Raw genomic sequence first — 72089 nt, forward strand, 5'->3', positions numbered from 1 at the left:
CTGATACTTGTACATGTCTGCATCATACTTTGATTTCTGTCACTACATTATTTATTTACTGAACTCTAGTGACAAACATGATGCACAAAAGCACAGTAGCATTTGAACGGATAACCTGTTGAACATGCTGATAAAGCCAGCATCAGGCAGACACTGCCTCTAAGGCCTGTATGAGCCAGAAATATTTTACTACACTAGTGGAGAGTGTAGGGACAAGAGGGTTGTAGAACTGCGTCACTAGGTAATAATTATAGTGACCGGATGTGCCTAAAACGTACTTTGAAAACAAAAATTCTGCACTCTAAAATAAAAATTCAGCATTTATCTAAATTAGTAAAGTGCAAGAAGTTGGAAAAATATTACTAGACACTTTCCAAAATATCGGGAATAAACTGTGTCACAAAAAAAAAAAATAATATCGACGACACTTTAAATAATTATTTGGCGCTTTATCGGAGTCATATCCAACCGTGCAACCGGACTTTACCCGGAACACAAAAATATTGACATAACATTGTTACACTTTTTTTTGAGCTAGTTAGGGTCCCTGAGCACTATAACACCTTACATAATACCCGGTACCCGCTAAACACTAGACATAACATTAAAGCCCCCACTAATTAACTTAATTACCCTCAAATGATACACTTAACCCCCTCCCATGTAATTTTCGGTTCAACATGGTCCCACCCCACAAGATCTACTTCATCTTCAAAAATAAAAAAAAAAAAAAAAATCCCCATAATCCATTCTTGGAAATTACAAGATTTTGATTGGACTTTGTTTGTACTCATGAAGACATGAGGTCCGTTGGATAAAATGAGTAGTGTATTTAAATACACTAAGTTCACCATCATCACCACTACAAAAAAAAAAAAAACTCCTTCTCCCTCTCCATTAAGGCTTCGGCCGAACTCCCAAGTCCACACATCACCCACTTTCTTGTTTCAAGTTCCATTATTTCAAGCATACTACAAGTTGCACAAGGGTGTTTTAGGAGGTGTGGAGCACACGGAAGTTGAAGGGCCACTCTCATTTTCTTTTATCCAATCATTTTCGACTAGTTTCTTCCCTAGCCTCGAGCTAGTAGTAAGTGACTCTAAACGCCTTCTTGATCTATTCTAAAGTGGTTAATAAGAATTTTGTCGGATAAAAATTATGAACATACAAGATCAAAGTTTAAAAGTCTAGTAAAAACACTAAAGTGGTGGTTAATGACATATAACTTGTGTGAAAGTCGTAGGACTTGAAATATGGGTTTATTGAGACCCGATCTATGATGTGGTAGCTCGGAACATCGTTTAACCCGAATTTGTAAGATCATGTATCTTCACATAAGCTTGTTTTTGACTAAATACAAGGGTTAAAGGTGAAACTCTACCACACTTAAAAGCATAAACTTGTGTAAAAATATTTTACTTGTGTAAAAGTGATTTGACATGTACAAGATGTTTAAAACTAGCGGATCTACGTATCTGCAAGTGGTATCTTTGAAGGACCACACTTTAAAAGAATCGTATTTTCTAAAGGATAGATCTTGTACTAATAAACATGATTTTACAAACCACAAGTGTGTAAGCACTTGTGAAATGAAAAGATCCGACAAGAAGCTAGTTTTGTCAAATGTGACTAGAAGTTGTAAAGACAAGTTTCTCTAGAAACGGGGTTTTTTTTTTTACTAAAACGAATTATTTACACACAAGATTCACCAAAAAGTAAAGGGATTTACTACTTGTTTTTAGACAAACCACATGTTTGTGTATTTTTACGATTATGTCCATATTTGACTAGTTAACATGTAGAAAGGTTGTTTGAAATTGTTGGGAACAATTGTTGATTTGATTATTAAAAGAAAATGATACGCTTAAAAGCGTGGCCACCTCCAGTTACAGAGGAAACTCTGGCGAAATTTCCTTAAAAACCTAACACTTAAACTGGTTTGCATTACAAGTGTTAGAATCATTTTTGACATATTTTCGAAACATAAATTTCGCCAAGACTTTATTACTAAATATTCGGAGGTGGGATTTTCACAAAATATTAACGTGATAAATATATATCTTCACACACTGTTTATGATTATTTTGTGAAATACATAAATATTATTTTTAGGGTAAAAATAACGTTTACGAATGATAATGACTCCAAAATAATACAAACGCTTTCACCATAAATATCTAAGTTACACCGGTAATTTTATTACCTCTCGTATGTAAAAACGTAACTTACACAATTACGGAAATATTTATGAACGCGTACTTTAACAACGTATTTTGGATAAATACCTTCATTTTGGGGTTGGATATATATAAAGATTAAGTGAGACTTAATAGTGAAGAATTATACGCACATGTATTAAAAATCCCCCATCCTTGGGAAGGAAAATAACTACCAAGTTTATACAAAATGTAACACGAAATAGTTGTCTAACTATTTCCCGCGAACATAAACTGTAAAGCTAAAGCACGGCCGTCCGTCTAATAGAATTAGCACTTGTAGGTCGTTGCACAGCTTACTGTATTGGAGACGCTTGGTAGAGATACGCATTCACTGTGAGTTCATGTCCCCCTTTTCTCTAACTGTTTTCAGTTTACTTAACTGCGGGGGTGAAATACATGTTACTATGATTTACAAGTACTTTTCAACGGTATGCTTAACGTAAGGAGGTGTTATACGATCATGTGAGTGGATAGGAACAACATGGGGCCATTAGTCCTCATGGAGGGACCGAGGGACAGGAGCGGTAGATCTATCTGGGTGTAGCGAGCCCAGCCCCCGGCCAAACTAGAAACGGACCGTGGGGTGACTTTGTCCACATACTTTGCCGTGGCGAAATCTGCTAGGTTTGAGTCTCCCTATTTGCACTTCACATATGTCAGTGGCCTTGCAAACCATTGATGATCACAAGTCCTCTTACACTGCTACATACCACAACTATTTTTATACTCACAAAGGTTTTACATACTCACTTACGCATGAACTCGCTCAACATTATTGTTGATTTTTCAACTCACATGTATTTCAGGAAATTAAACGGATCTGGCACGGTATGGAACGTTTTCCGCTGCACTGGTCATGAAGTCATCAGGGTTTAGGGTTGTGTCTCTTACCTGGACAAGACACAATCCCTAAATCACGTTTATGTTTTGTTATAAGTTGTAATGTTACTGAACAAGGTTATGGTTGCATGTTAAAGACAATGGTATTGTATGATGTTTTCAAAAACTTAATGGATGACTTGCATGGTTTTTAAATTCATATAGCTTTGTTATGATTAAGCTATGGTATTAAGAAGTCACACAAATTAACCACGCTTCCGCAAAGCCAGGGTGTGACAGCTTGGTATCAGAGCTCTGATCATAGCGAACTAGGATTCTTTCTTGAGTCTAGACTATGATCACTAGGGCTCTCACGAAAACATTTTTCTGCATACCACTTAAGTCCAGATCCACAAACTTTTTACAAACAAATGTTGAGCACATTTTATTCATTATTCTAGGCTCAGTCTGGGAGGCTGAGGTTCAGGCTAGTGGGACTAGGAGTGTTGGCTAGTGGGACTAGGAGTGTTGGCTAGTGGGACTAGGAGTGTTGGCTAGTGGGACTAGGAGTGTTGGCTAGTGAGACTAGGAAGGACAGTCTGGGAGGCTGGGAGGCTAGTGGGACTAGGTGGATTATGTGATTATTATCTGGTAACTTATGTGACTATGTGATTGACTGTTTGTGCATACCTGTGTTTATGTTACAGATACATGGATTCGACTGATTCAGGTGGTTCAGACATCACCGACCCCGGGCGTATTGTATCAGATGACCTGGAGTCGTCAGAGCATGAGGTTTATACGTCAGACTTCACCAGCACAGATGAGGATGACTTTCAGCCATTCGCCTTACCCGATGGCGTTGATGAGCTCCCAGTTGGTCCTATAGCCGGGGATCTACCTCTGGCATTGATCCCTGCTCCTATGCCCTTAGCGGCTTTTCCTGCGTACGGTTTGCCTATCGACGACGAGGAGGACGACGTCGATATGTTTGAGGAGGAGCCTTTCGAGGAGGATGCTCAGGGCGAGGCCCTTCCTGCCGCCGATCCCTTGTTGATCGCAGACGCTCCCGCAGCGGAGTCGCCTGCTCACTCTCCAGTCGCGGACTCCTTTGAGTCTGTGGCTTCTGTACCCGCACCTGCTCATAGTGCGCAGCACTTCTCCCATGGGTCCGATTCTGACCAGGCTTTATCTGTTGCCCCAATACCCAGTTCCACTTTCGACCACGAGGACGTGGAGGATTCCGACCCTATGTTTCCCCCAGGGTTCGACCCCGATCGTGACTTAGAGTTTGTTCCTATGGATCACTTTATGGAGGACCCAGTAGACCCCATTGACCCAGTGGACCCTATTGACCCAGATTTTGAGTTTGAGATGGCTTTCGATGACATCGAGCCTGCCATTGCTCCAGAGCAGGCAGCTGCTTTTGACCCTTTACCCGAGCATGACCCTGTTCATGCTGATATTCCTCTTGAGCCTGTTGATGTTGATCCCCCTGTAGATGTTCCTGTGATCGAGGGCGATCATGTTGCTGTTGACCCTATTGTTCCTTTACCCGTTGGTGACATACCTGCTGATCCTGTTATTGACCCTGTCGATCCTGATATTGCACCTGTTGACCCCGTTATTGCTCCTATCGATCCTTTACCCATCGAGCCCGAGCACGCTCTTTTTGCTGAGCACATGGATCCTCCAGATGAGGAGGCACAGCACGGGTGGATACCGGCGGACGAGGATGTTCCACCGTTTCCCCCACATCACACTGGCACACACCACACTGATTTCTCATTTCAGATTCCACCATTTGTTCCTCCAGCGGGGCCTGGAGAGGGCTCTTCAGCCCATCCGTTCGGTCATGTACCGATGCCTTTACCGTTCACGCCTCAGATTCCATCTGACCCATTCACTACTGCACCTTTTCGTGTGGCTCCCTTTGACCCCACACGAGAGCCACTGCTTTGGGCACCAGGTTCCCCTATGCCGCCCACTGATCCATACCACAGGTTCCATGTGGGCCACACCATTGAGGATGTATTGATGTCGTTTGTATATCAGCATGAGTCGCACGAGCAGCGACTACAGGAGTTGGAGAGAGCCCATCTGCAGCCATGTCAGTGCCATGGCCGGGCACCCTCTCCGTTGCAGCCATCACGACCTTTACCCCTTGACTACGCTGCCCGTCTTACTACTTTGGAGCAGCGGTTTGCTTCCATTATTCGGACACAGCAGGCGATGGAGGCGGACTGGTTAGAGTTGCGCCGTTTATTGTATACCCATTTTCCCCCTCCTCCTCCACCACCAGCTTAGAGCTCATCGGTGCCACTTGGGTAGGCGAAGTGAGAAGGCGGCGATTGCTTTTTGTCTGCACAGCATTTTGGGGAGACTACATTATGACTTGACTTGACTTTTGTTATGTACTTGATGTTGTATTGATACTGATGTAGCTTTTGACAGGGGTGATGTAGCCCCTAGTGATTGATGATTGTATGTATACACTTACGATGTGGTCTCATTTATATATGGCAATCGCAGTTTTCTCACTATATCTGGATTCACTTGATTGCTTATTTATGTTTTGTGACATGGGATGTTGTATGTATGATATTTGCAACATGGGATGTTGGGACATGGGATGTTGTGTGTGATATATTGATAACACGAGATGTTATATGCTATTACTATTACTATATACGTATGTTTACTTTGGCCTAATCGACGTACGCATCTGTAGAAGATGGCACCAAGACGTCAACCGCAGCCGATGCCCACTACTCCTGAAGAACTACAGCAAGTTATTGCTGCCGCCATTGCTCAGTATGCTGCCTCGCAAGAAGGACCAAGCGGAAGCAACACGAACGTCAACGGCAACCAAAATCCTCCTCATGGTAAACCTAAGTCATTAAGACATACCATGGCATAAATGAATTCCTTTAGCAAATGCTAATGCCGTTCCTATGATATGATGTATGTGCAGGGTGCACCTACAAACAATTCTTGGACTGTAAGCCCATCAACTTCGACGGCACAGGTGGTGCTGTTGCTTTCGTTCGTTGGGCAGAGAAGACTGATTCCACCATCCGCATGAGCAAATGTGCGCTCGACCAGCAGGTCACTTACATCTCAGGGCTGTTTCTAGACGGAGCCCTATCTTGGTGGAACTTACAAGTGCAAACACTAGGCGAAGCTGCTGCCTACGCCCTGACTTGGGCCGAATTGAAAGAGCTTATGCGCAAGAAGTATTGTTCCCGTGCAGAAATTCAAAGGTTGGAGACTGAATTTTGGCACCTAAAGATGGATGGACCGAAGGTTGCAGAATACGTCCAGAGATTTCATGACCTATCTCAAGTGGTTCCTTACATGGTCACGCCTGAATACAAGCGAATTGAGCGCTTCATTTGGGGGTTAGCTCCCCAAATCATTAGCATGGTGACCTCCGCCAGACCGGCAACTATTACGGAAGCCATTGATTTGAGCGTGGCTCTCACTGAGGAGGCAATTCGTTTGAACAAGTTTGATGAAGTCAAGGCAAAGAAGACAGAGACTCACGTTGAGTCCTCAGGAGATAACAAAAGGAAGTTTTCAAACTTCAAACAAGGCGTCAGTATGGCAGTCAAGAAAGGAAAATCAGCTGGTAGTACCAAGAAAGGGAAAGGGTACCAGGGCACCCAGCCCAAATGCAACAACTGCCAACGCCACCATACTGGCAATTGTAACGTGAAAGTTTGTGAATCTTGTGGAAAACCGGGCCACTCAAAGGAATCATGTTGGGTTAGTGGAGGCCGAGGAGGCCAGGGAGGATATATGAATAGAAACGATAATCGTGGTGGTTTGGGAAATCGCCCACAAGGGAATAATCGAGGCTACAATGCAAATCAAGCCGGAACTGCCAATCAAAACAACCCGCCAGTTGGGGGCGGTGCAGGAAGTGGAAAAAGATTGGGATGTTTTCATTGCGGTGACGTTGGGCACTTCAAGAAGGATTGCCCAGGATTGAACCAAGCCCGTGGAAGGGTGTTCCAGATCGGGGCACAGGAAGCGCGCCAGGATCTTAACGTTGTCACTGGTACGTTCCCTGTAAATCAACGTTATGCATCTGTTCTGTTTGATACTGGTGCCGACTATAGCTTCATATCACTAGAATTTAAGAATATACTTGGGCTAGCCGCTAATAAGTTAGACATTCCCTACGTAATCGAATTGGCTAATGGAAAGTTGGTAGAAGCCAATGATGTGATCAGAGGCTGTGTGATTGAATTAGGAGAACGCGAGTTTACTCTAGATCTACTACCAGTCCAGTTGGGAAGCTTCGACGTGGTAGTAGGGATGGATTGGTTAACGAGTAACAAGGCAGAGATAGTTTGTCACGAGAAGGTTATTCGTATCCCGACCGATGATGGTGAGACCATTGTAGTTCACGGGGAGAAGCGTGAGACGCCGTTACGGATTATTAGTTGCCTGAAAGCAAGAAAGTGTCTGAAGAAAGGATGTGTTGCTTTTCTAGCACACATTGTGGATAAGAAGGCTGCTGAGCCGAAGATCGAAGACATCCCTGTCGTGAGGGAATACCCAGAAGTCTTTCCAGAAGACTTGCCTGGCTTGCCACCTCAAAGACAAGTGGAGTTTCGCATCGACTTAGTTCCAGGCGCCGCGCCTGTGGCTAAGGCACCATACAGACTTGCTCCGTCTGAGATGCAGGAATTGTCGACACAACTGCAAGAGTTGTTAGACAAGGGTTTTATCCGACCAAGCTTCTCGCCTTGGGGAGCTCCGGTCTTATTTGTCAAGAAGAAGGATGGTAGTTTCCGTATGTGCATCGACTACAGAGAGTTGAACAAGCTAACGATCAAGAATAGGTATCCCCTGCCAAGAATCGATGATCTGTTTGACCAGCTTCAAGGTTCAAGTTTCTATTCAAAGATCGATCTTCGATCTGGATACCATCAACTTCGGATACAGGAGGAGAGTATCCCGACGACAGCTTTCAGAACTCGTTATGGACACTACGAGTTTCTCGTTATGCCGTTTGGTTTAACAAACGCACCTGCAGTGTTCATGGACTTGATGAACCGAGTTTGTAAGCCGTACTTGGATAAGTTCGTGATTGTATTCATCGATGACATCCTGATTTACTCAAGGACGAAGGCTGAGCACGAGCAACATCTTAGAGCTATTCTGGAGCTACTAAAGAAGGAGCAGTTATATGCCAAGTTCTCTAAGTGTGAGTTTTGGCTGCGAGAAGTGCAGTTTCTTGGACACGTGGTTAATGGGGATGGAATTCATGTTGATCCCACCAAGATCGAGGCAATCAAGAATTGGGAAACGCCTACAACGCCAACCGAGATTCGACAATTCTTGGGTTTGGCTGGCTACTATCGAAGGTTCATCGAGGACTTCTCGAAAATCGCTCAACCTTTGACGCTCCTCACGCAGAAGGACAAGACGTTTGATTGGGGAATCAAACAGGATGAAGCATTTCAGATATTAAAGGATAAGCTTTGTAACGCGCCAATCTTAGCTCTACCGGAAGGTACCGACGATTTTGTGGTATATTGCGACGCATCGCGTCAAGGATTGGGTTGTGTGTTGATGCAACGCCAAAAGGTCATCGCTTACGCATCACGCCAACTGAAGGTGCACGAAAAGAACTATACCACTCACGATTTAGAGCTTGGCGCGGTGGTTTTTGCACTAAAGATCTGGAGACACTACCTGTATGGTACGAAGTGCACAATCTTCACAGATCACAAAAGCCTACAGCATATATTCAACCAGAAGGAGTTGAATATGAGGCAAAGACGATGGGTTGAGTTATTGAACGATTACGACTGCGAGATAAAGTATCACCCAGGGAAGGCGAATGTAGTCGCCGATGCCTTAAGTCGTAAGGAAAGGATCAAGCCCCTAAGGGTTAGGGCTATGGAAATGATAATCCAAACCGATCTCTCCTCGCGCGTTCGTGCAGCGCAGAAAGAAGCTCTCAAGGAGGAGAACCTTGAGAAAGAGTATCTCCGTGGGATGGAGAAGATATTGGTGCCAAACGAGGAAGGAACGTTATGTTTTGGGAAAAGGATTTGGGTTCCTCTATTTGGTGGATTAAGGGAGGTTATTTTCGATGAAGCGCACAAGTCATGGTACTCTATCCACCCGGGATCGGATAAGATGTACCAAGATCTCAAAAATTACTATTGGTGGCCTAGGATGAAAGGCGACGTTGCTATTTACGTGAGCAAATGTTTAACGTGCGCTAAGGTCAAGGCGGAATACCAGAAGCCCTCGGGACTTCTGCAACAACCTGAGATTCCCAAGTGGAAATGGGAACAAATCTCAATGGATTTTGTTACAAAACTGCCAAGAACGCCAAGAGGTCATGATATGATTTGGGTGATTGTTGACCGCCTAACAAAGTCCGCACACTTTCTGCCAATCAAGGAGAAAGACAGTACTAGTAAACTTGCGGAAATTTACTTGAGAGAAATCGTAGCACGACATGGAGTACCCCTCTCGATCATCTCTGATAGAGACGGAAGGTTTGTGTCAAGGATATGGCAATCCTTCCAAGAAGCTTTTGGCTCACAATTGAATCTGAGCACTGCGTTCCATCCGCAAACTGACGGCCAGAGCGAGCGAACGATACAGACTTTGGAAGACATGCTGAGAGCATGTGCTATGGATTTGGGCGGTAGCTGGGATAAACACTTACCTTTGGTCGAATTCTCATACAACAACAGCTACCACACCAGTATTGGTGTCGCGCCTTTTGAAGCCCTATACGGACGCAAGTGTCGATCACCACTATGTTGGGCTGACGCAGGTGATAGGCAGCTTGCCGGTCCCGAAATCGTCCAAGAGACGACAGACAAGATTGCGCAGATTCTTAAACGCATCGAAGCCGCTCGCCACAGACAAAAAGCCTACGCGGATCCAAACCGAAAACATGTGGATTTTCAAGTTGGAGAGATGGTGTTATTGAAGGTATCACCCTGGAAAGGGGTGGCACGCTTTGGGAAGCGTGGGAAGTTAAATCCACGCTACATTGGTCCTTTCAGAATTCTAGAAAGAATTGGAACCGTAGCATATAAGTTGGACCTACCTGCTGAACTAAATGGTGTTCACGATACATTTCATGTATCCAATCTGAAGAGAAGTCCAACTCAAGTTAACGTTGCCATTCCTACCGACGAAATTCATATTGATGACACGCTCCACTTCGTTGAAGAACCTGTCGAGGTCACGGATTGGAGAGTAAACAAGACCCGCCGGAGCAGTGTCAAGCTCGTCAAAGTTCGTTGGACTGCTAGACATGGTCCTGAATTCACCTGGGAGCGTGAAGACCGAATGAAAGAGAAATACCCCCACTTATTTCCTAAGAACCCTGCTTCTTCAAGCAGAGCTTAAATTTCGGGACGAAATTTCTTCAACGGGGGGAGAATGTGACAACCCTCACTAAACCAGGTATCCGTACGATTTAATTAACTATTAATTTCTGCTTAATTACTGTGCTTAACTAAGATTGTTGATGAATTGCTACTTGATTTCTGATACTTGTACATGTCTGCATCATACTTTGATTTCTGTCACTACATTATTTATTTACTGAACTCTAGTGACAAACATGATGCACAAAAGCACAGTAGCATTTGAACGGATAACCTGTTGAACATGCTGATAAAGCCAGCATCAGGCAGACACTGCCTCTAAGGCCTGTATGAGCCAGAAATATTTTACTACACTAGTGGAGAGTGTAGGGACAAGAGGGTTGTAGAACTGCGTCACTAGGTAATAATTATAGTGACCGGATGTGCCTAAAACGTACTTTGAAAACAAAAATTCTGCACTCTAAAATAAAAATTCAGCATTTATCTAAATTAGTAAAGTGCAAGAAGTTGGAAAAATATTACTAGACACTTTCCAAAATATCGGGAATAAACTGTGTCACAAAAAAAAAAAAAATAATATCGACGACACTTTAAATAATTATTTGGCGCTTTATCGGAGTCATATCCAACCGTGCAACCGGACTTTACCCGGAACACAAAAATATTGACATAACATTGTTACACTTTTTTTTGAGCTAGTTAGGGTCCCTGAGCACTATAACACCTTACATAATACCCGGTACCCGCTAAACACTAGACATAACATTAAAGCCCCCACTAATTAACTTAATTACCCTCAAATGATACACTTAACCCCCTCCCATGTAATTTTCGGTTCAACATGGTCCCACCCCACAAGATCTACTTCATCTTCAAAAATAAAAAAATAAAAAAAAAAAATCCCCATAATCCATTCTTGGAAATTACAAGATTTTGATTGGACTTTGTTTGTACTCATGAAGACATGAGGTCCGTTGGATAAAATGAGTAGTGTATTTAAATACACTAAGTTCACCATCATCACCACTACAAAAAAAAAAAAAACTCCTTCTCCCTCTCCATTAAGGCTTCGGCCGAACTCCCAAGTCCACACATCACCCACTTTCTTGTTTCAAGTTCCATTATTTCAAGCATACTACAAGTTGCACAAGGGTGTTTTAGGAGGTGTGGAGCACACGGAAGTTGAAGGGCCACTCTCATTTTCTTTTATCCAATCATTTTCGACTAGTTTCTTCCCTAGCCTCGAGCTAGTAGTAAGTGACTCTAAACGCCTTCTTGATCTATTCTAAAGTGGTTAATAAGAATTTTGTCGGATAAAAATTATGAACATACAAGATCAAAGTTTAAAAGTCTAGTAAAAACACTAAAGTGGTGGTTAATGACATATAACTTGTGTGAAAGTCGTAGGACTTGAAATATGGGTTTATTGAGACCCGATCTATGATGTGGTAGCTCGGAACATCGTTTAACCCGAATTTGTAAGATCATGTATCTTCACATAAGCTTGTTTTTGACTAAATACAAGGGTTAAAGGTGAAACTCTACCACACTTAAAAGCATAAACTTGTGTAAAAATATTTTACTTGTGTAAAAGTGATTTGACATGTACAAGATGTTTAAAACTAGCGGATCTACGTATCTGCAAGTGGTATCTTTGAAGGACCACACTTTAAAAGAATCGTATTTTCTAAAGGATAGATCTTGTACTAATAAACATGATTTTACAAACCACAAGTGTGTAAGCACTTGTGAAATGAAAAGATCCGACAAGAAGCTAGTTTTGTCAAATGTGACTAGAAGTTGTAAAGACAAGTTTCTCTAGAAACGGGGTTTTTTTTTTTTTACTAAAACGAATTATTTACACACAAGATTCACCAAAAAGTAAAGGGATTTACTACTTGTTTTTAGACAAACCACATGTTTGTGTATTTTTACGATTATGTCCATATTTGACTAGTTAACATGTAGAAAGGTTGTTTGAAATTGTTGGGAACAATTGTTGATTTGATTATTAAAAGAAAATGATACGCTTAAAAGCGTGGCCACCTCCAGTTACAGAGGAAACTCTGGCGAAATTTCCTTAAAAACCTAACACTTAAACTGGTTTGCATTACAAGTGTTAGAATCATTTTTGACATATTTTCGAAACATAAATTTCGCCAAGACTTTATTACTAAATATTCGGAGGTGGGATTTTCACAAAATATTAACGTGATAAATATATATCTTCACACACTGTTTATGATTATTTTGTGAAATACATAAATATTATTTTTAGGGTAAAAATAACGTTTACGAATGATAATGACTCCAAAATAATACAAACGCTTTCACCATAAATATCTAAGTTACACCGGTAATTTTATTACCTCTCGTATGTAAAAACGTAACTTACACAATTACGGAAATATTTATGAACGCGTACTTTAACAACGTATTTTGGATAAATACCTTCATTTTGGGGTTGGATATATATAAAGATTAAGTGAGACTTAATAGTGAAGAATTATACGCACATGTATTAAAAATCCCCCATCCTTGGGAAGGAAAATAACTACCAAGTTTATACAAAATGTAACACGAAATAGTTGTCTAACTATTTCCCGCGAACATAAACTGTAAAGCTAAAGCACGGTCGTCCGTCTAATAGAATTAGCACTTGTAGGTCGTTGCACAGCTTACTGTATTGGAGACGCTTGGTAGAGATACGCATTCACTGTGAGTTCATGTCCCCCTTTTCTCTAACTGTTTTCAGTTTACTTAACTGCGGGGGTGAAATACATGTTACTATGATTTACAAGTACTTTTCAACGGTATGCTTAACGTAAGGAGGTGTTATACGATCATGTGAGTGGATAGGAACAACATGGGGCCATTAGTCCTCATGGAGGGACCGAGGGACAGGAGCGGTAGATCTATCTGGGTGTAGCGAGCCCAGCCCCCGGCCAAACTAGAAACGGACCGTGGGGTGACTTTGTCCACATACTTTGCCGTGGCGAAATCTGCTAGGTTTGAGTCTCCCTATTTGCACTTCACATATGTCAGTGGCCTTGCAAACCATTGATGATCACAAGTCCTCTTACACTGCTACATACCACAACTATTTTTATACTCACAAAGGTTTTACATACTCACTTACGCATGAACTCGCTCAACATTATTGTTGATTTTTCAACTCACATGTATTTCAGGAAATTAAACGGATCTGGCACGGTATGGAACGTTTTCCGCTGCACTGGTCATGAAGTCATCAGGGTTTAGGGTTGTGTCTCTTACCTGGACAAGACACAATCCCTAAATCACGTTTATGTTTTGTTATAAGTTGTAATGTTACTGAACAAGGTTATGGTTGCATGTTAAAGACAATGGTATTGTATGATGTTTTCAAAAACTTAATGGATGACTTGCATGGTTTTTAAATTCATATAGCTTTGTTATGATTAAGCTATGGTATTAAGAAGTCACACAAATTAACCACGCTTCCGCAAAGCCAGGGTGTGACAGAAGCAAATCGAAGCGTACTGGATCAAGCTCGTAAACATAACCTAGTTTAAAGGGGGTTATGTTAGATTTATTAAACTAGTTATGTTTATGTTATTATATGTTATTCGGATATACTTATATATTTAGAAACACTTATTAAGGTTAGTTAATGATAAGTTTATGTAATAATCAAGGGATAAGCGGGAAAGCTTTTCAAATAACTGTAATGGACAGTTACCCGCCAAATTCCCGAACCGCCAAAACGTTTATGTATAAATCGATGTCACCGGAACCAATGTCCAGTACCAAGACATTTTCAGTTATACTTGAATTGTCCAATTGTTCTGTTTTGAACTTTCTACATTCACTTATTCATTTCTAGACATTCATTCGTTCTATTCAATCATGAACATGAATGTATCCGTGTCTAAAACTTCCGCTGAAAACATGAGTTCTCATCCCCAACAACCCTCACCCACCGCAACCGCCAACCTCCATCGCCACTGTCAGTCACCACCGACCACCGCTACCCACCGCCATCATTGCTGCCGCCATCACCACCCTCTGCCGCCACCACCACTACCGCCATCGATCACCGATTTTATTCCTTCTTTTACTGCCTATCAAAGAACACAAGGTAATGATCCATTCTATTGCTATATGCTAATCAAACAAGACCATAGAATGGTAATGATCCATTCCATTCGCTCAACTAGGATACTCTAATTAACTACACATAAACCATCACATGAAAATATTGAATATCAAGTTGTTTTAAAGCTGAGAATAGTTTTAAGCATAATTAATGGTCTACACTAGAGGAAATAAATTAATCAACGCCAAAATACAAGAAATATCTTCAAAAACGCATTAGAAGATGTGCATATTATTCTAGGAAAATCATAAGTGTTATTTTAAATTTATTTCAAACTGAAAATGTTTGGTTAGGATTATTAATTCGGTTATGACACACTGTAACCGAAATTGTTCCATAACTAATCACGGTTGTTGCTCAACCAAATCATTGGTTAATTGTTTGGTTTTGTTAATAATTAGTTCCTTAAGTCCGTTGATTCACTTATAATTCGAATAAGTCGGATACTTGCTCAGCACTAGCCCTAACTGAATGTCTTCAGTAGTTAGACCACATAGTGAGAGGCTTGAAAATTGAGCATTATGCGACATGTGGACCACACAATGAGGCGTGGTGTGGTGTTAAAACGGACGGTGTGGCCCGGGGTATGGAAACGTGGCGTTTTTTGACACGTGTCACACCCCTTTTGTATTATTTTATAATTAAAATTATATAAATGTATTAAAACCTTATAAAAACATTACTAGTTATTAAACAAATACGTAGCACTAAAAAAAAATATTAGATAAAATAAAAGTACTAAACTAAAAAACACATAATTTAAATAAAAAATTTAATGATTTCCCATGCCGAGCGGAACTTGAATTCCCTGTGATGCTTGTGCCTAAAGTTGATGAGAGCCACTTGGATGCTGTCGTCCTCCCCAAGGTCACCACTCTCGTGCTCCACGGTGGTGTGGATCGTCTCGAATCGTTCGCAATCAAGACGGATCATCCTAAAACGAGATGAGAGGCAGTCGACAGTTCGGTTGTTCTCACCCGTATAGGCTTGAAAGTGTTGTCGGATGGTCCTCCAAAAAGGACCGCTCGAGCGCCTACCAGGCGTGCGGTGGCTCAATGCTTCGACCCACGACTGGCAAAGTGCGATATCTTCTTTTTCGGTTCAGACAACGGCTGCCATCCTCGGTTTTTTTGGGTGAAATGGAAATGGTTGAGAGTTTGTATAAATTTCGGTGAAGCGGTGAAGTTTGTAAAAAAATGAAGAAGTGGGTTGTATTTATAGTGTAAAATTATAACTTTTAAAAAAAATTGTGTTTTTTTAAAATTTTTATAGTTAACCGTTGGGGTTAAACGGCTAACGTCCACGTCCATTTACCAAGTGCCATGTCGATGCCAAAAACTCTTCCACGCCTGTGGAGATTTCACCGCCTAATCAATAATGTTGTCCTAAACGCTGTCGACGGGATGATGTGAACGACGTTGAGAAGCAACAACGAAATTTTTAAACGTCCTCACCGTGTGTTCTTAGACTTGAAAATCTGCATTTTATATGATCTTTAGAAATTAAATCTATAACACAAGATAATATTCAAACAAAAAATATAAAGAAAATAACAAGACATATGAATCCTAAGTCTTAATTAAATGATTGTGGGCTCGAATTCGAGTATTTTTTACAACAATAAACTAGCTTTATTATTCGATAAAGGTTGACTAGTAATACTAACTATTAGGTTTCAAAAAGAATATCACTAATAATATAATTTTGAATTAAATAAAAAATGGCAGTAAGGGTGAGGGGCACCCTCGGTGACCCCATGCGGGGACTAAATCCACCGAAGAGGGGCGGTGCCGCCATTCAATCGGGGACCAAAATCGGGGGAAAGGCACCGAAGAGTGGAGGAGAGAGAAGGTGGGCCCCCATTCAATCAACCAATGAATTTTTTTTTAATAAAAAAACAAGTCACCTAAGAGGGGAGTGTCGCCATCAAATTGGGATGTGAGGGAAGTTTAAGAGGGGAGTTGACGTGGCATAACCTGATTGGGTGTGCGTAAGAGAGTGGACTCCCCTCTTAGGGAAGTGCCCCACTCACCCTAAGCAACACGCGGTATTATTAAATGAAGTTTGACTCAAAACCATAAACTCACTTGTTCATGTAATTTAACCAAATGGAAGCACATGCGTCACATACGAATACAAACAATAAACCTTAACATCAAATGACTTCAAAGATACCATTACTCACAAAAGTCTACTCGTAGCATATTCTAAGGATTTATCACTTTGGAAACTCCAAGGCAATTTCCAATGACACATATTTTTCTATTTATATTTCTTATAAATTCTTTAGTCCCAATCAATAAAGAACTTAATCTAAAAAATGGCGCTCAAAGTTTTATCTGCGCTTGATGTCGCCAAGACCCAATATTACCACTTTAAAGCGATCATTATCGCAGGTATGGGTTTATTTACCGATAGTTACGATTTGTTTTGTATCCCTCTAATCATGAGGATGATAGGAAGGATATATTACCCTAAGGTAGATAAAACCGTGGACCCAAAGAAATGGTTTGAGGTTCCAACCGTTATTGCATCCACAATGTTTTGTGTCGCGCTAATGGGGGCTGTTGTAGGTCTCTCTCGGAGGATGACGAACCTAAACCTTGTTATACAAACCCACTAGCGAGTGCGGAATCCAAGCTAGCAAGCAAACCGAGATGAAACAAGTATAAACACAAACACACAAAGGTTCACCGATTAACACCACTGTATTAATACGAATGAAGGTTCCGGTTACAAGCACTATGTTCACAAATGTGTTTTGCAAACTCTCAAAGTGTGTGTGTGTGTGTTTTGGACAGAATGCTCTCAAAGTGTCTCTCTATCCTTCTGTGTGCATCTAAACTGAAAAGAACACACTGCATGGGTATTTATACCCAAACACAGCAGGTCTGACCGAAGGATCCGATAGATGTCACGAAGGATCATCTATCGATGTTGAACCTGTCGAAGGATTAGGAATACTGATCGAAAGATCATCTTTCGATCAGACTTCCATCGAAGGGTTCGCAGTGACCTCGAAGGACTATCTATCGAGGTCCATCCATCGAGGGTTCAACTTTTGAGCTCATCGAAGGATCTAACTATCCTTCGATGAGATATCCTTCGAACCAGACATGTTACATGCATAAACTAACTGTTTGGCCAAGTCAAACTAGGAGGATAGTTGACTTGGTCAAACTTACAAGACTAACATAGACATCGTTTTACATCGAGGCTGAATACAGACAAAGTACAGACACAAGTGCACCAACAAACTCCCCCTTGGCTGTAGCTTTGTCTCGATCTTCGATGTTTGCAGATTTGTCTTGACCTTGATCATCTTTGATCTTCATGTCTTCAAGTCTCGGATGTCCTTTCGAGTCTTCAATGTCGGAGGATCTTCAAAGTCTTCACGTCTTGAAAGCAGAAAGTGTATCAACAAACTACCCGTATCATGTAGGAAGTGTGTTGACAAACTCCCCCTTAACATAAGCTCCCCCTTGAGTTATGCTCGTGAAAAACTTGATCTTTATGAAGTGAGATCCTTGTGGTGTTGATGATGGCCAGCGGCAACTCGATCATCTTCATCTTTTGATTGCCTTCACGTCGTGTCTTCATTCCAAAGCTTGTCATCGACTATGTTCTCCTAGCCTTTAGAATCTGCACATGCAAGAAATCTAAACGCGTAATGAGAACAACTGCTTGGAATAGTTAGTATAAACAAATGACACACGAATGACCATGTCACTATCAAACACCGTCCGACAGTTTGAAAGTTTTTCAAATTTATCAATTTCAGATTTCAACTTTCAAAACTTGCAATTTTCGACCGTTTATGAAGATTTAGTCAATTCGGTTTTCTTTCAGGTAACGAAGACTCGAGCTCCAACATCGTACGATCGAAAATAAAGCAGAAATAAAATCTTTTTGGCTTTTATAAAGTTTATATCAAAACACACCTAAAATCTTTTTGGTATTTTTGAATAAATTAAAGGACAACAATTTTAACATCCTTTGAGTGTTATCGAGCGACATCACCGCTAATGTCGTGCTGATATGCACCAAACGACGAAACTGTTTAAAAATAAAACAATAAAAGTTAAGCAGTAAATAAATATATACAGACATTCTTTTTGCGAGTTTCGAGGGTAAGAGAATCATATCAGTGTACGGTCATGTCAAAACACTCTTGTTGTTCAGTTAGTTAGCATTAAAGTAAGCATCCTATAACAATTATCGGTATTATTGTCCACTTAAGCTCAACTTATCAGATGTAATCATGACGAGGGGATACGTTAAGGTATGATTTATACTTACCGACCGGTGTTCATCCACATCACGACACATTCCCGTATCAAGGTATGCACGAGAGTTCATCTTACCGGTGAGTATACCGATTATCATCTGTTTGACCGTATAAAATGTGAGATACTCACTTATTTAGATTTGAAAACAAGCCCTATGTGATATAATCACTTATTGATGAGGAACTTGATTTTCATATGCATGAGGGCACAGGAGCAAGTCCGTGAACAGGTCAGTACTTCCGTACAACAGAGAGACGAACTTGACTCCCGTATAACTGTGATATTTTATCACTTATTTGATTGGACATGTGATTGTTTATCACTTATTGAGGTCGAATGCAGTATGTAATATGTACACGTATGTATAGTATCATGGAAGATCTAGACTTGCGTCCCCGTTATTTTTCGGTAAAAGATACAACCATGATACCCAGATGATAAGCAGCATAAAGACCGAATATCTCAGAACCTCGGCAATCTATCAAACGAAATTTCGGTACTAAGACCATATGCCAATGAATGGTTCCCACCTGATCTTCAGTCGATTAAGATTTATATCACCCTGCACACTTTAAAATGATTGTGAGCCTACCGATACATCTTATATAGAGCTGCTTATCGTTTTTCATTTTAAAGTTTAAAGAGGTTTGGATAGACCACTGATGTACTATCATTTTCTCTTTTGCTCGCCAGGAAACTCATTTTTGTTTTTCTATTGTTTTTGTGTTTTTGAAATTTTTCGATGTTTTTGGATTTTCCGATTTTTGGATTATACTCCCCCTAAAATCAATAAACTAAGATAAATTTAAAAGACACAAAGATATATACAAAAATGATTTTCCGATGTTGGTTTACTCTTGCTTGACCTTAATGCCGTTTACCAATAATAAAAAGTCAAATCTTGATTTGTCAAATGCTTTGGTAAAAAGGTCGGCACGTTGGTCATCGGTGTGGACCTTTACAACATCGATTAGCCTTTTCTCAAAGCAATCACGTATGAAGTGATATTTGATTTCGATGTGTTTGGTCTTTGAGTGCTGCACAGAATTTCTAGTGATCTGTAATGCAGCAGAATTATCAACGTAAATAGGAGTAGTTAGGAATTCAAAACCATAGTCCCGCAATTGTTGTTGGGTCCAAAGAACTTGGGAGCAACAACTTGAGGCAGCAATGTATTCAGCTTCGCATGTTGATGTAGTGACGCACGTCTGCTTCTTGCACTGCCATGTGACTAGGCGATTTCCTAAAAACTGACATCCAGCCGTTGTGGATTTGCCGTCGATTTTGCATCCGCCATGATCAGAATCACTGAATGCGACCAAGTCAAAGTTATTATCCCTAGGGTACCATAGACCGGTGTCAGGATAACCCTTCAAATAACGAAAAATCCTTTTTACAGCTGCAAGATGTGAGGCCTTCGGGTTGACTTGATATCTGGCTAGCAGGCACGTTGGGTACATTATGTCTGGCCTTGATGCTGTGAGGTACATAAGAGATCCGATCATTGCGCGGTAGTATGAGGGGCTAACAGCTTCACCCTTCAAGTCTGGAGTAATTCCGTGATTTTGTGGCAGTGGGGTACCAATGGGCGTTGCATCGGACATCTGGAACCGGCTCAAGATGTCACCAACATATTTAGTCTGATGGATGAATATCCCAGACTCAGTTTGTTGCACTTGTAGGCCCAACAAGAAGGTCATTTCCCCCATAGCACTCATCTCGAACTTATCCTGCATAATGCGCTCGGAATTCCTACACAAAGCATCATTAGTAGAACCAAAAATAATATCATCAACGTATACCTGAACCAGAAGAAGATCTCCATCTTGTTCTTTGATGAAGAGAGTATAGTCGATAAGACCTCTTCGAAAACCGTTCTCCAGCAGATAGGTGGATAAGGTTGCATACCAAGCTCGTGGTGCTTGATGAAGACCATAGAGAGCTTTGTTGAGCAACCAAACCCTATCGGGATGGACAGGATCCTCAAAACCTGGAGGCTGTTCGACATATACCTCTTCTTCAACCACACCATGTAAAAATGCACTTTTGACGTCCATCTGATAAACCTTGAATCCTTTGAAAGACGCATAGGCTAGAAAGATTCGAATTGCTTCGAGACGTGCAACAGGTGCATACACTTCGTTGTAGTCGATCCCTTCTATCTGACGAAAACCTTGAACGATTAAACGTGCTTTGTTCAGAATAACCACTCCACGGTCGTCTTTCTTGCATTTGAAGACCCATCGAGTGCCAATCTTCTTGTAGTTCTCAGGTCTTTCAACAAGCTTCCAAACACCAAGCTTTTGAAATTGCTGTAATTCTTCCTGCATGGCTTCAACCCAAGCACTATCTTTCAACACTTCTTTCCACGATTTTGGTTCTTCTTGTGACACGTAACACGCGAAGGACCAGTCATTTTGTTGACCAGATTCTCTTATAGCTGAATACAAACCAGCATTCCGGTTGTTTCTCAGCTGATTCCGCGTCTGCACACCGCGATGGACATCTCCTATAATATTCTGCTGGGGGTGGGTATCATGAATCCTCATTTCAGGATTTTCTGGCACACGTGCATTGATACCCAAATTGGTAAGATTAAGATCAACAACCAACTCCACACCAGGAATGTGTGTAGAGGTGGATGCATTCCCTTCAGCAGTGTCTACATTCTGCATATGAGGTGTATCACCAGAGGCACCTTGAACAGGAGCAGCTGGAGCCGAAGATCCTTCAGCTGCATCATGATATTCATCATCTTCAGAAGAATCATTATAATCAGCAGCATCTTCATAAACTTCATTTTGAACCATATTGTTGACAGACGAAGAAGCTTGAGGGTCAACAACAATAGTTCTAACCAAAGGCGAGACAGCAGCGTTGTCACTTTCCAACAACATCCTAGCCGCTGCTGATTCTTCTTCAAAGGTTGGCAGATTGAAGGAGTCAAATAGCCCATCATAATCGAACATCCACGGATCACCCGGAGCCCTAACAGGACTCGTGTACCTTTGAACCCTCACTTCACTCCATAGCTCAATCTTTTTGGTAGCTAGATTCCAAACACGAAAATTTGGAGTAGCATATCCAAGGAAGAAACCCTCGATAGCTTTTGCTCCAAACTTTCCATCCGGCTCAATCATAGTACATGGAGCACCAAACGGTTCTAGGTAAGAAAGATCCGGTTTCCTTTTCTGAAGGAGTTCGAAGCAAGTTTTGCCATGTCTCTTTACTGTAAGAACTCTGTTTAACGTGTAGCATGCAGCCGATACAGCCTCCCCCCAGAATTGAATAGGGAGTTCCGACTCTACTAACATTGTTCTAGCAGTTTCAATAATCGTCCGATTCTTCCTCTCCGCGACACCATTTTGTTGTGGAGTATAACGAGAACTGTACTCATGAAGAATGCCTTTAGAAGTACAAAACTCATCCATAACTTGATTCTTGAATTCGGTCCCATTGTCGCTTCGGATCCTCTTCACTTTCAACGAATAGAGATTCTCCAACATTGTAAGAAGATCCTTGAGGATGCCAGGAGTTTGACTCTTGTGTGCCATGAAGGATACCCAAGAAAATCTAGAATAATCATCAGTAACAACTAGACAATAAGCATCACCGAACGTTGTCTTGTGCTTCATAGGTCCAAAAAGGTCCATATGAAGACGTTCGAGAGGCATGCTGACAGTGTTGATTTTCTTCAAAGGGTGAGACTTCTTTGTTTGCTTCCCCTTTTGGCACGAGACACAGATATCTTGTAAATGAAAACTTGTCACACCCCGATTTCCACGTGTCTCACCGGTGGGCCCGGTGGGGGATTACCGTGACGATGTTGGCAACAATATAGTCAAACCACACAATTATATAATGCACAGCGGAAGCATAAGATAAATATATAAACTCCAACCTCTGGTTGTAATATCAAATGTATTACAGGGGTTGAATATATCCACAGTGGATCAAAATAAATAAATGTTGTTCATTCAGATACGGCATCGAGTTTGCGAGACTATTCATGATGCTTAGGCAGCTAATACCAGCCAATTTCGTACAGTACCTGCACTTAATCTTTTTGGGGAAAATACGTCAGTTTACACTGGTAAATACATTCAACTGACACATTTGAAAATGTTTATTAAAATTGATTTGAATGCACAAGGCACAAACTCTTTTATAACTTGGGAAAATTATAATAAAATCTTGTGAACGTTTTACATGTTCTTTTATGCGTTCAGTAGCCCGGGTCGTGCCGGGTTAAAGATTTATAGACACACCACGTTTGCGTAAAACCGTAGTATAAAAACCAACGGCTACGTCTTTTAATTTAATGTCGACACTTTATACCGGGTGTACGCCTACACCGGGATGTCGATGGTCGTGGCCATTTCGTAAAATGATGCCAAGGATATCCGGGACAACGGTCATTAAACCCCCCAAAGGCTTATAAGCAACAAAACTGTTTAAATGAGCCGATCATATTATTTAATTAACCACCTAAGCGATGGAAGAATATAATGCTCAATCAAGCGGTATTAATATACCGTAACCCAAGCCCATATAGGGGAAATAAGTTAAAGTATTTACCTTTGCAAGTATATTTCCTTAATTTGGATTAAATCACCGATAGCTTTTACTGGGGCTCCTAATCTGGAACGAAGGTTTTAATTAACCTCTTAGAATCCTAACGAGTCGTTATAATGGCCGTAGCCTAGACCGGTTGGTTCCGATATATATATAGATATGGTTTAATCGCGCGGAAAGGCGAAAACCGAGAATGGAGTGTGATTCTGACCCAACAAGTTCAGAGACTTGTTTTATATGGGTTAATGGTTCACACTCCGGATTTTGGGGTTCAAATAATATAATTTGACCCGTATCGGCTAGTTTATGAAAACTAGTTTCATAAGCCGAACCGTGCGCGCAATAGGCGAAACGGTTAACTATGAGAGTCGTACGCTTATTTCCTAAGTCAACATGCCTTAATTGGGTTGTGGTATCAGTAGGATACCTTCCGTGACTCCCGTAACGAGTTTAAGTTAATATTATGCCCCGTAGGGACTTTTCGGTCATTTTAAAGACTTTTTAAAAGGCTTTTCGAGTTCTACAGGAAATCTGAGTTTCCCGAACAGCTTATAAAGCTTAAAATACTTTATTTATTATTTAAAACCAGTAGCAACTGGAATCGGGTCAAAAGACCTTGTAGAACTCATATTTTGGCCGAAAAGGGTATATTCGGTATTTACCGAACCGTAGCCATAACCGCAGGTTATGAGCGAGGTAAAAATTATTAAAAATCTTTAAAATTCCCAAAATATTATTTTAATACAGTGGGTAAAAGTTTTGGTGACGGAATCTTGGTTTAGATAGGTGTTATGCTAATTGCGCCGTTTATTACAAAAGTTTATTTAAATTGCGCTAATTAGCATAACTCTCATTCTAGACCTCGGATTGATGTGAAACTTTAAGGACATGCTTATAATTTAATAAGCAAGGTTATGGTCCGTTCACGTGTCCGAAATATTCGTTTTATTTTATAAAGGCCGTTACGGTCAACTTTTAGGCGAATGACGGAAATGCGCAAAAGACTCGGATAACTCATGAACCGATCACAGAGGTTCATACCATCATGTAACCTGGTCCTAAGAGAGTCCTAAGGTATATCTATACCTCAATAAAACGGGTCAGAACTGAAGTCAAAGCAAAAGTCAAACTTTTGCGACATTCGGCTCCGAACCGGTTCAATATAGCAAATGGTCGATTCAAACGAGCGCAAACAAGTTTATATACTTATTATCATGTTTTATAAGTGTCAAAACAGGTTTCATAACATATACATTACAGATTATGCATAAATCGCTAAAATAGCTTTCTGTTGACTTTTTAACCGCACGTTTGACTTGATTTTTGACATAGTTAGAGTGGTGATCAGGGGGAACCTTTTTAGAGGTTTATTACCCACATAATTACCTACTCAAAACTACTTTTGATCCGTCATAAGACTGGACCATTTGCAAGTTATTGTAATGACAACCGTTAGTTACGACGGTTGCGTTTATGAGCTATAACTAAGGAAATGCAGGACCAAAATGAGTATGAACGACTTACAGAAGTGTGTTCTTGCTTATAGAGCAGAGAAAGATGTTTGGAGCTTCTTTAGAATGACCAGAGAAGTTGATTTGTGTTGTGTGAATTGTTATGAGCCAATGTGGTTATTTATAGTGAAACTTAGGCTCTAAGATCATTACAACTCATGCTACACTGAGTGTGGATGATGGGCAGATGTCCCCTAAGTGTTATGGGTCGAGCATAGAGTGCCCATGCCCCATTAATTGGTTGTTGGTCGTTCAAAGGGTCCAAAGGTCAAGTAGTTACAATGTTTCTGCATCTGGGCGTCTAATGCGGCCCGCATGGGAGTTCCATGCGTTTATAATGCGGGCCGCCTGGGTTTTAAATATCAGGCGAGTAAAAGAGGAGGCTCGCGGCCCGCCTCAACTTAACCAACATGCAATGCGGGTCGCGTGGGGCCTGTTTTTCAGATTTTTAAAATCTTTTGAAATGATTACGAAATCCTGGTAATTAATAACGAAATCTTTCGTAATGATTTACCTGACCTTTCGGGTTTGAAGGGGTAACTTTGCGGTTTGGCCCTCGGTTATTTACCGATAGGGGCCTCGTGTTATTTACCCGCGTTGTTAAGTCCCCGGTTTATTTATTTATTATTCAGAAAGCCTTAACTTCTGTTATTGACGCTTTTAACCCTTCTCATACGAATTCGAGTATAACTCTTTCGTTTGAAAACGGAACTTCGCGGAATTTATACAGTATATTCTAGTGAGCGTATAATACTGTTACGAAGCCTTGGGAATGTTAAAGGGTCACTCAGAGGTATAATTAAACATGTTGACACAGTTAACCCCTGTAGTTCGTAATCTCTCACTTTCTTCTGCGTTTCGCTTCCGTACGATTTATGATTTATTCGTTTGAAGGTACAAGCATTTATTTAGGGTTACTATACAGTATATTTACCCTTGTTGACATTTATAACCCTCGAATTTATATACTTTCAAGGTTTGTCAAAATTAGTCCTTTATTTATTATAGATGCCACGTGTAATCAAATGACACGTGTTAACACATCATTGGACACAAAAATTCGAGGTGTTACATCCTCACCCCCTTAAAATAAATCTCGACCCGAGATTTACTCAAATAAATAGGGGTACTTTTCTTTCATTGTAGCTTCGACTTCCCACGTATATTCAGGACCTCTACGAGCATCCCATTTGACTTTTACAATCGGTACGTGCTTTCTGCGAAGCTTCTTCACCTGTCGATCTTCAATCGACAAAGGTTTTTCTATAAATTTTAAGCTCTCATCTATATGCACATCTGTGTGTGGAATCACCAATGATTCATCGGCGAAGCACTTTTTGAGATTGCAGATGTGGAACACATTGTGAATTCCATTGAGCTCTTCAGGCAAGTTCAACTTATAGGCAACTGATCCGACCCGTTCAATGACCTCAAAAGGTCCTATGTATCTCGGACTCAGTTTGCCTTTCTTGCCGAAACGCATCACCCCCTTCCAGGGTGATACCTTAAGTAATACCTTTTCACCCACTTCGAAGTGAAAATCCTTACGCTTTGGATCAGCGTAGCTCTTCTGCCTATCGCGGGCAGCCTTGAGACGTTCCCGGATCTGGACAATCTTGTCCGTTGTCTGGAAAACAATCTCTGGTCCTGATAATTGGACCTCTCCTACTTCCGCCCAACAAACAGGCGATCTGCATTTCCTACCATATAATGCCTCAAAAGGCGCAGCCTTTATGCTGGTGTGGTAGCTATTATTGTAGGAGAATTCGATCAGGGGTAGGTTTTTATCCCAGTTACCACCTAAATCGATCGCACATGCACGAAGAATGTCTTCTAGCGTTTGGATAGTACGCTCACTTTGACCGTCCGTCTGTGGATGGTAAGCCGTACTGAAGTTTAAACGCGTGCCCAAAGATTGTTGGAAACTCTTCCAGAAGTGAGATGTGTATCTAGTATCCCTGTCGGAGATAATAGACACAGGTATGCCGTGTAAGGCTACAATCTTATCAACATAAAGTTGGGCTAACATATCGGAGCTATACGTCTCCTTGATGGGTAGAAAATGAGCCGATTTAGTCAGCCTATCGACTATGACCCATATTGTATCGTTTCCTTTCCTGGTTTTGGGTCAATGCTCTTGGCATTGATTGGAATGGGTTTTACCCTTTCCTTTCGCCTTGCCGGGATGGTACCTGATCTCGCAATCATAGTCATTCAGGGTCTCCATCCAACGGCGTTGCCTCATGTTCAACTCTTTCTGGTTGAACAGGTGCTGGAGGCTTTTGTGATCAGAATAAATCACAAATTTAATGCCATAAAGGTAGTGCCTCCACAACTTAAGTGCAAATACAACGGCACCCAACTCCAAATCATGGGTGGTGTAATTCTTTTCATGCACCTTTAATTGCCTTGAAGCATAGGCAATCACCTTGCCCTTCTGCATAAGCACACACCCCATGCCTGTGTGTGATGCATCGCAGTAAACTACGAATTCGTCTGTACCTTCTGGTAATGTCAGCACAGGTGCGTTGCTTAGCTTTTGCTTCAGTATTTCGAAGGTCTCTTGCTGCTTTGGGCCCCAAATGTACTTTTCTTTCTTCTTGGTCAAGGAAGTCAAGGGTGCAGCAATCCTTGAAAAATTTTCAATAAACCTCCGGTAGTATCCTGCTAACCCCAGGAAGCTACGGATTTCGGTAGGCGTCTTTGGCTCTTGCCAGTTCATGACTGCCTCTACCTTAGCGGGATCCACTTGGATACCACGCTCACTCACAACGTGCCCTAAAAATTGAACCTCTCGTAGCCAGAATTCACATTTCGAGAATTTGGCGTAGAGTTTCTCACGCTGTAGTAATTCGAGAATGCAACGGAGGTGCTTCTCGTGGTCAGCTTGATTCTTGGAATAGATAATGATATCATCGATGAAGACTATGACGAATTTGTCCAAGTACGGCTTGCAAACGCGATTCATGAGATCCATGAACGCAGCCGGTGCATTTGTGAGCCCAAAAGGCATAACTAGGAACTCGTAATGACCATAGCGAGTCCTAAATGCAGTCTTATGTACATCTTCATCTCTGACCCTTAGTTGATGATAGCCCGACCTTAAGTCGATCTTGGAGAAGTAGCTTGCTCCTTGCAGCTGATCGAATAGATCATCGATCCTTGGTAAAGGATATCTATTCTTTATGGTGACTTTATTTAGCTCTCGATAGTCGATGCACAACCGCATCGATCCGTCCTTCTTCTTTACAAATAGGACAGGAGCTCCCCAGGGAGATGAACTAGGTCTGATAAAACCTTTCGCCAGCAGTTCATCCAACTGGGTCCTCAGTTCTTTGATTTCCGTCGGAGCTAATCTGTAAGGTGCTCTTGCTATCGGAGCCGCTCCGGGAATGATGTCTATTCTGAACTCCACTTGTCTATCTGGTGGCAAACCAGGTTGTTCTTCGGGAAAAACCTCGGGGTATTCAGAAATGACGGGAAGATCCTCGATCTTCGGCTTTGGTTCTTCAATTATCACCTGAGCCATGTAAATTACGCAGCCTCTGTTCAGACACCTTGAAGCCTTCAGCATAGATACGTCTTCGGGCAATCCGTACTGCGTATCCCCTCGAATGGTAAGAGATTCACCACTCGGAGTCTTTAGCACTATATGCCTCTTGCCGCAAATGATTTGGGCCTGGTTATGGGATAACCAGTCCATGCCTAGGACAATGTCAAAACCCGCTAATTTGAAGGGAAGTAGAGATAAAGGAAAAGAATGGTTCCTAATGGACATTTCACATCCTTCTAAAACAGTAGAGACGGTTTCGATCGTGCCGTCTGCTAACTCTACTTCGTATTTCACGTCAAGGGTTTTGATTGGCATATTTAGTAGTTGGCAAAATTTCTGGTCTACAAAGGACTTATCAGCGCCAGAATCGAATAGTACTCTTGCAAATATATTATTTACGAGAAAAGTACCTGTAAGCACGTTGTCGTTCTGGACTGCTTCCTTTGCATCCATGCGAAAAACTCTCGCATTTGACTTCTTCGTCTCTTCCGCCTTCTTGGCATACTTTGGGCAGTTACTCTTGATGTGCCCTTTTTCATTACAACCATAGCAGGTTGCATCCTTGATCTTTTTGCATTCCACAGTCTTATGATCCTTGGACTTGCATAGTCCACAGGAAGGAGTCTTTGATTGCGACTGTGAGTTCGATGCAAATCTACATTTCCCAGAGTGGGGTTTCTTGCAGATTTTGCAGTTGGGCCTTTCACCAGCTTGCCCATCCTTCTTTGCCTCCGACCCTCTTTTGCTTTCACCGCTTCCACGGTGCTTCTTCCCTGATCTTCGTGAGGTATCATCCTCACGTTTTCTCTTCTCAGCCTCCTTGTTCCTTAGTGTCCTCAGATGGACAGCATCTAAAGTTAGAGACAAGGAGAGGTCAGTAACTGACCTAAAGGTCGTCGGCCGAGAAGCCTTTACGCTAGCCTTTATTGCAGGCTCTAATCCCCCAATGAAACGGGCGATTCTTCTGGGTTCTGGTGTCACCAGGTATGGAACTAGACGAGACATGGTATTGAAACTCGTCAAATACGCCTGGCAGTCCAGGTTCGTCATCACCAGTGAGACAAAATCAGCCTCTATCTTCTCAACCTCGTGCTGAGGGCAGTAGTTTTCTTTAATGAGAGCAATGAATTCCTCCCATGTCATCTTGTACAAAGCAGACTTACCAGATGCCTGCACCAACGCCCTCCACCATGCCAGGGCCTCGCCCTTAAAAGACTGGGACACATATTTCACCACATCCCTCGCTGCACACCCGCTGATGTCCACAATAGTGTCCATCTCATCTAGCCAGGTGATACAATCAACAGCACCTTTCTCCCCTGTAAATTCCCGGGGCTTACATGATACAAAGTATTTGTAGGTGCAACCCTTAGCACTGGATGCATCAGTATATTCTCTATCGCGATGAACGCTGTGCTCAGTGGACGAGTGTTTGTCGTCATCTTTCTTGGGTTCAGAGGGTGGTTTGGAGTGTGTCTTTGGTTTAGAGGGTGGTTTTGACACGGTTATGCCTTGGGACTCAGTATATTGACGATCAATAGTTGCCTGAACAGCATTGTCAATCAGAGCCTTCAGTTGTGCGCCTGTCAGATGCACTGGCGTATTGTCATAGTCATCTTCATTTGTGTGGCTGTTCTCTCCATTGGGATCCGCCATCGTAACTTGAATCTGTTACAGAAGATAACAAAATTTTATTTAGGCGATTATTATATAATTGTCTTTTATGACAATTTGTCAACCATGGTACAGAGACCATATTTGGTTAACTTATTACTTCATTACATATTAGGATTTGAATATATCCTATTTCAACTATATAAATAGTATTGGCAGCATAAAGCCTAATCACGAGGATGTTTTATAAATTTAGCCGAGATTTCAGAGAATCAAAGGCATAGAGATTTGAACCGTAGTTCTCTTACCTCTTTCTGACAGAGAGTCATAGACTACCACTGCCTTTTGTCTTTATAAGACAATTATTACGGCCCATAGGCACTACACCTCTAATGGATGTTTTTAATATGGTTGGCCCGTAGGCACTACATCTCTAATGGATGTTTTAATATGGTTGGCCCGTAGGCACTACATCTCTAATGGATGTTTTTAATAATATTGGCCCGTAGGCACTACATCACTAATGGATGTTTTAATAGTATTGGCCCGTAGGCACTACACCACTAATGGATGTTTTAATAAGATTGGCCCGTAGGCACTACATCACTAATGGATGTTTTTAATAATACTGGCCCGTAGGCACTACATCACTAATGGATGTTTTAATAAGATTGGCCCGTAGGCACTACATCACTAATGGATGTTTTAATAATACTGGCCCGTAGGCACTACATCACTAATGGATGTTTTAATAAGATTGGCCCGTAGGCACTACATCACTAATGGATGTTTTAATAATACTGATCACCTTCATTGGTGATTTAACCCACGATTTATAAATCATTTAGTTGGGTTTTGAAATCCTTAAAGGATTATCGTATAAGAATGACGTGCGTGATTTTAACGAATCACATCTGCCATGATTGTTAACATGCGTACAGAGGTTAACAGAGAATCAGAATCTTTTCAATTAGGTCGTACCATCTTGACTGGATCTTAAAAGACACCAAGCTAGGTTTCACCTTTTAAGATTCTTTATTTAGGCAGATCAATGTAAAAGGAATGGTTTTGATTTATTTTTATACATATTAAAACAAAACTCATAACATACATTCCATAATCTCAAATACAATTACATATTGCCCTAAACGGGTCTTTCAAATAGTACATACCTCCACAGAGGTTTAAAATAAGTGACAAGTCCACGCAGGGACTAATACAAGATAGAGGTCCATGCAGGGACTAAAGATAAGTCCACGTAGGGACTGAAATATGATAAGTTGTCCACGCAGGGACTTATTTCAAAGTAGAAATTACATTAGTGCAACTATTAAGGGCTAGTGGTCACGTTTCTTCTTTTTGCCCTTTAGTAGGTTAGCCAAGCCCTTGAGAAATCCTCGGTGGCTCTTTTTCTCTTCTTCGAACTCTCTCTCCACACGATCTAGTCGATGGAGTATTTCTTCCTGTTCAGGAGGAGAGAAACGTGGTTGTGGCGCTTGATGTGGAACTGGAGGTCTGGGAGGTATGGGATACCCATGAGCTGAGTAATCCGGTGGTCCCATGTTTCCATGTGCTCCGTCAGGGTAGCGCGCATTATATCTTGCCGACACCACATATGGGTCGCGCTCATAGCCGTAGTTGTATTGTGCTTGTGACGGTTCGAACGGGTTGTAAGCCGTCGGACCCGTATAAGCAGGTATGGGTTGGTCATACCCAAATGGTGGCGAATTTCGTGCAGCTGGTGCGGTGTTCGCCTCCTGTATAGGACTTGAAGGTCCTTCTTCTTGTAGTGGTGGATAGTGGCTACTACTAGAATGTCGAGGAGTGCTGAAGTGGATACCCCCTCCTCCTCGTGTAGACATACGAGCATTTGTCCTCCTACGCCTTGGCGGATCAGGTATTACTGGTTGTGCCGGTGGCGGAGGTGGTGGCGTAACTGCCTCAAAGCGTGAATCCTCAGAGGGATCCTGTGGATGTCTCGGTTGTTGAGATGTCTGTTGAGGTGGTGTGTAGTACCACTCATGACGGTCAAACAACGCTTGGAAGCTGTCTGGTCCTTGATAGGGCGTTCCATGGAAGGATGACCCATCAGAAACTTCTATCGGATGCGTGGGCGTACCACGAGCTGGTTCAGTAGGATCCTCATCTTCCTCCATGGGATCTTCAGAAAAGTGGTCTTGTGGACCAAGCGGAACAAATCCTGAAGGTTCCTGTATGTAGTCAGCCGGATTAAACTGACCTATGTAGTATGGAGTAGGGTCGTCATAATTCCGGGTCGATACTGAACGTTGTAGAGGTATGAAGGAAGGTTGTGGGTTGTTGGGATCATTCTCTGAGTTTGGCCCAAAGGAGTGCCGGTAGGATGGCGTCGAGCTGTGCGAAGTGGAATGCCTCGCGGGTTCGTAAAGATCTCTTCGTCGTTGTGGCTCTTCGCTCCGTGTCATCGAAGGATGTCTTGTACCAGATGGTCCAGCTTCGCTATCGTGATGTGTCACGACTTCTCCTCTGCCTCTTCTTCCCCTTCCTCTTCCTCGGAATATAACAGGTGGCATTTTCCTGCTCCAAAACTTATTAAAAATCGAAATGAAAGTTATGACAAAAAGGAGCATTAATCCGAATTTGTCCTAAGTTCTTGTCTAGACTCAAGTATGTGCAATTGTGTCATTGAGATTAAACACAATAGGATAGTGTTTAATTCACTCAATGTTGGCTCTGATACCAACCTGTCACACCCCGATTTCCACGTGTCTCACCGGTGGGCCCGGTGGGGGATTACCGTGACGATGTTGGCAACAATATAGTCAAACCACACAATTATATAATGCACAGCGGAAGCATAAGATAAATATATAAACTCCAACCTCTGGTTGTAATATCAAATGTATTACAGGGGTTGAATATATCCACAGTGGATCAAAATAAATAAATGTTGTTCATTCAGATACGGCATCGAGTTTGCGAGACTATTCATGATGCTTAGGCAGCTAATACCAGCCAATTTCATACAGTACCTGCACTTAATCTTTTTGGGGAAAATACGTCAGTTTACACTGGTAAATACATTCAACTGACACATTTGAAAATGTTTATTAAAATTGATTTGAATGCACAAGGCACAAACTCTTTTATAACTTGGGAAAACTATAATAAAATCTTGTGAACGTTTTACATGTTCTTTTATGCGTTCAGTAGCCCGGGTCGTGCCGGGTTAAAGATTTATAGACACACCACGTTTGCGTAAAACCGTAGTATAAAAACCAACGGCTACGTCTTTTAATTTAATGTCGACACTTTATACCGGGTGTACGCCTACACCGGGATGTCGATGGTCGTGGCCATTTCGTAAAATGATGCCAAGGATATCCGGGACAACGGTCATTAAACCCCCCAAAGGCTTATAAGCAACAAAACTGTTTAAATGAGCCGATCATATTATTTAATTAACCACCTAAGCGATGGAAGAATATAATGCTCAATCAAGCGGTATTAATATACCGTAACCCAAGCCCATATAGGGGAAATAAGTTAAAGTATTTACCTTTGCAAGTATATTTCCTTAATTTGGATTAAATCACCGATAGCTTTTACTGGGGCTCCTAATCTGGAACGAAGGTTTTAATTAACCTCTTAGAATCCTAACGAGTCGTTATAATGGCCGTAGCCTAGACCGGTTGGTTCCGATAGATATATAGATATGGTTTAATCGCGCGGAAAGGCGAAAACCTAGAATGGAGTGTGATTCTGACCCAACAAGTTCAGAGACTTGTTTTATATGGGTTAATGGTTCACACTCTGGATTTTGGGGTTCAAATAATATAATTTGACCCATATCGGCTAGTTTATGAAAACTAGTTTCATAAGCCGAACCGTGCGCGCAATAGGCGAAACGATTAACTATGAGAGTCGTACGCTTATTTCCTAAGTCAACATGCCTTAATTGGGTTGTGGTATCAGTAGGATACCTTCCGTGACGCCCGTAACGAGTTTAAGTTAATATTATGCCCCGTAGGGACTTTTCGGTCATTTTAAAGACTTTTTAAAAGGCTTTTCGAGTTCTACAGGAAATCTGAGTTTCCCGAACAGCTTATAAAGCTTAAAATACTTTATTTATTATTTAAAACCAGTAGCAACTGGAATCGGGTCAAAAGACCTTGTAGAACTCATATTTTGGCCGAAAAGGGTATATTCGGTATTTACCGAACCGTAGCCATAACCGCAGGTTATGAGCGAGGTAAAAATTATTAAAAATCTTTAAAATTCCCAAAATATTATTTTAATACAGTGGGTAAAAGTTTTGGTGACGGAATCTTGGTTTAGATAGGTGTTATGCTAATTGCGCCGTTTATTACAAAAGTTTATTTAAATTGCGCTAATTAGCATAACTCTCATTCTAGACCTCGGATTGATGTGAAACTTTAAGGACATGCTTATAATTTAATAAGCAAGGTTATGGTCCGTTCACGTGTCCGAAATACTCGTTTTATTTTATAAAGGCCGTTACGGTCAACTTTTAGGCGAATGACGGAAATGCGCAAAAGACTCGGATAACTCATGAACCGATCACAGAGGTTCATACCATCATGTAACCTGGTCCTAAGAGAGTCCTAAGGTATATCTATACCTCAATAAAACGGGTCAGAACTGAAGTCAAAGCAAAAGTCAAACTTTTGCGACATTCGGCTCCGAACCGGTTCAATATAGCAAATGGTCGATTCAAACGAGCGCAAACAAGTTTATATACTTATTATCATGTTTTATAAGTGTCAAAACAGGTTTCATAACATATACATTACAGATTATGCATAAATCGCTAAAATAGCTTTCTGTTGACTTTTTAACCGCACGTTTGACTCGATTTTTGACATAGTTAGAGTGGTGATCAGGGGGAACCTTTTTAGAAGTTTATTACCCACATAATTACCTACTCAAAACTACTTTTGATCCGTCATAAGACTGGACCATTTGCAAGTTATTGTAATGACAACCGTTAGTTACGACGGTTGCGTTTATGAGCTATAACTATGGAAATGCAGGACCAAAATGAGTATGAACGACTTACAGAAGTGTGTTCTTGCTTATAGAGCAGAGAAAGATGTTTGGAGGTTCTTTAGAATGACCAGAGAAGTTGATTTGTGTTGTGTGAATTGTTATGAGCCAATGTGGTTATTTATAGTGAAACTTAGGCTCTAAGATCATTACAACTCATGCTACACTGAGTGTGGATGATGGGCAGATGTCCCCTAAGTGTTATGGGTCGAGCATAGAGTGCCCATGCCCCATTAATTGGTTGTTGGTCATTCAAAGGGTCCAAAGGTCAAGTAGTTACAATGTTTCTGCATCTGGGCGTCTAATGCGGCCCGCATGGGAGTTCCATGCGTTTATAATGCGGGCCGCCTGGGTTTTAAATATCAGGCGAGTAAAAGAGGAGGCTCGCGGCCCGCCTCAACTTAACCAACATGCAATGCGGGTCGCGTGGGGCCTGTTTTTCAGATTTTTAAAATCTTTTGAAATGATTACGAAATCCTGGTAATTAATAACGAAATCTTTCGTAATGATTTACCTGACCTTTCGGGTTTGAAGGGGTAACTTTGCGGTTTGGCCCTCGGTTATTTACCGATAGGGGCCTCGTGTTATTTACCCGCGTTGTTAAGTCCCCGGTTTATTTATTTATTATTCAGAAAGCCTTAACTTTTGTTATTGACGCTTTTAACCCTTCTCATACGAATTCGAGTATAACTCTTTCGTTTGAAAACGGAACTTCGCGGAATTTATACAGTATATTCTAGTGAGCGTATAATACTGTTACGAAGCCTTGGGAATGTTAAAGGGTCACTCAGAGGTATAATTAAACATGTTGACACAGTTAACCCCTGTAGTTCGTAATCTCTCACTTTCTTCTGCGTTTCGCTTCCGTACGATTTATGATTTATTCGTTTGAAGGTACAAGCATTTATTTAGGGTTACTATACAGTATATTTACCCTTGTTGACATTTATAACCCTCGAATTTATATACTTTCAAGGTTTGTCAAAATTAGTCCTTTATTTATTATAGATGCCACGTGTAATCAAATGACACGTGTTAACACATCATTGGACACAAAAATTCGAGGTGTTACAAAACTTCTCACAGGCACACCATTCACAAGATTATTTTTCACCAAATGGTTCATCTTTCTCAAGTGAATGTGTCCCATTCTTCTGTGCCAAGATATAGACTCCTTTTCCGTGGCTTTTGAGACAAAGCAAGTGACTTGTGCAGATGTAGTAATCGCCTGGCTCATGTCGAGAATATAAAGATCATTAACTCTCGGAGCCGATAAGAGAATCCATTCTTGTGGAATTTTGAATCCAGATTTCAGCACATAGCAGCCGGCATCATCAAAATGCACTGAGAATTTTTTATCGCAGATTTGCGACACACTGAGAAGATTATGATCAATTTGCTTAACATAATTGATCTTATCGAAGCACACCATTCCATTTGAGATACTTCCCTCTCCAGTGATGAATCCGCCTTTGTCTCCCGCAAAAGCAACATACCCTCCTCTAATGTTTCTCACGTCGTATAGGAGCCGTAAGTCGCTAGTCATGTGCCTGGATGCTCCACTATCAACAATCCAGTGACTATTAATAGTTCCTCCTAGAACATCCTGCACATGTCATTTAAAACATCAGTTGAGAATGGGGACCCAAGCCTTAGTGGTCTTGGGTCGTCCCTGAGCATCACGAAACGTGATATCAATCTCTTGATGGTTTTCAAGAACAACTGCTCCCCCTGAATTGTCACCCGACTTAGGTAACCAAGTTCGTTTTTGCCTACCAGTTTTTGAAGATTCTGGTTTTATAGGTTGTGACACACTTGGTTCCTTTTGAACTGTTTTAACTTCAGATTTTAAAGCTTTTGCAACAGTTTTCATGTTCTTACGTCGTTGTTTAGTTTCTTGTCCTTTTACCGTTCGTTTATCATGTTTAGGTGAAACTGACCGACGTTGAGGATGAACTGTTTCAGGTGGAGCTTTCTCAACAAATTTATTCTTTGGAGCATTTGGGCAGTTTCTGATGATGTGCCCAATTTCTCCACATTTAAAACATGTTCTCCTATCAATAAATTTTGGAGAACTTGATTGACCACAAGATGTCGAACTCGTGGAACCCGAGGTACTAGCCTTTTCATCACACCCATTTGTGCGTTGAGTGTAATTGTTATCACTGTTACGTTTTAAGATTGTCACTTGTTTTACAAAATCCGTGTTAGATTTGTTCTCAAAAGTTTCAATCTTATCAGTACCCTTGGATGACACGAACTTGACATCTTTTGCTTTCTTTTGAAATCGAGCTCCTTTTGTTTCAGACTTCATCTGAGAGACTTTATGTTTTTGAGCTCGTTTGACTGGTTGTTTACCATTAGAAGCACTAGGTTGTTGAGTGGTTGAAGATTTTTGATTACCAAACTGTTTTCTAATCTCAGCCTTAGGAATTGGATCACATTGTGTTACCACAATTCCCGGAAGTGTTTTTCCCAAAAATTTGTTTGTGTTGTCTTCAAAGACTTTATCAATCAAAGATTGATTTACATTTTTAATTGGAAAAACGTGATCTGAGTAGATTTTATTATCTCCAACCAATGTGTACAACACATTACTGCTTTTAACAGTAGACACACATGTCTTATCAACTTTGACAGGATCAATCACTTGCTTCTTAACAGATGGAACATCAGGAGTATCAGGATCACAAAGGATGTGATTCTCTCGTGGAATAACTACTCCTTTCATCTTGCTAAGTGATTTATCCTGATCACTTACAGCCACTTCTGATTCATCATCCGATGTCTCATAGTCCTCGATAATTGGAGGACTTTGCTTCATGGATGATGACGTTTCTTGTTCCTTAGAGGCTGTGTTTGAATAATTGTCCGGTTTGAACCCTAGGCCAGTAGTAAATTCCTCAACATCTAGAGGCACACTGGGTTCATACCGAGGCATTTCCTCCTCATCAGGCATCTTGGTATAATTGTTCATCAAAGGGGGCGGACATTTCTTATACCCTATGCCTTTCTGATTTCCCTTTGGTTGTTGAACATCGATGATGTGATCAAGCACAAATTGGGAGTTAGAATAACTCTCCAATTTTTGTTTGATCGCATCATGCTCGCATTGGGCAATGGCTAATTGCTTCTTAGTTTCCTCCACAATGTTAATGTATTCATTTATGCTCACTTGCTTGTGGTAAACTACTTTGTTAACCTCGGACACATTTTTCTTTAATGTTTCTATTATAGATTTAATTTTTTTTTCATTCCGAGTTAAAGCCATGTTCGCCTCTTTGCATTTCGACAGTTCAATAACCAAATTCTGGTTATGACTATGAAGCTTTTCTGATTCAAGCTTCATATCAGCACATGATTTACAAACACTAGGAGCAGGAGGTTCAGAATTTACCTGACTAGAAGAGGCTGAACCGTTTGCCATAAAGGCAGTTTGAAAAGAAAAAGCTCCATCTTCAGAAAATAACTTCTCCATTTCCTTTGATGCAGTAGCCGCCTTCCTAATCAGAATTGATTTCTGACATTTAAGCTCATCAGCTTCATTCAGTAGATCTTGAATATCATCACCTCCTTCCTCCTTCACATCAGACTCTGAGTGATTATCCCCAGAAACAGAGCCTTCTTCATCAGAACTTCCAGAATAACCAGAACTGTCATCACTTCCAGAGGACTCTTCTTTATGAACATGCTCGATGATCTTTGCATAACAAGCTGTTCCACTTCTCTGATCATCTTCACCAAACTGCACTGACCAGTCACATCCCTCATCAGCTTGAACAGCCAGAGCCCGATTGGGATTTGAAGTTCCAGGCTGGCCCTGATTGTTATTAACTGCCACCATCCTCCTCTCACGGTTTTCTTGCTGGGCATTCACATTTGTAGTACTCGTCTGGTTTCTGAAAGGGTTGTGATTGCCATGTTTTGTTGGTAGAGTGCACTCACGTTTGAAGTGCCCTTTATTACCACAGTTGAAGCATGTAACGGCGTTGATATCAAACCCATACTTCGTATCTTTCTTTCCTTCCAACGAAGTTCTACTAGTACGAGCCATAAAGTCTTTGGCCCTTCTAACCGCACTTGCAAAAGCCCACTTAATATCCATCAACTCCATTTCTTCCTTGTCGATCTGTTGATAATCTTCATTGGTCATGTTGATGTTTCCAAGCTGACCTGCTACCAAACCACAGTAAGCACTGACCATTGTATTAATAATTTCCATGTGCTCCTTAGCAACTTCAATGCTGAGGTGTGAAAGGTTTGAATTATCGACTCGGATTGTGTTAGGGTTTTTAGGTTGAGGATTGCTTGTATAGTGAGCCTGCTGTTGTTGTTGTGGAGGTTGGACTTGTGGCTGTGTTGGGACAGGAATGTAAGACCTCGGATCAAAAGCCGGAGCAGCAGTTGATTGAGGAAACGGAAGAGAACTTGTGTTGGACACAAATGCAGTTTGCAGTTTAGGTTGCTGTTGCTGAGCTGCAGCGGATCTTGCCAAAGCATCGAAGCCTGGAAGGTACATCTCTGTATTCTGAGGAGCGGGAGCTCGCTTTGCTTTTCTGATTTCTTCATCATTTTTATGTTCCAGCTTCTGAATGAACTCGTAGATGTTAACCGTGTCTAGAGTTCCAGTGTGCTTCAACAGCTCAATAAAAGAACTCCATTTTGGAGGCAGAGCGTCAGCAAACCTATTCACCATGTCTTGTTGAGTAGAGACAACCCCGTAAGCACACATTTCACTAATCAGATGGTAGAAACGTGTTTTCATATCATTTAGAGTTTCGTTTTCCAAAAATTGAAACGATTCAAACTCTTTCTTCAACAAATCATGACGAGACTTTCGAGTAGCTGCATTGCCTTCTCCTCTAGCAACTAAGGCATCCCACAATGTTTTCGTGGTCTTGCAGTAGGAGAACTGATGATAGATATCTTTGTTGAGTGCTTGTGTAAGTGTAGCAAAGGCCTTTTTCTCCAATTCATAAGCCTTCTTGTCATTTTCCAGCATGTTTGCATAACCTTCTGAAGTGGACGCAGCAACCTCCAGATTGGCATTGAATGCATTGATGAAACACGTCCAAAGATCGGTGCTTTGCCCTTGAACATACGTGTGAAAGCGGTTTTTCCATGATGGAAAGTCGTTCATATGATTCAACTTTGGTGGACGATTGTTGCTGCCCGTTTCGCTTTCACTAATCAAAAGGTTTTGAATGCTTTGACTTTGATTGGATACCAAAGCCCATTGACTTGGACTGATTGATGGCGGAGGAAACATACTTTTTGCCCAAGCTGCAGCAGAAGTTAGCTCTTGACTAGATTGTGAGTCCAAACTCCAATCACAAGGACTTGTACAACTCATTTTGGTGAATACCAATTGAAAACCTTCACAAACACAAACTGTTAAATTCAAACAGACAAGAATGAAAAGATCAAGACTTGTTCGAAGGATCAAGACTTGTTCGAATGATCAACACTTGTTCGAATGATCAACAGTGTTCGAACGATCACTGTTGAGTTTCGAACAAAGACTTCGAAAGACTTCGAAAGATTCACAGTTTGAAAGATCCTTATCTTTCGAGCAATTATTTCGAAAGATTCACAATGAAAGATCCTTATCTTTCGACTCTGATCTCGAAAGATTCACTAATCTCGAAAGATTCACAATGAAAGATCCTTATCTTTCGAGATAAATCCTTATCTTTCGAAGAGTAACAGTAGCTCGAACGATTGTATCTTTCGAAAAGATTCCAAGAACGAAATATAATATTTAGACTTCGAAAGACTACTCGAAAGATGCTTATCTATCGAGCTGTCTTCGATCGAAAGATGGTCTTTCGATGTCGTAGGATATCTTTCGAATGCTTCTGACACACTGACACGAAGTTGACGGGTAGGTGGGAAAGGTGATGGGTTGGTGCACAACTTTCGGCAGAAGGTATGTGCAGACACAACTTTTCACCAACTTTTTGACTTTCAAATAAAATTTCCCAAAATGGTAAACCTTATCCAGAAGGTCTGGTCACCGAAACACACCGGAGATGTGGCCGGAAAACACCAAGTTACTTAAAAACAGATTTTTAAGTTACCCAACCCAACCTTGAACACTCCCGAAAGGTTTAGAACTCGTTTTCAGTTTAAAAATGCAAGAAAACCACCAAAAACGGGTGCTAAACCAAGTGTCCAAACACACCAAGAACTTGAACAAACCCGGTTTTAAACAAGGTAAAGAGCCACGGCTCTGATACCACTTGTAGGTCCCTCTCGGAGGATGACGAACCTAAACCTTGTTATACAAACCCACTAGCGAGTGCGGAATCCAAGCTAGCAAGCAAACCGAGATGAAACAAGTATAAACACAAACAAACAAAGGTTCACCGATTAACACCACTGTATTAATACGAATGAAGGTTCCGGTTACAAGCACTATGTTCACAAATGTGTTTTGCAAACTCTCAAAGTGTGTGTGTGTGTTTTGGACAGAATGCTCTCAAAGTGTCTCTCTATCCTTCTGTGTGCATCTAAACTGAAAAGAACACACTGCATGGGTATTTATACCCAAACACAGCAGGTCTGACCGAAGGATCCGATAGATGTCACGAAGGATCATCTATCGATGTTGAACCTGTCGAAGGATTAGGAATACTGATCGAAAGATCATCTTTCGATCAGACTTCCATCGAAGGGTTCGCAGTGACCTCGAAGGACTATCTATCGAGGTCCATCCATCGAGGGTTCAACTTTTGAGCTCATCGAAGGATCTAACTATCCTTCGATGAGATATCCTTCGAACCAGACATGTTACATGCATAAACTAACTGTTTGGCCAAGTCAAACTAGGAGGATAGTTGACTTGGTCAAACTTACAAGACTAACATAGACATCGTTTTACATCGAGGCTGAATACAGACAAAGTACAGACACAAGTGCACCAACAGCTGTGATTGGTCAACTGGTTTTCGGCCGGCTTGGAGACCGTGTCGGACGTCGTCGTGTGTATGGTGTTTCTCTCATCATGATGGTAGTGGGGTCTATTGGATGCGGATTATCGCTCTCTAGTTTGACGTCGATGGTGTTTGTGAGCCTTGGGTTCTTTCGGTTCTTGCTTGGGATGGGAATAGGAGGGGACTACCCATTATCGGCCACGATTATGGCGGAGTTCGCTAATAAGCGGACTCGTGGAGCGTTTATAGCAGGTGTGTTCTCCATGCAAGGGTTTGGGATACTTTTGAGTTCGCTCGTGTCCATGATAGTGTGCTCCATTTTCGAAGCTAGTGCCAACAAGCACAATCTAGAAAAGTCGTCCGAACTTGCACCGTTAGTAAACATTGCTCCTGTCCCGCCTGAATCGGACCTGGCATGGCGGCTTATTCTCATGATTGGTGCGATTCCAGCATCTATGACTTATTATTGGCGGATGAAGATGCCAGAAACCGCACGGTAGTAACAACTCATACATCACAATTTTGTAGTTTCTTATATTTGTTTCACATGAGGTTGTCGCCCCTACCAAGGGCAACTTCTTGGTCTTACTCTTCGTAACCTGACCAAGAAGTCGCCCTTGTAAAACAATTGCAAGAATATATCCACTTGCATAATATTTATTATTTATATAAAAATAACCATATATATTCCGTCAAACTTCACTCTTAACTCATGGCTTTCTTTGAGTATTCCTTCTACAGATTCACTGCTTTGGTGGAGAACAACGCATTACAAGCAGCAAAAGACATAGGAAAAGTGATGAACGTACCACTGAGTACAATCCAAGAAGATGTCGAGATGATAAACACGCCGAACACTCGTGCTGCTCTCTCCAACACCTACCCTTTCTTCTCTCGCGAATTTCTCCGACGTCACGGGCGTGATCTCATCGCCGCATCCATCAACTGGCTTCTCATCGATATTGTCTTCTACAGCCTCAACTTATTCCAATATCATGCGTTTAGAGGCCTTATGAAATCAAAGATAAACATCAACCTATACCAAGATGCAATGCAAATCGCCAAATACCAAGCACTCATTGCCATTTGTGCAACCATTCCTGGATATATCGTGACAGTTTACATGATTGATCATGTCGGGAGAGTCAAGATTCAAGCAGCAGGGTTCTTTTTCATGGCTATAAGCTTGTTCACAATCGCAAAAGTCAACAAAGGTGATTGGGGATCAAATCAAGGTCCCGGTTTCATTATCCTCTATGGACTTACTTTCTTTTTTTCCAATTTTGGGCCCAACACTACAACCTTTATAGTTCCTGCTGAGCTTTTTCCCGCGAGGTTTCGTGCAACTTGTCATGGGATCTCGGGTGCGGTTGGAAAACTAGGGGCGATAATCGGGTTGATCGGGTTTATATTGGCTTCTCGTGAGGAGCCAAAAGGTATTGAGGCGACGCATACGTTGATGGCGATGGGCGGGGTTTGTGTTTTAGGGTTTTTTGTGACGTATTTTTTTACTAGAGAAACAATGGGACGGTCGTTGGAGGAGAATGAGAATGTTGATGAGCTTACTGGTGTTTGGTTTGTTAGATTTTGGCCTCACAAAGTTTGGGATAAAAGAAATGAAGTAAACACAGGTGAAAGGATGTCTCTTTATTGAGATATTATTTTTGTGTTTGATTGCATCCACAAAATTTTTTGAAGGCGTTTGAATTGGCATTTAGCAAGCTCAAACACCCTTTAAAGATAGTAGAAGTGATGACCACGATGATTAGATGAAAGTTTATGTAAAGACGTGTGCCCATGTATCATATTGGTATATAGATTTAATGAAATTGGGAGTGTTAGCTTGTATAACTGTTTTTTGAGACCCAAAAAAAGTGGGTTATTGGATTATATCGCGCTCTTAATTATTGGGTATTGGGCCAATGAGCTAGTGGTAGAGTAGTAAGGGAGAGACCTTATGTTCCAAGTGATCCAAGTTCAATTCCTACCCTTACCATTTAGTTTATGCGGCACCTGGTGATGATGGGAGACTAGACGAGTAGGCGGTGATTGCTAGTTCGATCCTTGAACTGTGCGGGTTTTACCTCACCGCACTGTCGTGCCTTCGGGCGAGTGTTCACGGGCTTCGACCCTAGGTGAGGGTTTTCCCCGGTTCGGAAGGCGAGTGTATCCCGATGTAGAGGATTCGTTGGCCGTTCAAAAAAAAAATTATTGGGTATTGGGCAATGCCACTCCCAACTATCACTTGTGACTCCCATCACTTCCAACTTAACACTTTATGTGTTGTGTAACTCCGGTTGAGTGGTTTTTTGCTCCCTTTTTATCTTTTAGGAGCAGATTCACCTGTAGTCATTAGTAATTCATAAAGTGTTAGGCTAATATCACCAATAACACAAGTCAAACACTAAGAAATGTTCACATGTGGAGTGACATAACATACAAAGTGTTAAATTGAGAGTGATGGGAGTCACAGTGATAGTTAAGAGTGAGAGCATCAAATACCTAATAGTTAGAAGTGATAAAATCCAATAACCTAAAAAAAGTTTATGTTTTTTTTCTTGTAAAAGTTTGTTTATTATGTCAAACACCATCTCTTTATTAGTAGGGTAAATTACACTTTTCGTCCTTTATGTTTGTATCGGATTGCGATGGATGCCCTTTAACTTCAATTATTATAGTCACAATCCTTTATTTGTAAAATCCATTACACTCTACGTCATTTGGCCTTAACTTGGTTAAAATTTTCAGTTAAGTATACATGTGTCTAGCATATAAGGGTATATTGGTAATTTTACTCATTTATTTAGATAAAATAAATTTGAACAGTAAAACTTTTAATATATAACTATATCAATCTCTCTCACAAAAACTACCTTCTACATTCCGAGAACACCACCATAAAAGCACCAGCTACCACCACCTTTACCACCATAATCACCAGCTACCCCCACCTCCACCACCATAACCACCAAATTACCTTTTACATCAGTATCTTACAGGAACCCAATGAAAATGTTCTCTGCGTTACACACCTCCATCGGTTGCGTCAATGATGACACACCCACAAACCCGTAACGTCTGATGACTGTCGTTAGGGTCAATCAAAAACCTAAATATGCTACGTAGATAGCGTAACTAGGGTATCGTATCCACGAGGAATTAGTGGTCAGTGTTAAAGAAATTAATTAAAACTAAACTATCTAATTCGGGGGTTTGTTTGTTTGATTGTAAAAGCTAAGGAACTAATTAAGAGAGTTGTAATCAATACGAGAAAGAATAACCTCTACCCGGAATCCCAATTACCCGTTTAACATCAAAACCTGTTTACCGATTCAAAACACCACATAGACATGGCCTCAGAATTAATCAATCTGATTAGTTATCAAGGATAGTTTTTAAGATTCACTATGCAACCTAATAACCCGTTCGATTGTATCAACTACCCGCCAATTTACCAACCCGCTAACAACACAAGAAAGTTGCCAATACGCTTAATAAACGACAAATAGTTCAAACACAATAAACGTTTACTGTCACAGCCCTTGGCCCCGGTTTGACCCGGTCCAGAGCCGTGAGGCAGGAAATCCCATGGTATTTAATTTAGGCGACAGCATAATACTCAAATGCCCGTTTAGTTATTACATCAAGTTTAGGGGTAAAACCCTGTAATTTACAATAAGGTGATTTCTCGGGAAAATCTTTATTTCTCAAAACATGTTTCTTTATTTATTTACATTGAGCCACTTTTCTAAGCTTGTAGTGCTCCACGGCACTTTTCTTGGATCACAACAGATCACCTGAAACATGTTTGAAAAAGGTTTTGTCAACGGGGAAATACTGAGTGAATCATTCATTTTAATTAAAATGACACGTTGTTATAATTTACACTATTAAGAGCGATTACAGTGTTTCCATATCAACCAACTACCCACAATATTTGTCACTCGACCGGATCTGTGACTGTGGTCATATCACTGTTGGGTCCGTTCACCCACAAGTGACATTAATCACTATTAGGTCGGACTACCTAATAGTGTATATCATGATTTAGGCTCGCTCACTTAAAATGATACAAATAAAAGTAATGTGCACAATACCCCACATACTGGTTGTAAACTTGGCGATTACAAAGACTTAATCCCTGTAATTATAACTTTGGAAAATAATTTGGAGTATTGTAAAACAGTTGATAAAAAGAGAATGACTCACATTGCAGACTTAACGAGCAGAGTATAAGCCTACTGATTAGCCTTGATTAACCTAATTTAAATAACAATGCACACACAAACGGGTTAGTAATTAATACAGCAGTTACGTCAATTCACGAGATTAAACCCTCACAGCGATTAATAAGGTGCAATACTTAACAATTCAACGGATTCACAACGAATGACAGAGTATAGTCTGAGTTCGAACAGCACTCAAACATTCAAGTCGAAATCACGATGAATAACAAAGTATAAACTCAATTTGAGCAGCACTCAAACAATCGTTGGATTGTTACAATCGATCGGACGTTGCATCGTATTAGCGATCGAGTTATTACCCTGATTGCGGCAGCGTTTCGAGATTAGTGTGTGTTGTATATTAATCGAACTATAACTCAGTGGATATTGTGAATTTGTATGTCGAACGAACAGCAAACTGCAAGTGCCAGGGCCCCCTATATATACTGAATTTTTGTTCCCCCCGCGTGTCGCGACAGAGGACATAAGTCCTGTCGCGTGTCGCGACGGATGACAATCTACCCTAGGGTAGCCCTGTCACCTGCATAGCCTTGCTGAGTTGCTGAATTCGTGAAATTCTATTTCGACAACGTTTTGTTTAGATAATCGTAACTTAGGGTTTATCCCCCCCCCCCCGAGTTTTAGGGGCCCTGATCCTGATTCTGATTGTTCTGAAACTTTCAGGGTTTATGCAGAATTACTTGGGTGTCTTAATTAGGGTTTCCTTATTGGATAATTAACCTACTAAGTATTAATTTTAGTGAGAGTTGTTACATCCTCCCCACCTTAAGAAAAATCTCGTCCTCGAGATTTACTGGAATAAATGAGGATGTTTCCGCTTCATTTCTGATTCCAGCTCCCAAGTGTATTCTGGTCCTCTTTTTGAATTCCATTTGACTTTGACAAATACTAGTCATTTGTGTTTGAGAAACTTGACTTTTCTATCTTCTATATGTAGTGGTTTCTCTACGAATTTCAGTTTTTCATTTACCTCTACATCTTGAAGAGGTATTACCAGGGATTCGTCAGATAAACATTTCTTGAGATTGGATACATGAAATACATCATGTACTCCCGCTAATTCTTCTGGTAGTTGTAGACGATAAGCAACTGGTCCTATTCGTTGTATTACTAGAAATGGTCCTATGTATCTTGGACTTAGCTTTCCTTTCTTACCGAATCTATTACTCCTTTCCAAGGAGAGACTTTCAAAAGTACTTTGTCTCCGACTTGAAATTCTAGTGGCTTGCGGCGATTGTCTGCATAGCTTTTCTGGCGATATCTAGCAGTCTTCAGTCTCTCTTTGATTTGAGTTATCTTGTCAGTAGTTTCTTGCACAATTTCCGGACCTGATAATTGACTTTCTCCTACTTCTGCCCAACAAACTGGGGTTCTGCACTTGCGTCCATACAGTGCTTCGAACGGAGCAGCTTCGATGCTTGAATGATAACTATTGTTATAGGAGAATTCAATTAAGGGTAAGTGGTTATCCCAATTACCACCAAAATCAATTACACATGCTCGAAGCATGTCTTCCAGGGTTTGTATCGTCCTTTCACTTTGTCCGTCTATTTGTGGATGATATGTCGTACTCAAATTTAGTCGGGTTCCCATTGCTTTCTGGAAACTAGTCCAGAAATGGGAAGTGAAACGACTATCCCTATCCGATACAATGGAGAGTGGAACTCCATGTAAGGATACCACTTCGTCTACGTACAACTTTGCTAACCTTTCCATGCTAAAGATTTCTTTCATAGGTAGGAAATGAGCTGATTTGGTTAATCGGTCCACAATTACCCAAATTGCTTCATGTCACACCCCGATTTCCACGTGTATCACCGGTGGGCCCGGTGGGGGATTACCGTGACGTAGTTGGCAATAATATAGTCAAACCACACAATTATATGAATGCACAGCGGAAGCAAAAAGATAAATATAATTCAACCTTTTGAATGTAATATCAAGTGTATTACAGAAGTCGAATGTATCCACAGCGGATCAAAATAACGATAAAATATTGTTCATTCAGATACCGCATCGAGTTTGCGAGACTATTCGTGATGCTTAGGAAGCTATTACCAGCCAATTTCGTATAGTACCTGCACTTAATCTTTTGGGGAAAAATACGTCAGTTTACACTGGTAAATACGTTCAACTGACACATTTGAAAATGTTTATTTAAAATTGATTTGAATGCACGAGGCACAAACTCTTTTATAACTTGGGAAAATTATTAAAATCTTGTGAACGTATTACATGTCCTTTTATGCGTTCAGTAGCCCGGATCCTGTCCGGGTTAAAGATTAATAGACACACCACATTGCGTAAAACCGTAGTATAAAAACCAACGGCTACGTCTTTTAAATAATAATGTCGACATAATATACCGGGTGTACGCCTACACCGGGATGTCGAGGTCGTGGCCATTTCGTAAAATGATGCCAAGGATATCCGGGACAACGGTCATTAACCCCCCAAAGGCTTTTAAGAAACAAAACTGTTTAAATGAGCCGATCATATTATTCAATTAACCACCTAAGCGATGGAAGATATGATGCTCAATCAAGCGGTAAATATTATACCGTATCCCAAGCCCGTATAGGGGAAAATAAGTTAAAGTATTTACCTTTGCAAGTATATTCCTTTAATAGATTACGTCACAGGTAGCTTTTACTGGGGCTCCTATTCTGGAACGAAGGTTTTAATTAACCTATTAGAATCCTAACGAGTCTTTATATTGGCCGTAGCCTAGACCGGTTGGTTCCGAAATATAAATACGGTTTAATCGCGCGAAAAGGCGAAAACCGAGAATGGAGTGTGATTCTGACCCAACAAGTTCAGAGACTTGTTTTATATGGGTTTAAGGTTCACACTCTGGATTTTGGGGTCAAAATAATATGGTTTGACCCATATCGGCTAATTTATGAAAACTAGTTTCATAAGCCGAATCGTGCGCGCAATAGGCGCAACGGTTAACCATGAGAGTCCTACACTTATTTCCTAAGTCAATATGCCTTAAAGAGGTTGTGGTATCAGTAGGATACCTTCCGTGATGCCCGTAACGAGTTTAAGTTAATATTATGCCCCGTAGGGGTTTTTTTTCGGTCATTTTAAAGACTTTTAAAGAGCTTTTCGAGTTCTACAGAAAATCTGAGTTTCCCGAACAGTTTATAAAGTTTAAAATACTTTATTTATTATTTAAAATCAGTAGCAACTGGAATCGGGTCAAAAGACCATGTAGAACTCAAGTTTTGGCCGAAAAGGGCATATTCGGTATTTACCGAACCGTAGCCATAACCGCAGGTTATGAGCAAGGTAAAAATTATCAAAAATCTTTAAAATTCCAAAAATATTATTTTACAACAGTGGGTAAAAGTTTTGGTCACGAAATCTTGGTTTAGATAGGCGTTATGCTAATTGCGCCGTTTATTACAAAAGTTTATTTTAATTGCGCTTTTTAGCATAACTCTCATTCTAGACCTCGGATTGACGTGAAACTTTAAGGACATGCTTATAATTTAGTAAGCAAGGTTATGGTCCATTCACGCGTCCGAAATGCTCGTTTTATTTAAAAAAGGGCGTTACGGTCAACTTTTAGGCGATTAACGGAAATGCGTAAAAGACTCGGACAAATCATGGACCGGTCACGAAGGGTTAAACCATCATGTAACCTGGTCCTAAGAGAGTCCTAAGGCATATCTATACCTCACTAAAACGGGTCAGAACTGAAGTCAAAGCAAAAGTCAAACTTTTGCGACATTCGGCTTCGAACCGGGTCAATATAGCAAATGGTCGATTCAAACGAGCGCAAACAAGTTTATATACTTAATATCATGTTTTATGAGTGTCTAAACAGGTTCCGTAGCATATACATTACAGATTATGCACAATTCGCAAAAATAACTTCCTGTTGACTTTTTAAGCATTCGTTTGACTCGACATTTGAGCTAGTTAGAGTGGTGATCAGAGGGAACCTTTTTAGAGGTTTATTGCCCACATAAATACCAACTCATAACTACTTTTGATCCGTCATAAGCCTGAGCCATTACGGATTTATTTTGAAGTCAAACCGTATTTACGACGGTTTGGTTTTTAGCTATTTACTAAGTATAAATCAAACTACAAAAGATGTAAACGACTTACAGAAGCTTAGGCTTGCTTAGAGAACAAAGGAGGATGCTTGAGAGCCTTTGGAATGACCAGATGAGTGTGTTTGAGTTGTGATGAAGTTATGAACACAATGGGTCTATTTATAGTCAAAGACAAGGTCCAAGATCATCACACATCACTCTACAACTGATCATGGATGAATGGCATGTGTCCTAGAGGGTTATGGGTCGATTAGGGGGTGCCCATGACCCTGAGAAACCCATCCTTGATTGTTTTGCCGTTTAAATCAGCCAACAGTCAACTTTCTGTCGCTGGGCATCGCTTACGGACCGTATGGCTTCGGCCTTGCGGTCCGTAAGCCATAGGCGGATCATCAGCAATCATTCCCCCCCCCCTTACGGTCCGTAAGGCATGCCCTTTACGGTCCGTAAGGGGTTAAAAATAAATCTTTTTAAATCTTTTAGCAATGATTAGAAAATCTCGGTAATTAATTACCTGACCTTTCGGGTTTGAAGGGTTAACTTTGCGATATGGCCCTTGATTAATTACCGTTAAGGACCTCGCGTTATTTACCCGCATTGTTAAGCCCTCGGTTAAATTTATTGATTAACCGGAAAGCCTTAAATTTTATTATTGACGCTTTTAACCCTTCTCGTACGAATCTGATCATAACTTTCTCGTTTTAAAATGGAACTTCGCGGAATTTATACAGTATATTCTAGTGAGCGTATAATAATGTTACAAAGCCTTGGGAACGTTAAAGGGTCACTCAGAGGTATAATTAAACATGTTGGCACGGTTAACCCCTGTAGCTTGTAATCTCTCACTTTCTTCCGCGTTTCACTTCCGTACGATATTTGATTTATTCGTTTGAAGGTACAAGCATTATTTAGGGTTACTATACAGTATATTTACCCTTGATTGACATTTATAACCCTCGAATTTATATACTTTCAAGGTTTGTCAATATTAGTCCTTTATTTAATATCAATGCCACGTGTAATCAAATGACACGTGTTAACACATTATTGGACACAAAAATTCGAGGTGTTACATCCTCACCCCCTTAAAATAAATCTCGACCCGAGATTTACTCAAATAAATAAGGGTATTTTTCTTTCATTGTGGCTTCGACTTCCCACGTATATTCGGGACCTCTACGAGCATCCCATTTGACTTTTACAATTGGTACGTGCTTTCTGCGAAGCTTTTTCACCTGTCGATCTTCAATCGACAACGGTTTCTCTACGAATTTTAAGCTCTCATCTATATGCACATCTGTGTGTGGAATCACCAATGATTCATCGGCGAAACACTTCTTGAGATTGCAGATGTGGAACACATTGTGAATTCCATTGAGCTCTTCAGGCAAGTTCAACTTATAGGCGACTGATCTGACACGTTCAATGACCTCAAAAGGTCCTATGTATCTCGGACTCAGTTTGCCTTTCTTGCCGAAACGCATCACCCCCTTCCAGGGTGACACTTTGAGCAACACCTTTTCACCTACTTCGAAGTGAAAATCCTTACGCTTCGGATCAGCGTAGCTCTTCTGCCTATCGTGGGCAGCCTTGAGACTTTCCCGAATCTGGACAATCTTGTCCATTGTCTGGAAAACTATCTCCGGTCCTGATAATTGGACCTCTCCTACTTCCGCCCAACAAACAGGCGATCTACATTTCCTACCGTATAATGCCTCGAAAGGCGCAGCCTTTATGCTGGTGTGGTAGCTATTATTGTAGGAGAATTCGATTAGGGGTAGGTTCTTATCCCAGTTACCACCTAAATCGATAGCACACGCGCGTAGCATGTCCTCTAGTGTTTGAATGGTACGCTCACTCTGACCGTCCGTCTGTGGATGGTAAGCCGTACTGAAGTTCAAACGCGTGCCCAAAGATTGCTGGAAACTCTTCCAGAAATGAGACGTGTATCTAGTATCCCTGTCGGAGATAATAGACACAGGTATGCCGTGTAAGGCTACAATCTTATCAACATAAAGTTGGGCTAGCATATCGGAGCTATACGTCTCCTTGATGGGTAGAAAATGAGCTGATTTAGTCAGCCTATCGACTATAACCCATGTTGTATCGTTTCCTTTCCTGGTTTTGGGTAACTTGGTTATGAAGTCCATAGTTACGCATTCCCACTTCCACTCGGGAAGTTCAGGCTGTTGTAGCAAGCCAGACGGCTTTTGGTGCTCGGCTTTGACTTGAGCACAAGTCAAGCACTTTGCTACATGGGCGGCTACAGACTTTTTCAAGCCTATCCACCAATAGTTTGCCTTTAAGTCTTGATACATTTTGTCGGCTCCAGGATGGACCGAATATTTGGAACTATGGGCTTCCTGGAGGATAACATCCCGTAGCCCTCCATAAATCGGAACCCATATTCGTCCGTTCAGTCTAAGGATTCCATCCTTGCTAAGAGTCAACTGTTCTTCGGTTACTCCTAACTTTTCCTTAGGATAATTAGCTTCTAACACAGCCTCTCGCTGTGCAGCTAATATCCTCTCAATCAAATTGTTCTTGACTTCAATGCTCTTGGCATTGATTCGAATAGGTTTTACCCTTTCTTTCCTGCTCAAGGCATCAGCGACTACATTCGCTTTGCCGGGATGGTACCTGATCTCACAATCATAATCATTCAATGTTTCCATCCAACGGCGTTGCCTCATGTTCAACTCTTTCTGGTTGAACAGATGTTGAAGGCTTTTGTGATCAGAATAAATCACAAATTTAATACCATAGAGGTAATGCCTCCACAATTTTAGTGCAAATACAACGGCACCCAACTCCAAATCATGGGTGGTGTAATTCTTTTCGTGCACCTTTAATTGTCGTGAAGCGTAGGCAATAACCTTGCCCTTCTGCATAAGCACACACCCCATGCCTGTGTGTGATGCATCGCAGTAAACTACGAATTCTTCTGTACCCTCAGGTAAGGTCAACACATGTGCGTTGCTCAGCTTTTGCTTCAGGATTTCGAAGGATTCTTGCTGCTTTGGGCCCCAAATGAACTTTTCTTTCTTCTTGGTTAGGGAAGTCAAGGGCGCAGCAATCCTTGAAAAATTCTCAATGAATCTCCGGTAGTATCCTGCCAATCCCAGGAAACTACGGATCTCTGTGGGCGTCTTTGGCTCTTGCCAATTCATGACCGCCTCTACCTTAGCGGGATCCACTTGGATACCACGCTTGCTTACGACGTGGCCCAAAAATTGAACCTCTCGTAGCCAGAATTCGCATTTAGAGAATTTGGCGTAGAGTTTCTCACGCTGTAGCAATTCGAGAATACAACGGAGGTGTTTCTCGTGGTCAGCTTGGTTCTTTGAATATATGAGGATATCGTCGATGAAGACAATGACAAATTTGTCCAAGTACGGCTTGCAGACGCGATTCATGAGATCCATGAACGCAGCCGGTGCATTCGTGAGCCCAAAAGGCATCACTAGGAACTCATAATGACCGTAGCGAGTCCTAAATGCTGTCTTATGCACATCTTCATCTCTGACCTTTAGCTGATGATAGCCCGACCTTAAGTCGATCTTCGAGAAGTAGCTCGCTCCTTGCAGCTGATCGAACAGATCGTCGAGCCTTGGTAAAGGATATCTATTCTTGATGGTAACTTTGTTCAGCTCACGGTAATCGATGCACAACCGCATCGATCCGTCCTTTTTCTTTACAAATAGGACAGGTGCTCCCCAGGGAGACGAACTAGGTCTGATAAAACTTTTGCCAACAGTTCATCCAACTGGGTCCTTAATTCCTTCATTTCCGTCGGAGCAAGCCTGTAAGGCGCTCTAGCTATAGGAGCTGCTCCAGGTATGATATCTATTCTGAATTCCACTTGTCTATCTGGTGGTAAACCAGGTAGTTCTTCGGGGAAAACCTCGGGATATTCAGAAATAATAGGAAGATCCTCTATCTTCGGCTTGGGCTCTTCAATTATCACCTGAGCCATGTAAATGACACAGCCTCTGTTCAAACATCTAGAAGCTTTGAGCATAGATACGTCCTCGGGTAATCCATACTGCGTGTCTCCTCGAATGGTAAGCGATTCACCACTCGGAGTCTTTAGCACTATAAGCCTTTTGTTGCAAACGATTTGGGCCTGATTACGGGATAACCAGTCCATGCCTAGAACTATGTCGAAACCCGCTAGTTTGAAAGGAAGTAGAGATAGAGGAAAAGAATGGTTCTTAATGGACATTTCGCATCCCTCTAGAACAGTGGAGACGGTTTCTATCGTGCCGTCTGCTAACTCTACCTCGTATTTTACGTCTAGGGTCTTGATAGGCATATTCAATAGTTCGCAAAATTTTTGGTCTACAAAGGATTTATCAGCGCCTGAATCGAAAAGTACTCTTGCAAATATATTATTTACGAGAAAAGTACCTGTAAGTACATTGTCGTTCAGCACAGCCTCCTTTGCATCCATACGGAAGACTCTCGCATTTGTCTTCTTGTTCTCTTCTGGTTTCCTGGCATTCTTGGGACAGTTACTCTTGATATGCCCCTTTTCGTTGCAACCATAGCATGTTGCATCCTTGATTTTCTTGCAGTCCACCGTCTTATGGTCCTTGGACTTGCATAGTCCACAGGCAAAAGACTTTGGCTGGGACTGTGAATTTGACCCAAACCTACATTTTCCAGAATGGGGTTTCTGGCAGACTTTGCATTTGGGCCTTTCTCCAGCTTGCCCATCTTTCTTTGCTTCAGTTCCTCTCTTGCCTTCACCGTTTCCACGGTGTTTCTTTCCTGACCTTCGTGAGGTGTCGTCCTCACGTTTCCTCTTTTCCGCCTCCTTGCTCCTTAGCGTCCTCAGACGGACAGCATCTAAAGTGAGAGACAAGGAGAGGTCAGTTACTGACCTGAAGGTCGTCGGCCGAGAGGCCTTCACACTAGCCTTTATCGCAGGCTCTAAGCCCCCAATGAAACGGGCGATTCTCCTGGACTCTGGTGTCACAAGGTACGGGACCAGGCGAGACATCGTATTGAAGCTCGTCAAATAGGCCTGACAGTCCAGGTTTGTCATCACCAGTGACACAAAGTCAGACTCGATCTTCTCTACCTCATGCTGAGGACAGTAGTTTTCCTTAATGAGAGCAATAAGTTCCTCCCATGTCATCTTGTATAGAGCAGACTTACCGGATGCCTGTACCAACGCTCTCCACCACGCTAGGGCCTCGCCCTTAAATGATTGTGACACAAATTTCACCACATCCTTCTCCGCACACCCACTGATGTCCACAATAGTGTCCATCTCATCCAGCCAGGTGATACAATCAACAGCACCCTTTTCCCCGGTGAATTCCCGAGGCTTACAAGACACGAAGTACTTGTAGGTGCAGCCCTTGGCACCGGACGCATCAGTATATTCTCGTTCACGACGAATACTATTCTCAGCGGACGAGTGATTATCGTCATCTTTCTTGGGTTTGGAGAGTGGTTTGGATTGTGACTTTGGTTTGGAGGGTGGTTTTGATACGGTTCTGCCTTGGGACTCACTATATTGACGATCCAGAGCTGCCTGAACAGCGTTGTCAATCAGAGCCTTTAACTGTGCGCCTGTCGGATGCACTGGCGCATTGTCGTAGTCATCTTCATTTGTATGGCTATTCTCTCCATTAGGATCCGCCATTGTAACTAGAATCTATTACAGAAGATAACAAAATTTTATTCAGAAGCTTATTATAGAATTGTCTTTTATGACAATTCGTTAACCATGGTAAAAGAGACCATATCTGGTTAACTTATTACTCACTTAATCTTAGGATTTGAATATATCCTATTTTAGCTATAACAATAACATCGGCGGCGTAAAGCCTAATCACGAGGATGTTTTATAATATTAGCTGAGATTTCAGAGAATCAAAGGCATAGAGGTTTGAACCGTAGTTATTTTACCCCTTTCTGACAGGGAGTCATAGACCACCACTGTCTTTTGTCGTTATAAGACAATTATTATGGCCCATAGGCATTACATCACTAATGGTTGTTTTAATATGGTTGGCCCGTAGGCACTACATCTCTAATGGATGTTTTAATAAGGTTGGCCCGTAGGCACTACATCACAAATGGATGTCTTAATAAGGTTGGCCCGTAGGTACTACATCACTAATGGATGTCTTAATAAGGTTGGCCCGTAGGCACTACATCACTAATGGATGTTTTAATAATTTGATCACCTTTATTGGTGGCTTTAACCCATGATTTATAATCATTTAGTTGGGTCTTTGAAATCCTCTAAAGGATCATTGCATAAGAATGACTTGTGTGATTTTAACGAATCACATCTGCCATGATCGTCAACATGCTTGCAGAGGTTAACAGGAAATCTGAATCTTTTAATTCGGTCTTACCATCTTGGCCGGATCTTAAAAGACACCAGGCTAGGTTTCACTCGTAAGATTCTTTATTTAGGCAGATCAATTTAAAAGGAATGGTTTTGATTTATTTCATACATATTAAAACAAAACTCATAACATATATTCCATAATCTCAAATACAATCACATATTGCCCTAAACGGGTCTTTTAAATAGTACATACCTCCATAGAGGTTTTAAAATGAGTGACAAGTCCACGCAGGGACTAATATAAGATAGGTGTCCATGCAAGGACTAAAAGATAAGTCCACGTAGGGACTGAAATACGATAAGTGTCCACGCAGGGACTTATTTCAAAGTAGAAATTACATTAGTACAACTATTAAGGGCTAGTGGTCACGTTTCTTCTTTTTGCCCTTTAGTAGGTTCGCCAAGCCTTTGAGAAATCCTCGGTGGCTCTTTTTCTCTTCCTCGAACTCTCTCTCCACACGATCTAGTCGTTGGAGTATCTCTTCCTGTTCAGGAGGAGAGAAACGTGGTTGCGGCGCTTGTTGCGGAACTGGAGGTCTGGGAGGTATTGGATACCCATGAGCTGAGTAGTCCGGTGCTCCCATGTTCCCATGAGCTCCGTCAGAATAGCGTGCATTATATCTAGCCGACACCACATATGGGTCGTGCTCGTAATTGTAGTTGTAGTTGTAATGTGCTTGTGACGGTTCGAACGGGTTGTAAGCCGTTGGACCCGTGTAAGCAGGTATGGGTTGGTCATACCCAAATGGTGGCGAATTTGGTGCAGCTGGTGCGGAGTTCGCCTCCTGTATAGGACTTGAAGGTCCTTCTTCTTGTAGTGGCGGATAGTGGCTACTACTAGAGTGTCGAGGGGTGCTAAAGTGGATACCCCCTCCTCCTCGTGTGGACATACGAGCATTTGTCCTCCGACGCCTTGGCGGATCAGGCATTACTGGTTGCGCCGGTGGCGGAGGTGGTGGCGTAACTGCCACGAAGCGTGAATCCTCAGAGGGATCCTGTGGATGTCGCGGTTGTTGTGATGTCTGCTGAGGTGGTGTGTAGTACCACTCATGTCGGTCGAACAACGCTTGGAAACTATCTGGTCCCTGATAGGGTGTGCCATGGAAGGATGACCCATCAGAGACTTCTATTGGATGCGTGGGCGTACCACGAGCAGGTTCTGTCGGATCAGTATCTTCGTCCATATGATCCTCGGAGAAGTGATCTTGTGGCCCTAGTGGAACAAAACCCGAAGGTTCCTGGATGTAGTCAGCTGGATTAAACTGACCTATGAAGTATGGAGTAGGGTCGTCATCGGTGCGATACCGAACGTTGTAGTGGTATGAAGGAAGGTCGTGGGTTGTTGGGATCATTCTCTGAATTTGGCCCGAATGAGTGCCGGTACGATGGCGTCGAGCTGTGCGAGGTGGAATGCCTCGCAGGTTCGTAAAGGTCTCTTCGCCTCTGTGGTTCTTCACTCCTTGTAGTCGAAGGAGCTCGCGTACCAGAAGGTCCGGCTTCGTGATCGTGATGAGTAACGATCTCTCCTCTACCTCTTCTTCCCCTTCCTCTTCCTCGGAATATCACTGGCGGCATGTTTCCTGCTTTATAAAACTTTAAATACCAATAATAAAAGAAAAAGACAAAACTGGGATAACAAATTCAAATTTGTCCTAAGTTCTTGTCTAGACTCAAGTATGTGCAATTGTGTCACTGAGATTAAACACGTTAGGATAGTGTTTAATTCACTCAGTGTTGGCTCTGATACCAACCTGTCACACCCCGATTTCCACGTGTATCACCGGTGGGCCCGGTGGGGGATTACCGTGACGTAGTTGGCAATAATATAGTCAAACCACACAATTATATGAATGCACAGCGGAAGCAAAAAGATAAATATAATTCAACCTTTTGAATGTAATATCAAGTGTATTACAGAAGTCGAATGTATCCACAGCGGATCAAAATAACGATAAAATATTGTTCATTCAGATACCGCATCGAGTTTGCGAGACTATTCGTGATGCTTAGGAAGCTATTACCAGCCAATTTCGTATAGTACCTGCACTTAATCTTTTGGGAAAAGATACGTCAGTTTACACTGGTAAATACATTCAACTGACACATTTGAAAATGTTTATTTAAAATTGATTTGAATGCACGAGGCACAAACTCTTTTATAACTTGGGAAAATTATTAAAATCTTGTGAACGTATTACATGTCCTTTTATGCGTTCAGTAGCCCGGATCCTGTCCGGGTTAAAGATTAATAGACACACCACATTGCGTAAAACCGTAGTATAAAAACCAACGGCTACGTCTTTTAAATAATAATGTCGACATAATATACCGGGTGTACGCCTACACCGGGATGTCGAGGTCGTGGCCATTTCGTAAAATGATGCCAAGGATATCCGGGACAACGGTCATTAACCCCCCAAAGGCTTTTAAGAAACAAAACTGTTTAAATGAGACGATCATATTATTCAATTAACCACCTAAGCGATGGAAGATATGATGCTCAATCAAGCGGTAAATATTATACCGTATCCCAAGCCCGTATAGGGGAAAATAAGTTAAAGTATTTACCTTTGCAAGTATATTCCTTTAATAGATTACGTCACAGGTAGCTTTTACTGGGGCTCCTATTCTGGAACGAAGGTTTTAATTAACCTATTAGAATCCTAACGAGTCTTTATATTGGCCGTAGCCTAGACCGGTTGGTTCCGAAATATAAATACGGTTTAATCGCGCGAAAAGGCGAAAACCGAGAATGGAGTGTGATTCTGACCCAACAAGTTCAGAGACTTGTTTTATATGGGTTTAAGGTTCACACTCTGGATTTTGGGGTCAAAATAATATGGTTTGACCTATATCGGCTAATTTATGAAAACTAGTTTCATAAGCCGAATCATGCGCGCAATAGGCGCAACGGTTAACCATGAGAGTCCTACGCTTATTTCCTAAGTCAATATGCCTTAAAGAGGTTGTGGTATCAGTAGGATACCTTCCGTGATGCCCGTAACGAGTTTAAGTTAATATTATGCCCCGTAGGGGTTTTTTCGGTCATTTTAAAGACTTTTAAAGAGCTTTTCGAGTTCTACAGGAAATCTGAGTTTCCCGAACAGTTTATAAAGTTTAAAATACTTTATTTATTATTTAAAATCAGTAGCAACTGGAATCGAGTCAAAAGACCATGTAGAACTCAAGTTTTGGCCGAAAAGGGCATATTCGGTATTTACCGAACCGTAGCCATAACCGCAGGTTATGAGCAAGGTAAAAATTATCAAAAATCTTTAAAATTCCAAAAATATTATTTTACAACAGTGGGTAAAAGTTTTGGTGACGAAATCTTGGTTTAGATAGGCGTTATGCTAATTGCGCCGTTTATTACAAAAGTTTATTTTAATTGCGCTTTTTAGCATAACTCTCATTCTAGACCTCGGATTGACGTGAAACTTTAAGGACATGCTTATAATTTAGTAAGCAAGGTTATGGTCCATTCACGCGTCCGAAATGCTCGTTTTATTTAAAAAAGGGCGTTACGGTCAACTTTTAGGCGATTAACGGAAACGCGTAAAAGACTCGGACAAATCATGAACCGGTCACGAAGGGTTAAACCATCATGTAACCTGGTCCTAAGAGAGTCCTAAGGCATATCTATACCTCACTAAAACGGGTCAGAACTGAAGTCAAAGCAAAAGTCAAACTTTTGCGACATTCGGCTTCGAACCGGGTCAATATAGCAAATGGTCGATTCAAACGAGCGCAAACAAGTTTATATACTTAATATCATGTTTTATGAGTGTCTAAACAGGTTCCGTAGCATATACATTACAGATTATGCACAATTCGCAAAAATAACTTCCTGTTGACTTTTTAAGCATTCGTTTGACTCGACATTTGAGCTAGTTAGAGTGGTGATCAGAGGGAACCTTTTTAGAGGTTTATTGCCCACATAAATACCAACTCATAACTACTTTTGATCCGTCATAAGCCTGAGCCATTACGGATTTATTTTGAAGTCAAACCGTATTTACGACGGTTTGGTTTTTAGCTATTTACTAAGTATAAATCAAACTACAAAAGATGTAAACGACTTACAGAAGCTTAGGCTTGCTTAGAGAACAAAGGAGGATGGTTGAGAGCCTTTGGAATGACCAGATGAGTGTGTTTGAGTTGTGATGAAGTTATGAACACAATGGGTCTATTTATAGTCAAAGACAAGGTCCAAGATCATCACACATCACTCTACAACTGATCATGGATGAATGGCATGTGTCCTAGAGGGTTATGGGTCGAGTAGGGGGCGCCCATGACCCTGAGAAACCCATCCTTGATTGTTTTGCCGTTTAAATCAGCCAACAGCCAACTTTCTGTCGCTGGGCATCGCTTACGGACCGTATGGCTTCGGCCTTGCGGTCCGTAAGCCATAGGCGGATCATCAGCAATCATTCCCCCCCCCCCTTACGGTCCGTAAGGCATACCCTTTACGGTCCGAAAGGGGTTAAAAATAAATCTTTTTAAATCTTTTAGCAATGATTAGAAAATCTCGGTAATTAATTACCTGACCTTTCGGGTTTGAAGGGGTAACTTTGCGATATGGCCCTTGATTAATTACAGTTAAGGACCTCACGTTATTTACCCGCATTGTTAAGCCCTCGGTTAAATTTATTGATTAACCGGAAAGCCTTAAATTTTATTATTGACGCTTTTAACCCTTCTCGTACGAATCTGATCATAACTTTCTCGTTTTAAAATGGAACTTCGCGGAATTTATACAGTATATTCTAGTGAGCGTATAATAATGTTACAAAGCCTTGGGAACGTTAAAGGGTCACTCAGAGGTATAATTAAACATGTTGGCACGGTTAACCCCTGTAGCTTGTAATCTCTCACTTTCTTCCGCGTTTCACTTCCGTACGATCTATGATTTATTCGTTTGAAGGTACAAGCATTATTTAGGGTTACTATACAGTATATTTACCCTTGATTGACATTTATAACCCTCGAATTTATATACTTTCAAGGTTTGTCAATATTAGTCCTTTATTTAATATCAATGCCACGTGTAATCAAATGACACGTGTTAACACATTATTGGACACAAAAGTTCGAGGTGTTACACCTCATTACCTTTTCTGGTTCTGGGTAACTTAGTAACAAAATCCATTGTTATGAGTTCCCATTTCCATACAGGCATTTCTAGCTGTTGTAGTAATCCTGAAGGTTTCTGATGTTCTGCTTTTACTTGTGAACAAGTAAGACATTTAGATACATAACTGGCTATATCCTTTTTTCATACCTATCCACCAGAAATTATTTCTTAAATCTTGGTACATCTTATTGTTACCTGGATGCATGGTATACCTAGATTTATGAGCTTCTTCTAAAATTTTACTTCTTAATTCTCCTTTCCTAGGTACCCAAATTCTTTTCTTGTGGAATTCTCCAAATTCCATCACTTCCTTGTTCCAGTTCCTTTATATATCCTTTCATTTCTTCAGCATCGTCCTTGATTGTTGTTTCTTGAACTTTCTTCAATTGTTCCATTAAATCATTTTTGCAGATTTAATCTAAGCATACGAACTCGTCGTTGCTTCTCATGATACTTCCGACTTAAGGCATCTACAACTACGTTTGCCTTTCCCTCGTGATATTGTATATCACAGTCGTAATCACTTAGAATTTCCATCCATCTTCTTTGCCTCATGTTCAATTCTTTTTGCCCAAATATGTACCTTAAGCTTTTGTGATCTGTATAAACAGTAAACTTACTTCCGTACAGATAGTGTCTCCAAATCTTAAGGGCAAAAACTATAGCTCCTAATTCTAAATCATTAGTCGTATAGTTTTCCTCGTGCTTCTTCAATTGTCTGGAAGCATACGCAATTACCTTTTTGCGTTGCATTAATACACATCCGAATCCTAATTTTGAAGCATCACAATATATTTCAAAACCTTCTGTTCCTTCGGGTAAGGCTAAAATTGGAGCATTCGTCAATCGGTGCTTTAAAATTTTAAAAGCTTCTTCTTGTCTAGGTCCCCATCCGAACTTAACAGCCTTACAGGTCAGCTTAGTCAAAGGTACAGCTATCTTAGAGAAATCCTTAATAAATCGCCTGTAGTATCCAGCTAATCCTAGAAAACTTCTAATTTCCATAGCTGTTTGCGGGACCTTCCATTTGGTGATTGCTTCTATTTTAGAAGGATCTACGTGAATTCCTTCGTGATTCACCATGTGACCTAAAAATTGTACTTCTTGCAACCAGAATTCACACTTCGAGAATTTGGCATAAAGCTTTTCCTTTCTTAACAGAGTTAAGAGTGCATGTAGGTGCTCACAATGTTCCTCCTGACTTTTGGAATAAATAAGTATATCGTCAATGAAAACGATTATGAATTTATCCAAGTATGGTTTACAGATCCGATTCATCATGTCCATAAATGCTGTTGGGGCATTTGTTAGTCCAAAGGGCATGACTGTAAACTCATAATGGCCATACCTAGTTCTGAAAGCAGTTTTAGGTATGTCTTCTTCTTGTACTTTCAGCTGGTGATATCCAGATCTTAAGTCTATCTTAGAAAAATACCTAGCACCTTGAAGTTGATCAAAAAGATCATCAATTCTAGGTAATGGGTATCGATTCTTAATTGTAATTTTATTTAGTTCCCTATAATCGATACACATCCTCATTGATCCATCTTTCTTTTTCACAAACAACACTGGTGCTCCCCATGGGGATGAACTAGGTTGTATAAATCCCTTGCTTAATAATTCATCTAACTGCTTTTTCAATTCTAGCATTTCGGTGGGTGCTAATTGATAAGGTGCCTTGGATATTGGTGTAGTACCCGGGATTAGATGAATTCTAAACTCTACTTCTCTATCGGGTGGTAACCCAGGTAATTCTTCTGGAAAGACATCTGGGTATTATGAGACTATAGGGATATCCTGGAGTTCCTTACTTTTAGTGTTAATGATTACAGAAATCATATACACCATTTCTTGTTTTCTTGAATAACTAGCCAACTTCATTACTTAAATGAATTTCAGTGGCTTTCGCGGTTTATTTCCTGTAATTAAAATTACCTCTCCTGTGGGAGCACGGATTTCTACGGAATTCTTATCACAAAGGATTCGAGCATGGTTGGCTATTAACCAATCCATTCCTAATACCACATCGAATCCGGCTAATTTTATAGGTAACAGGTTTGCAGAAAACTTATGGCCTAAAAGTTCTATCTTTCCTTCTTGCAACACCTTATTTATGTTAACAGAACTCCCATCTGCCGTTTCAACTGTAAAAATCTGCCTAAGGGTGGTTAAGGGTAAATTAAGAGCTTGGCAGAATGAAGTATTGATAAAACTTTGGTTTGCACCAGAGTCAAATAATACTTTTGCATAAACGTCATGAACTAAGAATGTACCGGCTATCACATCTGGAATGAGTTCCGCTTCCTGAGTAGTCAACTGCAATGCTCGTGCATTCTTCTTGGTAGCTCCGTCGGCCGTCTTAGTTTTATTATCTGCTGGTTTTGCTAGCTTAGGGCATTTTGTTTGAAAATGTCCAGGTTCTCCACAGTTGTAACAAATTATTGTTTTCCTTCTACATTCTACTTCCCGGTGTCCTATAGCTTTGCAAAAGTTACAGGTCACATTACATCTTCCAAAGTGATTCTTCTTGCAATTTCTGCAAAAAGGCGGATTTGCAGCTTGCCTCGTTCCTCTCTTCTTAAGTTTATTGCTATTATTACCCATACGAAATCCTTGGGTAATCTTTTGGGCCAATTCCTTCTTTCGCTCTTCATCTCTTGCACGCACCAGCTCATCAGTTAGGGTATTAGCTAATTCCACAGCATCGTCAATAGTGCGAGGTCTCCCAGCTTTAACGATGTTACGGATTTCACTAATTAATCCCCAAACGTAACGGGAAATGAGTACCGGTTCTGGCGAAGCCAGTGTTGGTACCACTTTAGCATATTCAAAGAATGTCGAAGTATAACCGCGACACTCTACGCCTACCATACGATGGCTTAGGAACTTATTCGTCATTTGTTCCTTTTCATATTCAGGACAATACTTTCTTTCTACAAGATTCTTAAAGTCTTCCCATTTCATAGCATAGGCCATCCCTCTTCCTTTTACTTGTAATACTGTGTTCCACCACTCTAGCGCCCCTTCTTTGAACAAGTTTGACGCATACATAACCTGATCTTCTTCAGCACACTTACTTATTGCAATTACTGCTTCGGTTTTCTCTAACCAACGCAGTACTGCAGTTGCTCCTTCGTTGCCTGCAAATTCAGCAGGTTTGCAAGCAAGGAATTCTTTGTAAGTGCAACCAGGCGTTGCAGCTTTCATTTTCTTAGGAAGTGGAGCCTGTCGTGGATTATTATCGTCATGATTGCCACCTCCATTTACACTATGACTAAAATTGTCTTCCTGAGTACGTTTACTAGGAATGATTTGTTGTGGTTCAACAGGTTTCTGAGCAGCAGCCATGATTGCAGGAATAGCATTAGCTATCCCTTGAGTGATGATATTTTCAATATCTTGTCTAGTCATATATTGGTTTTTCTGATTTTGCTCAGATTGATTCCCTTCATTAACTGGTTCATTACTAGCGTTTTCCATCTGATAATTATTATAGATATAACTATTAGTATCAAATGATTGTAAATAAAACAATGGCAAGTAATCACAAAATTTTTTCACAACACACATATATATAGCCAAATTGTCAATGTTTCGACTTCTATTTTTTTATAGATTATATAGGCATCCATACACACTGTTTATCTTACAAGGTCTTATTTCCCATTTTACAGAGTTATATTTTTCTACTACTGTTATTATACAGACATTCTTCCCAATCCCACTATTCTTTGGTCAACTGGCAGTTTAGTAGTGACGCTCCCTTTCGTCGTATTTCCAGGAGATTTGTTCCCCCATTTCCCGGATCCTATTCCCTGTACCTATCAGCTCTTCACCGAACTGACGAGGTTCGGCTAAGTTTTCGTTGCTCATTGGAGGATTGGGGATAGGTTCTGAATCAAACTGTGGGAGGAAGGAATAAGGACTATTGATCATATTTTGGAATTGCCAGTCATTCGTCCACCATTCTTCCATTTGGCCTAAAGGTCGAGTCCACATTAGTGGGTCTGGAATAGCTGGTTCCAGATTTACGGGAAGTTGGTTTTCGGCCGGGTAAGGATATAGATTATTATGGATAGGGCTAATGACATCACAATTTTTCAGTAGACGGTCTATTTCGTCTTGAAATGTGATTTCTTCAGGTTGTCTAGAGCTCTCTCCAATTTCTATTCCTTTTTGTTTAGAATCTTTCCTGATTTCTATCTCTGCTGGTTTAGAACTCTCTCCGGTTTCGATTCCTTTTCCTTTCTCTATAGGGTTTTCTATTTTGGGGAGTTTCCTAGTGGCTGGCTTTCTCCTGCGCACTTTCCTCCATCCTACATATCTTCTTTTCTTTTTAGGTTTTGCTTTTTCCAGCGGTGGAGCTTGGAATTCCAGAGGTTCCTCTATGTCAGCAATATAACCAGTAAAGTCGTCGGAGACTTCAATTGGTACTGGGTAGAGGTTGAGATTCTGAAATGCTTCCGATATCTCATTCATGCTGTATAGCATATATGCAAAATGCACAAAAATGCTAAGTTAAAACTTTGGAACAAAGTTTAACAAATAAACATTGCAGTTTTATTGCATACTTATTTGTACAAAAGATAACAGGAAAGAGAACATACTAGGATTTATTTATTTATTTACTGGGTAGTAATTTTCTACTAGACCAGACTTATTGATAGTTTAGAGGTTTGCATTCTCTGCTACGGTAGCTAGCATATAAAGATTTGCCCATTTTTCATCTAATTTGTCTTCCCAAGGTGGACTATAGCCTAATTTCTGGATTTCTGGATTAAACCTCACTTTCTTGACTTGGGGTTTCTTTATTTTCTCCTGTCCCTTCTTAAGAATCGAATTTCTTTTATCTGGGGTGAGAGGATTTTCATAATTTGCCTTACGGACAAAAAAATCCCTTCTTCCAGATCTGCTGGGTATTTGGAGGAGGTTCCTTTTTTTGTGGGTGCAGTATCTAATTTGTGGTAGATAGCAGAAAGCTTTTGTATACCCATACTGTAACTTAACAATTAATCAGTTAATAAAACATATTTTCACAGAATGGCAGTTAGATTTCCTAAGTATTTTTCAATTACTTTAATAAGCTAAAATCAATAGCAAGCTTAAATCAGTGGCTCTGATACCACCTTTTCCTGTCACGGCCCTTGGCCCCGGTTTGACCCGGTCCAGAGCCGTGAGGTAGGAAATCCCGTGGTATTTAATTTAGGCGACAGCGGAAGTCTTTTAACACAGGATATTTTAATACTCAAATGCCATTTTAGTTATTACATAAAGTTTAGGGGTAAAACCCTGTAAGTTACAATAAGGTGATTTCCCGGGGAAATCTTTATTTCTCAAAACATGTTTCTTTATTTATTTACACTGAGCCACTTTTCTAAGCTTGTAGTGCTCCACGGCACTTTTCTTGGATCACAACAGATCACCTGAAACATGTTTGAAAAAGGTTTTGTCAGCGGGGAAATACTGAGTGAATCATTCATTTTAATTAAAATGACACGTTGTTATAATTTACAGTATTAAGAGCGATTACAGTGTTTCCATATCAACCAACTACCCACAGTATTTGTCACTCGACCGGATCTGTGACTGTGGTCATATCACTGTTGGGTCCGTTCACCCACAAGTGACGTTAATCACTATTAGGTCCGACTACCTAATAGTGTATATCATGATTTAGGCTCGCTCACCTAAAATGATACAAATAAAAGTAATGTGCACATACCCCACATACTGGCTGTAAACTTGGCGATTACAAAGACTTAATCCCTGTAATTATAACTTTGGAAAATAATTTGGAGTATTGTAAAGCAGTTGATAAAAAGAGAATGACTCACACTGCAGACTTAACGAGCAGAGTATAAGCCTACTGATTAGCCTTGATTAACCTAATTTAAATAATAATGCACACACAAACGGGTTAGTAACTAATACAGCAGTTACGACAATTCACGAGATTAAACACTCACAGCGAATAATAAGGTGCAATACTTAACAATTCAACGGATTCACAATGAATGACAGAGTATAGTCCAAGTTCGAACAGCACTCAAACATTCAAGTCGAAATCACGATGAATAACAAAGTATAAACTCAATTTGAGCAGCACTCAAACAATCGTTGGATAGTTACAATCGATCGGACGTTGCATCGTAATAGCGATCGAGTTATTACCCTGATTGCGGCAGCGTTTCGAGATTAGTGTGTGTTGAATATTAATCGAACTATAACTCAGTGGATATTGTGAATTTGTATGCCGAACGAACAACAAACTGCAAGTGCCAGGCCCCCCTATATATACTGAATTTTTGTTCCCCCCACGTGTCGCGACAGAGGACATAAGTCCTGTCGCGTGTCGCGACGGATGACAATCTACCCTAGGGTAGCCCTTTCACCTGCATAGCCTTGCTGAGTTGCTGAATTCGTGAAATTCTATTTCGACAACGTTTTATTTAGATAATCGTAACTTAGGGTTTATCCCCCCTGAGTTTTAGGGGCCCTGATCCTGATTCTGATTGTTCTGAAACTTTCAGGGTTTATGCAGAATTACTTGGGTGTCTTAATTAGGGTTTCCTTATTGGATAATTAACCTACTAAGTATTAATTTTAGCGAGAGTTGTTACATTTACGCGGAATCCAACACGAGTGGTCAAGCTGTACCAGTTATACGAATCTGCAAACAAGAATTAATGCAAAACAATGTAAAAGTTCATCCGAGTAGAAGTTATAAGAAATTTAGCCACGCATTGTATTCATCACTGCTTCAAGGTTTGTTAGAAATTGATCGAGCATGGAAGACTTGCTTGGAAGATGAAAGATGGTGAGAAAAATCGCCCAATGGTGCTCCCGATCGTTCCCTGGCGGCTGCGGAATGAATGATGATTCTTTTTTTCTCTCAAAATAGGTTAAAACCAAATTTCTACGCTTTAAACCGTTCGCGCCACGGGACAGTACATACTCTCTTCCTCGCGTGGCGCGAAACACCATGTTTGACCGTTTTGCTGACTTGTTCCTTTCACGCCACGCGACACCTTACACAACCTCCCTCGCGCCACGCGAGGGAGCATGATTTCCAGCATAACTGTTTTCTTGCTCCGTATTGCATCGTAACACCCGTTTTCCAGCTTGTATGATCATTATATTGCATTTGAGCACCGTTAAGCCTGAAAAACCCGACAACCAATAAGTACTAATATCAATATGAATAAAAACACTCGAACACTTAAAACCGACACAAAACTATACATAATATGATGCGTTTGCACCCACACATCAACGTCACTAAATATGTTTCTGTTGAGAGACACAAGGATGTTGTTGTTGACGCATCTTCAATGATGTCGGCGCTGGAATTTCGCTGGAGTAAATCTGTTGATGTTGAGAGACGCAAGATTAGGGCTTGTAATATTCTAATCATCAATCCTCTTCACCTGACACAACCCCGAAACAACTGTTAAAACTCATAAAATAGAACCAATTTTTATAAATATTTGTTCAAATTGTTTGCAGCTTTTGTTAAATTGGGTGAAATATTTGTAGGTTTGTTTGAATTGAGTGAAATGTTTGTGGGTTTTGCTGAATACTCATAAAAAAGATCCAATTTTTGCAAACTATTGTTGAAACTTTTGTGGGTATTGTTGAATTGGAGGAAATAAGCATGTTAATGGTCAAATTGTGGAAAACTCAACTGCGGAATCGCTTACGTTTGGAGGATCAGATGAATAAGCATAAACAGAGGTGAGGGTTTATTGTGTTTGTATGAGGTGATGATGATGTTGTACGAGATGACATTGTGAAGTGACGCAGTTTGTGGTGGATTAGATGTGAACGAAGCTTCTTCATTGGTAGACGATGGTGAGTATTTGGCAATGTGAATTGGAGACAGTTCCACCATTGTTGTCTCATTAGGGTTTCAGATGAGATGATCTGGAGAAGATGATGTTTCTCGGAGAATATATGCAAGTTAGGGTTTTTAGATGTAACAAGTAAAATTATTAAAATACCCTCACGTGGAGGCAGATGCCATACTTAACTGAATTTTAACAAGGTTAAGGCCATAGGACATAGGGTGTAATGAGTATTAAAAATAAAGGATTGTGGCTATAATTTTTGAAGTTAAAGGGCATCCATTGCTATATGATACCAATATAAATTCGAGAAGTGTAATTTACCCTTATTAGTATTTATATTTGTATTGTATTTTGTTAATGTTGTAACTTCACATCAAAAATTAAAGTGTGAATGTGTGTGAAAATGAAATGCAAAACTCGTGTCTGTTTAGTTATTCAGGCACAATTTGTTAACTTTAGTCGGTGTAAGCGTTTACATTAATAGACCATGCCTCGTTTACTACTCAGTAATCATGTTTAAAAATTTAGGGACCATGCAATATTGCAAGGTCGACCATTTGTCTTTGAAGATCATTTTTAAAAATTTAGGAACCATGCAATATTGCAAGGTCGACCATTTGTCTTTGAAGAGCTTCAATTAATGGTTCTAATCAAAACGGGAAAAAGTTATATGTCGATACGAACTTCAGTAATGGTTAATGTCTCTTAAGGGGCATTTCTGTTACATCAACATCATAACGCCCCGTTAAAAGTGTGTAATGGTTAACGTTCTTATTGCACTTTCAATCATTACTTTCCATTTTGTTTTCTCTCCATTGGTCATTATACTAGAAACGCCTCCTCCTATTCATGCCCCTATAACGCCCAAGGGAGTGATGTTAGAGGCGTTATCAAACTTATTCACGCCCCTGTAATACCCCATTAGGCATGGCCTAAACAGAGTCAAATCATGTTTCCTTTTTTCATTGGAGTATAACTTACACACTGTTTCTTATTCTACTACCTAGTATAAAGGAAGACTTGAACCTTCGACCTCTAAGAGAGGAGGCACCATTTACACACCAAAATACCAATGGGTTAAATGCCCTTTGGTTTTAGGATGTTAACTAATATTGTTAAAATGACATGGTATGAGCTATGAATGCATAATTTACGTCTTTCTAAATTGTGCAGCCGAACAAGTATCACATATTTTTCTATACCAAAGGGCTTTTCACCTAGTAGTACCAATGTGTTGGATAAAACTTTGTCTTTCTATATGTTGAGGTTACAATTGCTATTGCGGACAAAAATGTGTAGTTTAGTAGTATATCAGAGAAAGATTGTTTGAGTTTGTAAGTTTAACAAAAGGGTGTGCCTATTCGCACACCAATGTGCCTATATGCACACCAAACCCTAGTTGAATCAGGGTTTACCTACGCTGCGTATAGAGCTATATGCAGCGTAGGTAAAGTGTGGATCTCAAAGCCTGATCAACAATCATTGCACAGAAAACAAGGGTTTATATACGCTGCGTATAGCTCTATACGCTGCATATAGCTCTATACGCAACATATATAAACCATCATTCTTTTTGGGGTCATTTTGGTGGGTTTGAAGCATCAGATTTTCACAAAGTTTATATACTCTGCGTATAGAGTTATACGCAGCGTATATAACCTTTTAGAATTTTGTTTGGTCATTCGGCATATTTATGGTATAAATTCTCACTCGGTTACAATGTTAACTCGCTTAAAATATATAACGAGTTAAAAATATATAATGTTTTTTATTATTTAGTCGATGTCATCATTAATTTATTTAGTCGATGTCGTCGAAAAGCGTATAACGTTAAAATTTTGAAAAGCGTATATACGGTTCAAATATATAATATGGTTATCGAGGTTTTGAAATAAATTATTATACCAAGTCAAGTGCCGTTCGAATACTATAAACGTTTAAATATTATACCGTTAATTATTTTTAAGTGTGCGGTTCGAATACTATAACGTTAAAATATTATAGCGTTAAATAATTTGAAATACCCGGGTACTGTTCAAATATGTTACACTGTTTACAGCAAAAGTTTTATATATACAGCAAAAATTTGATATATACAGCAAAAGTTTGTACCAACATAACAAAATGATAAAATACTATGGCAGTGGATCATGCTGCTCTTGCTGCTCCTCCTGCTCATGCTGTTGATGCCATTCCGCCTACTGTCGTGGAGGTAACCCCTCAAGCTGTGAAAGCCTTTGCAGCTCTACAGTCATCCACTCCACCACATACGCCAGCCTGTCAACGTCGCGACGTAGCCGCTGATATGATGGGGCAGGACCGGGCCCAACATGTCGTGGG

At 40.8% G+C, this 72089-nt stretch overlaps 1 protein-coding gene across 1 annotated transcript; it reads left to right on the forward strand.

Annotated features, from left to right (window-relative positions):
* Positions 1 to 42074: 42074 nt before the first annotated feature.
* Positions 42075 to 43923, forward strand: LOC110872261 (probable inorganic phosphate transporter 1-9). The gene is made up of 2 exons (XM_022121034.2): positions 42075 to 42571; positions 42817 to 43923. The coding sequence occupies exons 1-2, from the start codon at positions 42147 to 42149 to the stop codon at positions 43727 to 43729; spliced, it is 1338 nt and encodes a 445-aa protein (XP_021976726.1). The 5' UTR covers positions 42075 to 42146; the 3' UTR covers positions 43730 to 43923.
* The last annotated feature ends 28166 nt before the right edge of the window (positions 43924 to 72089 follow it).

The sequence above is a fragment of the Helianthus annuus genome, chromosome 8 (genome assembly GCF_002127325.2).
Source record: "Helianthus annuus cultivar XRQ/B chromosome 8, HanXRQr2.0-SUNRISE, whole genome shotgun sequence".
In the NCBI taxonomy this organism is placed as follows: domain Eukaryota; kingdom Viridiplantae; phylum Streptophyta; class Magnoliopsida; order Asterales; family Asteraceae; genus Helianthus; species Helianthus annuus.

Bases quoted from the DNA above. Each gene is read 5' to 3' on its own strand.
- LOC110872261 (XM_022121034.2), top strand. From the start codon at position 42,147: ATGATGGTAGTGGGGTCTATTGGATGCGGATTATCGCTCTCTAGTTTG. The intron at 42,572-42,816 runs GTAGTAACAACT...TTCCTTCTACAG, and splicing joins AAGATGCCAGAAACCGCACG to ATTCACTGCTTTGGTGGAGA.